This window comes from Salvelinus namaycush, chromosome 5, assembly GCF_016432855.1.
Source record: "Salvelinus namaycush isolate Seneca chromosome 5, SaNama_1.0, whole genome shotgun sequence".
NCBI classification, from domain to species: domain Eukaryota; kingdom Metazoa; phylum Chordata; class Actinopteri; order Salmoniformes; family Salmonidae; genus Salvelinus; species Salvelinus namaycush.
In genome coordinates, this window is record NC_052311.1 from 61,555,214 (window position 1) to 61,627,302 (window position 72,089).

At 45.9% G+C, this 72,089-nt stretch overlaps 3 protein-coding genes and 1 pseudogene across 4 annotated transcripts in view; 2 read left to right on the plus strand and 2 right to left on the minus strand.

Moving 5' to 3' along the window:
- Window positions 1-12,748: 12,748 nt before the first annotated feature.
- LOC120048650 lies at window positions 12,749-14,177 on the plus strand (annotated as a pseudogene).
- A 3,213-nt stretch (window positions 14,178-17,390) lies between these two features.
- Window positions 17,391-19,170, plus strand: LOC120048652 (39S ribosomal protein L17, mitochondrial-like). 2 transcript variants are annotated; one of them, XM_038994756.1, is made up of 3 exons: window positions 17,391-17,780; window positions 18,540-18,608; window positions 18,777-19,170. In XM_038994756.1, the coding sequence occupies exons 1-3, from the start codon at window positions 17,607-17,609 to the stop codon at window positions 19,035-19,037; spliced, it is 504 nt and encodes a 167-aa protein (XP_038850684.1). In that variant the 5' UTR covers window positions 17,391-17,606; the 3' UTR covers window positions 19,038-19,170. The 2 variants fall into 2 exon arrangements, with proteins under 2 accessions (XP_038850684.1, XP_038850685.1); XM_038994757.1 differs by lacking the exon at window positions 18,540-18,608 and having other exon boundaries at window positions 17,394-17,780.
- Window positions 19,171-22,240: 3,070 nt separating this feature from the next.
- LOC120047231 (transmembrane protein 145-like) lies at window positions 22,241-40,693 on the minus strand. Its single transcript, XM_038992760.1, has 14 exons — window positions 40,472-40,693; window positions 39,833-39,910; window positions 35,843-35,929; window positions 33,709-33,810; window positions 30,441-30,525; window positions 29,938-30,009; window positions 28,754-28,822; window positions 28,314-28,394; window positions 27,083-27,161; window positions 24,894-24,987; window positions 23,929-24,101; window positions 23,485-23,605; window positions 22,670-22,858; window positions 22,241-22,480 (listed from the first exon to the last, which is right to left on the minus strand). Exons 1-14 carry the CDS (start codon window positions 40,691-40,693, stop codon window positions 22,241-22,243), a joined length of 1,692 nt encoding a protein of 563 aa, XP_038848688.1.
- A 30,182-nt stretch (window positions 40,694-70,875) lies between these two features.
- The window catches only part of LOC120048653 (hormone-sensitive lipase-like), a 49,976-nt gene continuing 48,762 nt past the window's right edge, over window positions 70,876-72,089 (minus strand). The window contains exon 13 of the mRNA XM_038994758.1: window positions 70,876-72,089. This exon is cut by the window's right edge and continues 315 nt beyond it. Coding sequence (XP_038850686.1) covers window positions 72,006-72,089 — 84 coding nt within the window. The 3' untranslated portion in view covers window positions 70,876-72,005.

Here is a 72,089-nt window from a genome sequence, read left to right on the forward strand (position 1 = left end):
CTTCCTTGTTGAGTGGGCTTTCAGAGTATGTTGATATAGGACTCGTTTTACTGTGGATTGCTCCCAAGGATGAACCAGACTTGTAGTCTACAATATTTTTTCTGAGGTCTTGGCTGATTTCTTTTGATTTTCCCATGATGTCAAGCAAAGAGGCACTGAGTTTGAAGGTAGGCCTTGAAATACATCCACAGGTGCACCTCCAATTGACTCAAATTATGTAAATTAGCCTATCAGAAGCTTCTAAAACCATAACATAATTTTCTGGAATTTTCCAAGCTGTTTAAAGGCACAGTCAACTTAGTGTATTTAACTTTCTGACCCACTGGAATTGTGATACAGTGAATTCTAAGTGAAATAATCTGTCTCTAAACAATTGTTGGAAAAATTACTTGTGTCATGCACAAAGTAGATGTCCTAACCAACTTGCCAAAACTATAGTTTGTTAACAAGAAATTTGTGGAGTGGTTGAAAAATGAGTTTTAATGACTCCAACCTAAGTGTATGTAAACTTCCAACTTCAACTGTATATTGCTGCTACTGTATGCTATTGAACACATACTGTTATGTTCTAATGAGACAAAATCCTTTTGGCTACTGGTACATGGTAACATGCTAACAAAATGATGACTTTGACCAAATCCTGGGGTGAAGTGAGCCAGGTTGAGTTCAGTTTGCTTCAACAGTTGCTACGTTATGTGACTGTTTGTACTGAACCAGATGTTTCCTCAAAACGGTGCGCACCGTTTTTCAACAGCCTTTGAGGCACATTTGTTCCTATTTGGTGGGTGTTGCCTGATCAATATCGGTGTGACCATTTATAGTCGCAAAACTCATGCAGCACAAACGATATATACGGTAATCGCCCTCTGGGCCACCGTAATCACAACTTTTTTAACTGGTCATTTAGTACAGTACCATTTTTGTCGTACTTAACACACGCCTGGGTTGAACATAAAGCTGGGGTTATGGTTAGTTTTAGTGTTAGTGTTGAGGCTACAGTTACGGTTGAGCCAAATTGAGTTATTATGAGTACGTTAAATGTTTATTATGAGTTGGATAAACTGATTGATTGGTTGAATTATTTTCAGTTGGGTAAACTTGTTATTTTGAGAGATGGATAAATGTATTATTCTTGTATTATTCTGACTTAACTCAATATCTCTACTCAACAACAATATTTCAAATTGAGGTTGGTAAACGTATTGGGCTAGAGTTGAGCTGGGATGTTGACATGAAGCTAGGGTTAGTTAGGGTTGAGGGTTAGGGTTTGGGTTGAGCAGGGATGTGGACATGAAGCTAGGGTTAGTTAGGGTTGAGGGTTAGGGTTGAGCAGTGATGTGGAAGAGAAGGTTGGGTTAGATTTAGGGTTGAGGCTAGGGTTAGGGTTCGGGTTGAGCAGAGACTTGGACATGAAGCTAGGTTTAGGGTTGAATCTATGGTTATGGGTAAGATTGGAGTTGAGACAGGGTGTAGACTTTAATCTACTGTCAAGGTATATTTATAATAAATATAATAAGTTGGACTACCCAAGTGTGTGGTTATTTTGAGTGTTTTACTGTATATTAATTGCATACAGTATAACTTATGTAATGATTCAAAATCAAATTTTAAGACAGCCTTGTATGACTTTTCAACAAAACCCCTTAAACCCAGTTTACTTGTTTACAAAGCTCAAATTGGCCTTGGTAGCAGCAAAGCTGTGTTTGTCGACTTCTCCAACAGAATACCAACGTGTGAACCACACAGCTGTGTTGCAGTCATGTTGAGGTCAAGATACAGTCTGAACTGCATAGAATACTGGTCATCTCAAACCGGCAGTTGTAGTGCACTGTACATGTATCACTGTCTCCTGTAAGAAATTCAATCAAATCTAGATGTCAATAACCTGCACTTTAAAGTACTGGGACTAATGACAACAGATATTTAGCTTTCTGCTACCTTCAGGGTGTCACGTCCTGACCATAGTGCTTATGTGTTTTGCTTGTTTTAGTGTTGGTCAGGACGTGAGCTGGGTGGGCATTCTATGTTGTGTGTCTAGTTTGTCTGTTTCTGTGTTCAGCCTAATATGGTTCTCAATCAGAGGCAGCTGTCAATCGTTGTCCCTGATTGAGAATCATATATAGGTGGCTTGTTTTGTGTTGGGATTTTGTGGGTGGTTGTTTTCTGTGTCAGTGTTTGTGCCACACGGGACTGTGACGGTTAGTTTGTTTTGTTATTTTGTAATTGTATATTGTTTTCATGTTATTAAATCATGGAAACTTACCACGCTGTACATTGGTCCTCCGATCCTTCTCGCCTCTCCTCGTCCGATGAGGAGGACGAAATAGACTGCCGTTACAGAACCACCCACCAAACCCGGACCAAGCAGCGTGGCAACGGGCAGCAGCGACAGCAGCAGCGGTACCAGGAGGAATGGACATGGGAGGAAATTCTAGACGGTAAAGGACCCTGGGCAGAGCCAGAGGATTGTCGCCGCCCCAAAGCGGAGCTGGAGGCAGCAAAAGCGGAGAGGCGGCATTATGAGGCGCTAGCAAGGCAGAGCGGCTGGAAGCCCGAGAGGCTCACCCAAAAAATGTATTGGGGGGGGGGGGGGCTAAAGGGGAGTGTGGCGAAGTCAGGTAGGAGACCTGCGCCAACTTCCCGGGCTTACCGTGGAGAGCGAGAGTACGGGCAGACACCATGTTGTGCGGAAGAGCGCACGGAGTCTCCTGTACGTGTGCTTAGCCCGGTGCGGTACATTCCAGCTCCACGTATCGGCCGGGCTAGAGTGGGCATCGAGCCAGGTGCCATGAAGCCGGCTCAACACATCTGGTCTCCAGTGCGTCTCCTCGGGCCGGTGTACATGGCACCAGCCTTACGTATGGTGTCCCCGGTTCGCCAGCACAGCCCAGTGCGGGCTATTCCACCTCGCCGCACTGGCCTGGCTACGGGGAGCATTAAACCAGGTAAGGTTGGGCAGGCTCGGTGCTTAAGAGCTCCTGTAAGCCTTCACGGTCCGGTATATCCGGCGCCACCTTCCCGCCCCAGCCCAGTACCACCAGTGCCTACACCACGCACCAGGCTTCCTGTGCGTCTCCAGAACTCTGTTCCTCCTCCACGCACTCTCCCTATGGTGCGTGTCTCCAGCCCAGTACCTCCAGTTCCGGCACCACGCACTAAGCCTCCTGTGCGTCTCCAGAGCCCTGTACGCACTGTTCCTGCTCCCCGCACTAGCCTTGAGGTGCGTGTCTCCAGTCCGGTACCACCAGTTCCGGCACCACGCACCAGGCCTACTGTGCGCCTCAGCAGAGTCGGTCGCCTGCCCAGCGCAGTCTGAGCTGCTTGCCTGCCCAGCGCAGTCTGAGCTGCTTGCCTGCCCAGCGACGTCTGAGCTGCCTGCCTGCCCAGCGACGTCTGAGCTGCCTGCCTGCCCAGCGCCTTCCGAGCCATCCGTCTGCCCAGCGCCTTCCGAGCCATCCGTCTGCCCAGCGCCATCCAAGCCATCCGTCTGCCCAGCGCCATCCGTCTGCCCCGAGCAATTAGAGCCGTCCGTCAGTCAGGAGCCGCTAGAGCCGTCAGTCAGTCAGGAGCCGCCAGAGCCGCCAGCCAGTCAGGAGCCGCCAGAGCCGCCAGCCAGTCAGGAGCCGCCAGAGCCGCCAGCCAGTCAGGAGCCGCCAGAGCCGCCAGCCAGTCAGGAGCCGCCAGAGCCGCCAGCCAGTCAGGAGCCGCCAGAGCCGCCAGCCAGTCAGGAGCCGCCAGAGCCGCCAGCCAGTCAGGAGCCGCCAGAGCCGCCAACCAGTCAGGAGCTGTCAGAGCCGCCAGCCAGTCATGAGCTGCCCTCCAGTCATGAGCTGCCCTCCAGTCATGAGCTGCCCTCCAGTCATGAGCTGCCCTCCAGTCATGAGCTGCCCTCCAGTCATGAGCTGCCACTCAGTCCGGAGCTGCCACTCAGTCCGGAGCTGCCACTCAGTCCGGAGCTGCCCTTCAGTCCGGAGTTGCCCTTCAGTCCGGAGTTGCCCTTCAGTCCGGAGTTGCCCTTCAGTCCGGAGTTGCCCTTCAGTCCGGAGCTACCTCTCTGTCCTGAGCTACCTCTCTGTCCTGAGCTACCTCTCTGTCCTGAGCTACCTCTCTGTCCTGAGCTACCTCTCTGTCCTGAGCTACCTCTCTGTCCTGAGCTACGTCTCTGTCCTGAGCTGTCTCCTAAATCTAGGGGGGACCTTTGTGAAGGTTCCTAGACCAGGGTCGGGGGCGAGGGTCGCCACTCAAAGGACGCTAAGGAGGGGGACAAAGACAATGGTGGAGTGGTGTCCTCGTCCTGCGCCGGAGCCGCCACCGCGGACAGATGCCCACCCAGACCCTCCCCTTGAGTTTTAGGGGTGCGTTCAGAGTCCGCACCTCAGGAGGGGGGTACTGTCACGTCCTGACCATAGTGCTTATGTGTTTTGCTTGTTTTAGTGTTGGTCAGGACGTGAGCTGGGTGGGCATTCTATGTTGTGTGTCTAGTTTGTCTGTTTCTGTGTTCAGCCTAATATGGTTCTCAATCAGAGGCAGCTGTCAATCGTTGTCCCTGATTGAGAATCATATATAGGTGGCTTGTTTTGTGTTGGGATTTTGTGGGTGGTTGTTTTCTGTGTCAGTGTTTGTGCCACACGGGACTGTGACGGTTAGTTTGTTTTGTTATTTTGTAATTGTATATTGTTTTCATGTTATTAAATCATGGAAACTTACCACGCTGTACATTGGTTCTCCGATCCTTCTCGCCTCTCCTCGTCCGATGAGGAGGACGAAATAGACTGCCGTTACAGAACCACCCACCAAACCCGGACCAAGCAGCGTGGCAACGGGCAGCAGCGACAGCAGCAGCGGTACCAGGAGGAATGGACATGGGAGGAAATTCTAGACGGTAAAGGACCCTGGGCAGAGCCAGAGGATTGTCGCCGCCCCAAAGCGGAGCTGGAGGCAGCAAAAGCGGAGAGGCGGCATTATGAGGCGCTAGCAAGGCAGAGCGGCTGGAAGCCCGAGAGGCTCACCCAAAAATGTATTGGGGGGGGGGGCTAAAGGGGAGTGTGGCGAAGTCAGGTAGGAGACCTGCGCCAACTTCCCGGGCTTACCGTGGAGAGCGAGAGTACGGGCAGACACCATGTTGTGCGGAAGAGCGCACGGAGTCTCCTGTACGTGTGCTTAGCCCGGTGCGGTACATTCCAGCTCCACGTATCGGCCGGGCTAGAGTGGGCATCGAGCCAGGTGCCATGAAGCCGGCTCAACACATCTGGTCTCCAGTGCGTCTCCTCGGGCCGGTGTACATGGCACCAGCCTTACGTATGGTGTCCCCGGTTCGCCAGCACAGCCCAGTGCGGGCTATTCCACCTCGCCGCACTGGCCTGGCTACGGGGAGCATTAAACCAGGTAAGGTTGGGCAGGCTCGGTGCTTAAGAGCTCCTGTAAGCCTTCACGGTCCGGTATATCCGGCGCCACCTTCCCGCCCCAGCCCAGTACCACCAGTGCCTACACCACGCACCAGGCTTCCTGTGCGTCTCCAGAACTCTGTTCCTCCTCCACGCACTCTCCCTATGGTGCGTGTCTCCAGCCCAGTACCTCCAGTTCCGGCACCACGCACTAAGCCTCCTGTGCGTCTCCAGAGCCCTGTACGCACTGTTCCTGCTCCCCGCACTAGCCTTGAGGTGCGTGTCTCCAGTCCGGTACCACCAGTTCCGGCACCACGCACCAGGCCTACTGTGCGCCTCAGCAGAGTCGGTCGCCTGCCCAGCGCAGTCTGAGCTGCTTGCCTGCCCAGCGCAGTCTGAGCTGCTTGCCTGCCCAGCGACGTCTGAGCTGCCTGCCTGCCCAGCGACGTCTGAGCTGCCTGCCTGCCCAGCGCCTTCCGAGCCATCCGTCTGCCCAGCGCCTTCCGAGCCATCCGTCTGCCCAGCGCCATCCAAGCCATCCGTCTGCCCAGCGCCATCCGAGCCATCCGTCTGCCCCGAGCAATTAGAGCCGTCCGTCAGTCAGGAGCCGCTAGAGCCGTCAGTCAGTCAGGAGCCGCCAGAGCCGCCAGCCAGTCAGGAGCCGCCAGAGCCGCCAGCCAGTCAGGAGCCGCCAGAGCCGCCAGCTAGTCAGGAGCCGCCAGAGCCGCCAGCCAGTCAGGAGCCGCCAGAGCCGCCAGCCAGTCAGGAGCCGCCAGAGCCGCCAGCCAGTCAGGAGCCGCCAGAGCCGCCAGCCAGTCAGGAGCCGCCAGAGCCGCCAGCCAGTCAGGAGCCGCCAGAGCCGCCAACCAGTCAGGAGCTGTCAGAGCCGCCAGCCAGTCATGAGCTGCCCTCCAGTCATGAGCTGCCCTCCAGTCATGAGCTGCCCTCCAGTCATGAGCTGCCCTCCAGTCATGAGCTGCCCTCCAGTCATGAGCTGCCCTCCAGTCATGAGCTGCCACTCAGTCCGGAGCTGCCACTCAGTCCGGAGCTGCCACTCAGTCCGGAGCTGCCCTTCAGTCCGGAGTTGCCCTTCAGTCCGGAGTTGCCCTTCAGTCCGGAGTTGCCCTTCAGTCCGGAGTTGCCCTTCAGTCCGGAGTTGCCCTTCAGTCCGGAGCTACCTCTCTGTCCTGAGCTACCTCTCTGTCCTGAGCTACCTCTCTGTCCTGAGCTACCTCTCTGTCCTGAGCTACCTCTCTGTCCTGAGCTACGTCTCTGTCCTGAGCTGTCTCCTAAATCTAGGGGGGACCTTTGTGAAGGTTCCTAGACCAGGGTCGGGGGCGAGGGTCGCCACTCAAAGGACGCTAAGGAGGGGGACAAAGACAATGGTGGAGTGGTGTCCTCGTCCTGCGCCGGAGCCGCCACCGCGGACAGATGCCCACCCAGACCCTCCCCTTGAGTTTTAGGGGTGCGTTCAGAGTCCGCACCTCAGGAGGGGGGTACTGTCACGTCCTGACCATAGTGCTTATGTGTTTTGCTTGTTTTAGTGTTGGTCAGGACGTGAGCTGGGTGGGCATTCTATGTTGTGTGTCTAGTTTGTCTGTTTCTGTGTTCAGCCTAATATGGTTCTCAATCAGAGGCAGCTGTCAATCGTTGTCCCTGATTGAGAATCATATATAGGTGGCTTGTTTTGTGTTGGGATTTTGTGGGTGGTTGTTTTCTGTGTCAGTGTTTGTGCCACACGGGACTGTGACGGTTAGTTTGTTTTGTTATTTTGTAATTGTATATTGTTTTCATGTTATTAAATCATGGAAACTTACCACGCTGTACATTGGTCCTCCGATCCTTCTCGCCTCTCCTCGTCCGATGAGGAGGACGAAATAGACTGCCGTTACAGAACCACCCACCAAACCCGGACCAAGCAGCGTGGCAACGGGCAGCAGCGACAGCAGCAGCGGTACCAGGAGGAATGGACATGGGAGGAAATTCTAGACGGTAAAGGACCCTGGGCAGAGCCAGAGGATTGTCGCCGCCCCAAAGCGGAGCTGGAGGCAGCAAAAGCGGAGAGGCGGCATTATGAGGCGCTAGCAAGGCAGAGCGGCTGGAAGCCCGAGAGGCTCACCCAAAAATGTATTGGGGGGGGGGGGGGGCTAAAGGGGAGTGTGGCGAAGTCAGGTAGGAGACCTGCGCCAACTTCCCGGGCTTACCGTGGAGAGCGAGAGTACGGGCAGACACCATGTTGTGCGGAAGAGCGCACGGAGTCTCCTGTACGTGTGCTTAGCCCGGTGCGGTACATTCCAGCTCCACGTATCGGCCGGGCTAGAGTGGGCATCGAGCCAGGTGCCATGAAGCCGGCTCAACACATCTGGTCTCCAGTGCGTCTCCTCGGGCCGGTGTACATGGCACCAGCCTTACGTATGGTGTCCCCGGTTCGCCAGCACAGCGCGGGCTATTCCACCTCGCCGCACTGGCCTGGCTACGGGGAGCATTAAACCAGGTAAGGTTGGGCAGGCTCGGTGCTTAAGAGCTCCTGTAAGCCTTCACGGTCCGGTATATCCGGCGCCACCTTCCCGCCCCAGCCCAGTACCACCAGTGCCTACACCACGCACCAGGCTTCCTGTGCGTCTCCAGAACTCTGTTCCTCCTCCACGCACTCTCCCTATGGTGCGTGTCTCCAGCCCAGTACCTCCAGTTCCGGCACCACGCACTAAGCCTCCTGTGCGTCTCCAGAGCCCTGTACGCACTGTTCCTGCTCCCCGCACTAGCCTTGAGGTGCGTGTCTCCAGTCCGGTACCACCAGTTCCGGCACCACGCACCAGGCCTACTGTGCGCCTCAGCAGAGTCGGTCGCCTGCCCAGCGCAGTCTGAGCTGCTTGCCTGCCCAGCGCAGTCTGAGCTGCTTGCCTGCCCAGCGACGTCTGAGCTGCCTGCCTGCCCAGCGTCGTCTGAGCTGCCTGCCTGCCCAGCGTCGTCTGAGCTGCCTGCCTGCCCAGCGTCGTCTGAGCTGCCTGCCTGCCCAGCGTCGTCTGAGCTGCCTGCCTGCCCAGCGTCGTCTGAGCTGCCTGCCTGCCCAGCGTCGTCTGAGCTGCCTGCCTGCCCAGCGTCGTCTGAGCTGCCTGCCTGCCCAGCGCCGTCTGAGCCATCCATCTGCCCAGCGCCGTCTGAGCCATCCGTCTGCCCAGCGCCGTCCGAGCCATCCGTCTGCCCAGCGCCGTCCGAGCCATCCGTCTGCCCAGCGCCATTCAAGCCATCCGTCTGCCCAGCGCCATCCGAGCCATCCGTCTGCCCCGAGCAATTAGAGCCGTCCGTCAGTCAGGAGCCGCCAGAGCCGCCAGCCAGTCAGGAGCCGCCAGAGCCGCCAGCCAGTCAGGAGCCGCCAGAGCCGCCAGCCAGTCAGGAGCCGCCAGAGCCGCCAGCCAGTCAGGAGCCGCCAGAGCCGCCAGCCAGTCAGGAGCCGCCAGAGCCGCCAACCAGTCAGGAGCTGTCAGAGCCGCCAGCCAGTCATGAGCTGCCCTCCAGTCATGAGCTGCCCTCCAGTCATGAGCTGCCCTCCAGTCATGAGCTACCCTCCAGTCATGAGCTGCCCTCCAGTCATGAGCTGCCCTCCAGTCATGAGCTGCCACTCAGTCCGGAGCTGCCACTCAGTCCGGAGCTGCCACTCAGTCCGGAGCTGCCACTCAGTCCGGAGCTGCCCTTCAGTCCGGAGCTGCCCTTCAGTCCGGAGCTGCCCTTCAGTCCGGAGCTGCCCTTCAGTCCGGAGTTGCCCTTCAGTCCGGAGTTGCCCTTCAGTCCGGAGTTGCCCTTCAGTCCGGAGTTGCCCTTCAGTCCTGAGCTACCTCTCTGTCCTGAGCTACCTCTCTGTCCTGAGCTACCTCTCTGTCCTGAGCTACCTCTCTGTCCTGAGCTACGTCTCTGTCCTGAGCTGTCTCCTAAATCTAGGGGGGACCTTTGTGAAGGTTCCTAGACCAGGGTCGGGGGCGAGGGTCGCCACTCAAAGGACGCTAAGGAGGGGGACAAAGACAATGGTGGAGTGGTGTCCTCGTCCTGCGCCGGAGCCGCCACCGCGGACAGATGCCCACCCAGACCCTCCCCTTGAGTTTTAGGGGTGCGTTCAGAGTCCGCACCTCAGGAGGGGGGTACTGTCACGTCCTGACCATAGTGCTTATGTGTTTTGCTTGTTTTAGTGTTGGTCAGGACGTGAGCTGGGTGGGCATTCTATGTTGTGTGTCTAGTTTGTCTGTTTCTGTGTTCAGCCTAATATGGTTCTCAATCAGAGGCAGCTGTCAATCGTTGTCCCTGATTGAGAATCATATATAGGTGGCTTGTTTTGTGTTGGGATTTTGTGGGTGGTTGTTTTCTGTGTCAGTGTTTGTGCCACACGGGACTGTGACGGTTAGTTTGTTTTGTTATTTTGTAATTGTATATTGTTTTCATGTTATTAAATCATGGAAACTTACCACGCTGTACATTGGTTCTCCGATCCTTCTCGCCTCTCCTCGTCCGATGAGGAGGACGAAATAGACTGCCGTTACAGAACCACCCACCAAACCCGGACCAAGCAGCGTGGCAACGGGCAGCAGCGACAGCAGCAGCGGTACCAGGAGGAATGGACATGGGAGGAAATTCTAGACGGTAAAGGACCCTGGGCAGAGCCAGAGGATTGTCGCCGCCCCAAAGCGGAGCTGGAGGCAGCAAAAGCGGAGAGGCGGCATTATGAGGCGCTAGCAAGGCAGAGCGGCTGGAAGCCCGAGAGGCTCACCCAAAAATGTATTGGGGGGGGGGGGGGGCTAAAGGGGAGTGTGGCGAAGTCAGGTAGGAGACCTGCGCCAACTTCCCGGGCTTACCGTGGAGAGCGAGAGTACGGGCAGACACCATGTTGTGCGGAAGAGCGCACGGAGTCTCCTGTACGTGTGCTTAGCCCGGTGCGGTACATTCCAGCTCCACGTATCGGCCGGGCTAGAGTGGGCATCGAGCCAGGTGCCATGAAGCCGGCTCAACACATCTGGTCTCCAGTGCGTCTCCTCGGGCCGGTGTACATGGCACCAGCCTTACGTATGGTGTCCCCGGTTCGCCAGCACAGCGCGGGCTATTCCACCTCGCCGCACTGGCCTGGCTACGGGGAGCATTAAACCAGGTAAGGTTGGGCAGGCTCGGTGCTTAAGAGCTCCTGTAAGCCTTCACGGTCCGGTATATCCGGCGCCACCTTCCCGCCCCAGCCCAGTACCACCAGTGCCTACACCACGCACCAGGCTTCCTGTGCGTCTCCAGAACTCTGTTCCTCCTCCACGCACTCTCCCTATGGTGCGTGTCTCCAGCCCAGTACCTCCAGTTCCGGCACCACGCACTAAGCCTCCTGTGCGTCTCCAGAGCCCTGTACGCACTGTTCCTGCTCCCCGCACTAGCCTTGAGGTGCGTGTCTCCAGTCCGGTACCACCAGTTCCGGCACCACGCACCAGGCCTACTGTGCGCCTCAGCAGAGTCGGTCGCCTGCCCAGCGCAGTCTGAGCTGCTTGCCTGCCCAGCGCAGTCTGAGCTGCTTGCCTGCCCAGCGACGTCTGAGCTGCCTGCCTGCCCAGCGTCGTCTGAGCTGCCTGCCTGCCCAGCGTCGTCTGAGCTGCCTGCCTGCCCAGCGTCGTCTGAGCTGCCTGCCTGCCCAGCGTCGTCTGAGCTGCCTGCCTGCCCAGCGTCGTCTGAGCTGCCTGCCTGCCCAGCGTCGTCTGAGCTGCCTGCCTGCCCAGCGCCGTCTGAGCTGCCTGCCTGCCCAGCGCCGTCTGAGCCATCCATCTGCCCAGCGCCGTCTGAGCCATCCGTCTGCCCAGCGCCGTCCGAGCCATCCGTCTGCCCAGCGCCGTCCGAGCCATCCGTCTGCCCAGCGCCGTCCGAGCCATCCGTCTGCCCAGCGCCGTCCGAGCCATCCGTCTGCCCAGCGCCGTCCGAGCCATCCGTCTGCCCAGCGCCGTCCGAGCCATCCGTCTGCCCAGCGCCTTCCGAGCCATCCGTCTGCCCAGCGCCATCCAAGCCATCCGTCTGCCCAGCGCCATCCGAGCCATCCGTCTGCCCCGAGCAATTAGAGCCGTCCGTCAGTCAGGAGCCGCCAGAGCCGCCAGCCAGTCAGGAGCCGCCAGAGCCGCCAGCCAGTCAGGAGCCGCCAGAGCCGCCAGCCAGTCAGGAGCCGCCAGAGCCGCCAGCCAGTCAGGAGCCGCCAGAGCCGCCAGCCAGTCAGGAGCCGCCAGAGCCGCCAACCAGTCAGGAGCCGTCAGAGCCGCCAGCCAGTCATGAGCTGCCCTCCAGTCATGAGCTGCCCTCCAGTCATGAGCTGCCCTCCAGTCATGAGCTGCCCTCCAGTCATGAGCTGCCACTCAGTCCGGAGCTGCCACTCAGTCCGGAGCTGCCACTCAGTCCGGAGCTGCCACTCAGTCCGGAGCTGCCCTTCAGTCCGGAGCTGCCCTTCAGTCCGGAGCTGCCCTTCAGTCCGGAGTTGCCCTTCAGTCCGGAGTTGCCCTTCAGTCCGGAGTTGCCCTTCAGTCCTGAGCTACCTCTCTGTCCTGAGCTACCTCTCTGTCCTGAGCTACCTCTCTGTCCTGAGCTACCTCTCTGTCCTGAGCTACCTCTCTGTCCTGAGCTACGTCTCTGTCCTGAGCTACGTCTCTGTCCTGAGCTGTCTCCTAAATCTAGGGGGGACCTTTGTGAAGGTTCCTAGACCAGGGTCGGGGGCGAGGGTCGCCACTCAAAGGACGCTAAGGAGGGGGACAAAGACAATGGTGGAGTGGTGTCCTCGTCCTGCGCCGGAGCCGCCACCGCGGACAGATGCCCACCCAGACCCTCCCCTTGAGTTTTAGGGGTGCGTTCAGAGTCCGCACCTCAGGAGGGGGGTACTGTCACGTCCTGACCATAGTGCTTATGTGTTTTGCTTGTTTTAGTGTTGGTCAGGACGTGAGCTGGGTGGGCATTCTATGTTGTGTGTCTAGTTTGTCTGTTTCTGTGTTCAGCCTAATATGGTTCTCAATCAGAGGCAGCTGTCAATCGTTGTCCCTGATTGAGAATCATATATAGGTGGCTTGTTTTGTGTTGGGATTTTGTGGGTGGTTGTTTTCTGTGTCAGTGTTTGTGCCACACGGGACTGTGACGGTTAGTTTGTTTTGTTATTTTGTAATTGTATATTGTTTTCATGTTATTAAATCATGGAAACTTACCACGCTGTACATTGGTTCTCCGATCCTTCTCGCCTCTCCTCGTCCGATGAGGAGGACGAAATAGACTGCCGTTACACAGGGTCAACTTCATTCCACACCATGATGGAAACTGCTTCGTCATAATGCTGACCTTGGCAGTGCACCTTTTGCCTCTGATTGGCTTTCTCTTGACCAATCAAACAGTTCCATTAAACGGGGCGGCACACCTGATTCTGCATATATACCAGGGGTGCAGATTAGCCCCTTTCATCGACAGGATCATACAGCAACCATGATTTCTCTGGTCTTCGTTCTGCTCATTGGAGCCGCTTGTGAGTATAGTAATGATCATAGAAAAAAGAACAGGACTGTGTAATGACACTAACATCACAAAGGTGTTTCTTTGATGTTATTAAGAAATATGTTGTTGTTTTATCATAGTGCTATGCTTTTCCATCTCAAAAGCTGAGGTAATATAGCTAAGAATGTGCCTGCTCTCTGTTTACAGTCGCCACGGAGGACGACAAGATTGTCGGAGGGTATGAGTGCAAGGCCAACTCCCAGCCCCACCAGGTGTCTCTGAACTCTGGGTACCACTTCTGTGGTGGCTCCTTGGTCAATGAGAACTGAGTTGTGTCTGCTGCTCACTGCTACAAGTCGTAAGTACACTCCCAAGTGAACTGCTAGCAATAACATATTGAGTCAATAACACCTTGCAACAATTTGATAAGCTTAACTTTTGCCAAACTAAAGGACACAAGTGAACTCCACATTCACATGAACTCTCTCTCTTTCAGCCGTGTGGAGGTGCGTCTGGGCGAGCACAACATCAAGGTGACTGAGGGTAGCGAGCAGTTCATCTCTTCATCCCGCGTGATCCGTCACCCCAACTACAGCTCCTACAACATCGACAATGACATCATGCTGATCAAGCTGAGCAAGCCCGCCACCCTCAACACCTACGTGCAGCCTGTTGCTCTGCCCAGCAGCTGTGCCCCCGCTGGCACAATGTGTACCGTCTCTGGATGGGGCAACACCATGAGCTCCAGTGAGTGCAGCAATAACGGCAACATGCTAATGTATTTTGGGGCTATGTTAAAAAATATACTTGGTCAGGTAACCATTGCCAGTGTTAAAATGTAAATGATCCATAATTGACATGTTCTGCCTTTAATTTCCTCTTCTTTCTTTCTATTCATTCTTTAATTTTTCATCAATCCTTACAGCCGCCGATAGCAACAAGCTTCAGTGTCTGAACATCCCCATCCTGTCCTACAGCGACTGTAACAACTCCTATCCTGGCCAGATCACCAATGCCATGTTCTGCGCTGGATACCTGGAGGGAGGCAAGGATTCTTGCCAGGTACTTACCACATACTTACCACACTGACCTCAATTCAGGGGTACCACAAGGATGACTTTAAATTGACTTATTCAATTGATTAGAAATAAATTGAGAATAAAATAACCAATTCATCTCTCTCTCTCTCTCTCTCTCTCTCTCTCTCTCTCTCTCTCTCTCTCTCTCTCTCTCTCTCTCTCTCTCTCTCTCTCTCTCTCTCTCTCTCTCTCGTGTTTGTACTCTCACTCTCCTTAGAAATCTTTGTAAAGGTCTTTCTATCTTCTCATGTCAAGTAGTTTTACCAGTAACCACCAGCAAATTGTTTAAGTATGGATCTTTTCTTACTAAAATATGCATGCGGTAAATTCATTGTGTCATGGTACCCTACCTTAACAATTTGATTTGTATCAATACAGCAAGATACAACAAGGAACATTATTGATTACATTGATTTGTTTCTATAGTTGTGTATTGATGCGTTGCTGCTCACAATAGCTGATGTAGGGATGTTAAAAGTGTGGCATAATTGCTCCTCCTTCATACCCATTTAGAGTATTCTCTCTGTGAGAGTTGTGTTGCTACTGAAATACTATGTAGTGCAACATGAATATGGTTAGATCTTACATAATGTTTGTATATTGGGTTGCATGATTTAGAGTCAATACCCCTTGAATATGCATCAGTCAGACTGAGTCTAGATGCTAAATACTGTACTTCAATATTCACAGTGAGAGATTTCATAACCTCCATTATTGAGAGGGACAATCAGAGGCATCAGAGTTCCCCAACATTCAGGGCTTAGCCCTGGGCCATCACAGGACAATATCTGCATATTAATGAATAAGAGGTGCTTGGCTATAAATATCTATTATAAGGTTGTAATTCACTTCAGGACATATGAAAGCCATACACTAGGGGAGAGTGGGGTAAGTTGAGCCACTCTCGTTTCTAGGAAACCATACACAATGTTAATCATTTGACCAAATATTTACAAAAAGGCCTTCATTTCATTGAGTCTGTGAAGTAAGAAACCACATGGATAAAGTGGTAAGCAAGTTAGGTCCAAAAAACTAAAACTAATGTATTTATTGTGTTAGAGGTTTCATGACGCTTTCAAGGCATTATAGCTGGGATATGAGGTATCAAAAGGGCCTGGCTTATGTTCAAAGTATAAAAAAAACCACAGTGTTTGCTAGGTGGTAAGCCTTTGTTGAAAGATGCTTAAAATGATTAAAAGACAAAACGTGATTGTGATGAATTGTGTTTTTAAAAACGGTACTAGTGAGATTTCATTCAGTCCAGAAATGTGTAGCCAGCTTGACTTACCCTGTCCTGCAGCTAAACTTACCCCATACCTGAAGTAAGTTGTGCCAAGAAACCACTTTTTTAAAATGATTATAACATCCGGAAATATATGTAGATATACTATATTTCCCTTGATGGAGTGATGCTGAGAAACTGCTGATTATTTTGGTTATGCATCTGGGACCATTCGGAATACAATAAAAAAAATATATATATACAGTACCAGTCAAAAGTTTGGACAGAGATTCTTTATTTTTACTATTTTCTACTTTGTAGAATAATAGTGACAACATCAAAACTATGAAATAACACATATGTAATCATGTAGTAAGCAAAAAAAGTGTTAAACAAATTAAAAATATTTTATATTTGATATTCTGGGGGCGGCAGGTAGCCTAGTGGCCAGTACCCGAAAGGTTGCTCGATCGAATCCCCGCGCTAACAAGGTAAAAATCTGTCGTTCTGCCCCTGAACAAGTCAGTTAACCCACTGTTCCTAGGCTGTCATTGTAAAAAAGAATTTGTACTTAACTGACTTACCTAGTTAAATAAAACAATTATTCAAAGTAGCCACCCTTTGCCTTGTTGACAGCTTTGCATGCTCTTAGCATTCTCTCAACCAGCTTCATGAGGTAGTCACCTGGAATGCATTTCAATTAACATGTGTGCCTTGTTAATTTGTGGAATTTCTTTCCTTCTTAATGCGTTTCAGTCAAACAGTTGTGTTATGACCAGGTAGGGGTGGTATACAGAAGATAGCCCTATTTGGTAAAAGACCAAGTCCATATTGTGGCAAAAACAGCTCAAAAAAGCAAAGAGAAATGAAAGTCCATCATTACTTTAAGACATGAAGGTCAGTCAATACGGAAAATGTCAAGGATTTTGAAAGTTTCTTCAAGTGCAGTTGCAAAACCCATCAAGCGCTATGATGAAACTGGAGGACCGCCACAGGAAAGGAAGACCCAGAGTTACCTCTGCTGCAGAGGACAAGTTTGTTAGAGTTACCAGCCTCAGAAATTGCAGCCCAAATAAATGCTTCACAGAGTTCAAGTAACAGACACATCTCAACATCAACTGTTCAGAGGAGACTGTTTGAATTGGGCCTTCATGGTCAAATTACGGCAAAGAAACCACTACTAAAGGACACCAATAAGAAGAAGATACTTGGTTGGGACAAGAAACACGAGCAATGGACATTAGACCAGTGGAAATCTGTATTTTGGTCTGAGGAGTCAAAATGTGAGATTTTTGGTTCCAACCGCATGTCTTTGTGAGATGCAGAGTAGGTGAACGGATGATCTCCGCATTTATGGTTCCCACTGTGAAGCATGGAGGAGGAGATGTGATGATGTGGGGGTGCTTTGCTGGTGACACTGTCTGTGAGTTATTTAGAATTCAAGGCACACTTAACCAGCATGGCTACTACAGCATTATGCAGCGATACGCCATCCCATCTGGTTTGCCCTTAGTGGGACTATCATTTGTTTTTCAACAGGACAATGACCCAAAACACACTTCCAGGCTGTGTAAGGGCTATTTGACAAAGAAGGAGAGTGATGGAGTGCTGCATCAGATAACCTGGCCTCCACAATCACCCAACCTCAACCCAATTGAGATGGTTTGGGATGAGTTGGAACACAGAGTGAAAGAAAAGCATCCAAAAAGTGCTCAGCATATGTGGGAACTCCTTCAAGACTTTTGGAAAAGCATTCCACGTGAAGCTGGTTGAGAGAATACCAAGAGTGTGCAAAGCTGCCATCAAGGCAAAGGGTGGCTACTTTGAAGAATCTAAAATATATCTTGATTTGATTCGTTTAACACTTTTTTGGTTACTGCATTATTCCATATGGGTTTTTTTTCATAGTTGTGATGTCTTAACTATTATTCTACAACGTAGAAAATTGTAAATATAAATAAAATAATGAGTAGGTGTGTTCAAAATTTTGACTGGTACTGTATATCTATGCTATTTGTCATCATATATCGTAGATAAATAGGTTATTTAAATATGTACACTTATTTCCGATTACATTTCCTAATCAGAAATTAACCTTTTTTTTTTACATTTTGAAATATCTCTACGCAACATAGAAAGACCTGATATCTAATAACAAAACAATTAATGAATTAATGACAACTAGAAACAAATAGAATACATTTGAGGCGGAACCATTTAATCCTAAAGTGGAACTATTTTTCACCCACACAGACTGTGATAACTGATGCACCGGCAATGTCAAAGTTGTCACGTTAAGCGACCTCGGGGATGTATTAATGATCACATAAACCTAATTTAAACGAGAATAACGGAAGATAACCTTCGTTAGAAACATCGGTTTACATTTTTAAAGGCCGGCTTGATTCCTTTTTTCGTTCTAGCCTCTTGTAGGCGTCAGAACTCGACAAGATGCGCCTCAACATTCAGATGTTGATATCCCATGGCCGGGTGGCCCGTAAAATGGGTCTCGGTCCAAAGTCCCAAATAAACATGCTTCGGAACATTCTTACCGGCCTCGTTCGACACGAGAGGATAGAGACCACCCGAGGCAGAGCAGACGAAGTTCGATTCTATGCTGAAAAGGTGAGGACATGTTACATGGTAACGTTACCCTTTTACGCAGCTCAACAAAGTTGCTTCTCCAGTAATTCAAAGGCTGGCTGATGGCTATATTGAGTCGTTTCATCTTACTGTCCAAAAGGAATGTATGCAGCCGGCTATACACGTGTATACCCCTTCAGCCAATCAAACCAGGGGTGAAAAAAATAGACTGCTGCAACCTGATTGGCAACATCCGAAACATGGCGAAAATGGTGTTTCATAAGGAAAGTATGTTTTTTTCCACCTCGCAATTAAATTGAGTTAAGGAGGTAATTGACTCCTTTGCAACCTGAATGGAGAATATGTTATGTACAACCCGTTCCGTAGGGGATATGAGTGTATAGCTGGCTACATAGATTCCCTTTGGACAGTAAGATGAAGCGACTCTATTGTCATCTGCCAGCCTTTGGGCTACTACACTAGTTGACTAAACTCAACTCCCATGGCGAAGGAAGTTTCTGATGAACTATGGAGTTGAGCAGAGTCCTGGCTTTGTGAAATTCAGCTCTGACTACATTGATTTGCCCAAGATCAATAGTAAATTATGAAACGCTTACCGTGTACCTATGGTTGTCCTATGTAGATGTGTGCCTTTGTTTGCTGAAATCCATACTTTTTAATTTAACTCCATGGTTATATTTGTTTGATTTAGTCAGCTACTTCTCAACCATCCCTGTTTAGTAGGCTACTGTGTCGTTTTTGACAGCTTGTGACGTTGTTGACCAATGTGATGTTTTGCAGTTGATTGACTATGCCAAGAAGGGAGACACTGACGAGAAAGCGATGAAAATGGCACATTTCTGGCTCACAGTAAATGTTCTTTATGATCTTTTGTTAGTATTTTAATGTACTCCGACCAAGTCAGACTGTCCCAATGTCCCCAGCTTTGTTGTACTATTATCTACCAGATTAGTATGAGTGTGTTCCTAGTTCTTTCAGTCAGTCATCATCCCGTCTCTCTCTCTCCTGTGGTTTAAGGAAAAGGATTTGATCCCAAAGCTCTTCAAGGTCCTGGCTCCCAGGTTTGAGACCCAGCCCAAAGCCTACACCCGGATGGCCCGCATTCCCAACAGGGAGAACCTGGACAAGGCTGCTATGGCTGTGCTGGAGTATAAAGGCAACCCGTTCCCACCTCTCCAGACCGCCAAACGAGACAATGAACTCACACTAATCAACCAGCTCCTCAAAGGCTACAGAGAACAGCGGGCACAGCAGGCAGCAGCCAAGGTTGAGGCATAATGCAACCAGCCACACACTGACATTACATGTGTTACTGTTTTTAGATGACTGGCTACAGTATTTGACTTTCTATGGACCCCACTGAACATGAGATGATGTTGTGTGTCAAAATAAATGTGATTGTTTGACAATGTTACGCGTTCTGTTTATGGCACTAGTGTGAATTTAACAGATGTGCTTAAATCAGAAACAGGTTTGATATGCTATTATTATTCCCTCTACCGGTTCAGAAACATGTCCCCCAAACTTTTCATTATCATCATGGTCGATGTCCTGTGTTTAACCTCTACTGATTCAGAATAAACAGACAGTGGCAAGGTGTTTTATGAACGCAACCACCTTCAGCCAGGCATAATCCCACTCATCATGAGTTCCCCCATTCAATTTGTTTAGATTCAAACTGTTTTGTTATTAAGAGCTGCTGTAGAGGTTGGTTTTTACATACTGGTAACTACTTGCCAAAATTGCCCCAAACCTATTGCAATTACATTCAATTGGACCGGCTCTCCGTTCTCCTTTGCCACTTGCCTGTAAGCGCTCCAATTGTGAGGTTCCAGAAAAGTAATTGTACTGTACCAAGATGGAGTAGGTGTTTTGGACGAATGCCCTTGCCCTTCTACATCACATAAAAATAACTCATACACATTCACACTGTGGCCAAGGTCTGTTTCTTTCATACAAGGCCTCTAGTAAAACCAACCATTTTAATTTGGCAAAAAGTGTATGTACAGCATATTCAGAATATCCTAATTTGACACCATTAAAATGCATTCATTTCGAACAGTGCTTCAGTAATGTGCTCTTAACCAGACCTCTCTAAATACCCAGGAAGCTGTGCTGTTGTCTGTCATGCATATAAAACCGTCACTCATCTCCCGTTGCTCTTCCACTTGTGTCTGTGTATAATAGACAAATACCATAGATAAGTTGATCATGCAGCTTGTTGTATAGGATGACTGGAACCTGTCTGTCAACATCTATTCAGTCAAGTAATGGCATCCGTAACCATGGACAACAGTGGACTGTAATGGCAATAGAGACAAATATATATACGCCTACAGAGACAACCTTTAGAACACCAGAACAATCTAATTCAAGTATCATTCTTTTTTACAGACTACATTATACCTTTGACTGTATGTTCTCATGTACATAACATGTGCGGTACCAGTCTGACCAACCCAAGCCTACTCCAGACATTGTCTTTCTGTAGTAAAGGGCTATTAATTAAACCATTAGAAACAGTCAATTAACCACCATTCTTTAACCCACACCTTTTTTTTACAGATTGGATTAAAAATGATTAAAGAGACTTGCATGTTTCATATTCAGATATTAACTAGTTATTCAAAAAAATATGTAATTGATGACTTCCATTTCTTAGAACAGGTGGTAAATTGGCCTTGACACAGTCTTATGAATAGCCCCTCCCTCCCTTACATTGATATCATTAGGCTATTTAATCAACTTAATATTATTCAGATAATGTACATTTTTTAAATGTCTGATAATGACAGTTGATGACATTGATTAATATGAACATATCTACAGGTAACATTTGTATATTTGATACCGGAATATCATTGGATGTAGAGTGTGGATACGTATAATTCAGATAAAAGCGCTATTCAAAGTCACTTTGAAATAAATGGCGGAACAGAAAAACTAAGAGAAGGGGAACATTAAAGTGCTTCATGCAGGACAAACAGGACGTTGGTGCTACTACTTTCACAGTTACTCTTAAAAGGTTTGCTTAAGTTGTTTATGGGCGCAGGACTTTTCATGTTCAGGAAGAACTACTGTTCCTACTTATGGATAAACAACAATGAGCCCCTCACACAGTATCAGATCAGATGTACAACTTCACTGAGGGAAACGGCCATACATACAGACATGTACAGGTTTGACATGACATCATTACATACTAGTTGGGGGGGTGATTGTGAAGTTAGTTCATATCCTCGCTGGACAACCTTCCCTCCTTAAATCATGTGTCAAGGATGGAGGCTGAAATTGAAAGTAAAACAAGCTATAAGTATGATTTCTATGTAAAAAAATAATAATAATAATTAACTTTAAAACCACCCCTTTCCTTGTGCTCTATTGCATTAATACATTCACCAAGGTCTACATACATCAAGGAATAACATTCAGAGCAAGCTAATATCTTGCACTCCATTGAAAACTGAACAGTAGTATTCGGAGTTAAAACAGTTGTCTGTGGACAGTATGACATAAGGTTCCAATAGAAATCCAGAAGAAGTGACATTAGCACCTCGGTAGCCTATATGGTATGTAATATACACAGTTATTGTATAGGAGTTTGGTACAACAGGCACACGCACTGTATAAACACATGGAGTATAATCAGTTCAGAGACAGGGAGTACACTGCTTGGTTTAGCAGTACCTCGGGTCCACAGTAAACTGAACATTGTACACTTAAACATCAGTATATCAATCCTATAGCCTGGGGCAATCAACATATATAAGAATATAAATCATCCCAACATATTCTATATGGAGAAATTCTATATTTTGTGTTAACATCTGTCAAACATGAAGAAAAAAAACATAAATGTATGTTTCAGGATGTGAGTGAATATTTTACTCTTGTACAATGTAATGGCATGAGAATTGCAATGGTCACAGCATCACTTGGAATTCGACAATGTGGGGGAAAAAACATCCCTTTTGTAATATAAACTCTGCAACTATTTTAGAGTAATGGTAAATCATTCTCTCCAGCTATTTACACATTTCCCTCAGCCCCTCCATTGATGCCTTATAAATTCTTGAATAAAAGTGTTCATAGGAGTTTTGTTCAGTCTCCACTGTGCACTCCTATCATTCTATTGGTCAGGCTACATCCACTCTGTCATCTCTCCCTCCCGGTGCCTCTCTCCCTGCTCATGTTCAAATATTTATTGCTTCTTTTTTCTTTTACAAGCTCAGCACTTTAACTCACAGCCATTTCCTCTTCTTTATTCAGCTCTTTTCCCATTCAGAGGTGAAAATGGGACGTTTAGGACTTCCATTCCACATGCCTGCTTATAATGACTTCCCCTTCTCTTCCTCCTTATATCCATCCCTCCTTCCCTCGTGGCTATACATAGCTTGACCTGTTTTCTATACTACCTGATCTTCCTCCACCTCCCTCTCGATCTTTCTCTCAGTGTCCCTCTTTCTTTCTCTCTGTCTGTCTCATGCCTTGGTGCCCATGCCCCCTCCCCCCTGCATGCTAAAGTACTCGGTGAAGTGGGAGGGGAGTCGTGGAGGGGGAGGGGGGGAGTGGGCGGAGAGGCAGGGGGGCATGGGGGGAGGGAGTGGGGGGAAGGTGGGTAACGACAGGTCGGCCGTGGTGGTGATGATCTTATGCTCACTGTTCCTCTGCACTTCCTGTCCCTTCCGGGCCACCGTCTCCTCCACCGTCTTCACTGGGCCCTAAGAGAGAGAGAGAGGTAAAGGTTGAAAGGTTAAAGGTCAAGCTGGGTTGTATTTGTCACAATATCAGTTACCACATCCTTCTCTGACAACTTCCTCTGTGCTCTAACACCTCTGGAGTGTTACAGGTTACAGGGACTATATCGGACCTTAGTATCAGTTCCCTCCTCAGACCATACATCCACTCACCGACTGGATGGAGAACAGTTCTGTGAAGTTGGGCTGGGAGTCGCCCAGGAAGGAGCTGTTCCCATAGGCGTGGTGGGGGAAACTCTCACTCGCCACACCCGCCTTCGGACTAGACAGCAGGATCCCGATCTGAGAGGTCCGCACGTGGTACGGGAAGTTCTTATTGGCCGCAGAGGGCCGCGTGATAGCCTGTGGCGAGGCAAGGAGGGGGGGAAAGGGGATGGATGGGAGGAATGTATCATATTCAGAATATTGCCTGTTGCCTGTACAAATATTACCCTGTATTCTCCATACACAGATACACATTTCTGCACATATAAGAACAGAACAGTATGTGTGTGAATGTGTCACTGACAAAGGACAGAGAGGCTCAGTCTGGTACAGAAGTCTGGGACAGAGGCTCAGTCTGGTATAGAAGTCTGGGACCGAGAGGCTCAGTCTGGTACAGAAGTCTGGGACCGAGAGGCTCAGTCTGGTACAGAAGTCTGGGACCGAGAGGCTCAGTCTGGTATAGAAGTCTGGGACCGAGAGGTTCAGTCTGGTATAGAAGTCTGGGACCGAGACGCTCAGTCTGGTATAGAAGTCTGGGTTTGGGAGGATACTAACGCAGAGGCCAATGAGGACAGAGAGATATGACTCACAGATATTAAAAGAGAGGCGAGTGTGTGCGTGCCTGCGTGTGGAGGGCAGGGGGTTACTAACAAGGCGGGCGAGGAGGTCTTCGAGATAATTAACGTCAACAGTGAGGCAGTGTGTGTATGTGTGCGCACATGCATGCCTGTGTGTGAGTGTGTAGAGAGATGAAGGGTACTAACGAGGAATACGATGTGAGCATAGAGGTGGATTCCCAGTTGGATGCCGTTGACGATCTTCTCCCGTGCCCAGCGAGGGATGCCAAAGTTAGCTATCAGAGCCATGACGGGCACTGCGAAAAACCTGCCAGAGGGAGAGAGAGGAGAGAGAGTTAATGAGGGAGAGAGATTAAGAGAGAGAGAGGAGAGAGAGATAGGGAAGGGGGAGATTGAGATATGTAAAGGAAGGAGGAGAAAAAAGGAATATGGTGGAATAGTGACAAAAGGAAACGAGAGGGAGAGGCGGAAGAGTGAGGACAGATTTAAGACGAGCAAGCGAGAAGTGGTAAAAATAAGGGAGACGGGGAGTTTATTGGGTACAATGATTTTTAGGGGATGAAGTTGATGAACCTGACAGAGACAAACTGCATGCAGAGAGTGAAGGGTTGTAGGGCGATGTCCTCTCACCAGAGTGTGTATGCCGTGAAGAAGGGGATGTAGAAGGGTTGTTTCTCAGGGTAGTGTTTGAGGGAGATCAGGACGGCGTAGCAGAACCACACGTAGGCCAGCAGCTGGAGACCCATCAGACCGTAGCCCGCCGGGCTGTCATATGCATACAGCACTTCACCTGGGTCAAAGAACTGAGACACAAACACACTTACAACGTCATACAACCACTCTAATGGACCGCACCCTACTAATCAACCTACTAACTTTACCCTCAAATAGCAGAGAGGTGTATTACAATACGTTCCCCAGCATGTGTTGTAACAGCCTGTGGTTTGCTGACATGTTGGGATGTGAAATTTACTCGTTTTCGTTGGTGAGTGTGTCTACAAGTGTGTGCGTATGTGTACACATGTATGTATGTGTGTTTGTGTGTGTCCGCATCATTGACACTTCTCTACAACTGGGTCATTGACAGTGCCTCTGCTTGCGGGCTATGTATTCAGTTTCACAGGCCAGAGACTGGATATCATTGGTCAAACAGGGTTACCCTCTGTCGTCCCCTGCATTATGTATGTACAGGCCCAGTGCTAGGCACCGACAGGCTGGGTAAGATACTCCTATCCCTGTATACTACAGTACATCAGGAGTAGGCCCCTTTAATTTCACCTTTATCTTACCAGGAAGTCCCATGATATGTGAACCTCATTTCAAAGAGGGACCCATCCTAAATTATAGTAGAGCACATTTTACACTTGTAATGGAGTTGATTCTGTGATCCATGCTCAGCTGATGAGTAACCGTGCCCGAGACCTGAAGACTAGCTCCTAGAGCTAATACCTAGGCTTCAACTCAGTAGGCTAACATAGTGTTGTGGGACACAGGAATCCCCGGTTGAAACTTAGACCGTCATACACTGGTCCTTCACGTATAGCATGGACAGTAGGAGTGTAGCAGCAGCAGTTCTGTAGTGTAGACTGCAGTACCTCTGCCTCGTATATGAAGAGGATGATATAGGTGACGGTGTAGACTGTCATGTAGATGGACAGCTTGACAGAGCCACTGTGGCTGATCCTCGCCCTGACAGAAACGGATACACACAGGGGGGTTAGCTTTCACACAGACAGATGAATACACACACACTCACACTCTCCTCCTGCAAACAGAGATGGATTTCCTCACCCATGTATGCACACACACACACACACACACACACACACACACACACACACACACACACACACACACACACACACACACACACACACACTCACACACTCACACACTCACACACTCACACACACGGTTGGCCACATATTCCCTCTTTATGGTGCAGTGTAGTCAGACAGCTTATCTAAATGGCTATTCATCACCACATTTCAGAGATGTAGCAATAAGGACAAAGTCTGCTCTAATAAAGTCATAGCTACTATACTGTATGAGAGTGAGAGGGAAAGGGAGAAAGACAGAGGGCAATGAGAGAGGAGCAGAACGGGAAGAGAAAGAGAAACAGGGAAACTAGAGTGAGAGCAAGTGAGAAAGACAGAGAGAGACTGAGCTACTGGTACGAGTTAGAAGGAGTGAGACAGAAAGAGACTGGGCTACTGGTACGAGTTAGAAGGAGTGAGACAGAGAGAGACTGGGCTACTGGTACGAGTTAGAAGGAGTGAGACAGAGAGAGACTGGGCTACTGGTACGAGTTAGAAGGAGTGAGACAGAAAGAGACTGGGCTACAGGTTCGAGTTAGAAGGAGTAAGACAGAGAGAGACTGGGCTACTGGTACGAGTTAGAAGGAGTGAGACAGAGAGAGACTGGGCTACTGGTACGAGTTAGACGGAGTAAGACAGAGAGAGACTGGGCTACTGGTACGAGTTAAACGGAGTAAGACAGAGAGAGACTGGGCTACTGGTACGAGTTAAACGGAGTAAGACAGAAAGAGACTGGGCTACTGGTACGAGTTAAACGGAGTAAGACAGAAAGAGACTGGGCTACTGGTACGAGTTAAACGGAGTAAGACAGAAAGAGACTGGGTTACTGGTACGAGTTAAACGGAGTAAGACAGAAAGAGACTGGGCTACTGGTACGAGTTAAACGGAGTAAGACAGAGAGAGACTGGGCTACTGGTACGAGTTAAACGGAGTAAGACAGAAAGAGACTGGGCTACTGGTACGAGTTAAACGGAGTAAGACAGAGAGAGACTGGGCTACTGGTACGAGTTAAACGGAGTAAGACAGAAAGAGACTGGGCTACTGGTACGAGTTAAACGGAGTAAGACAGAAAGAGACTGGGCTACTGGTACGAGTTAAACGGAGTAAGACAGAAAGAGACTGGGCTACTGGTACGAGTTAAACGGAGTAAGACAGAAAGAGACTGGGCTACTGGTACGAGTTAAACGGAGTAAGACAGAGAGAGACTGGGCTACTGGTACGAGTTAAACGGAGTAAGACAGAGAGAGACTGGGCTACTGGTACGAGTTAAACGGAGTAAGACAGAAAGAGACTGGGCTACTGGTACGAGTTAAACGGAGTAAGACAGAGAGAGACTGGGCTACTGGTACGAGTTAAACGGAGTAAGACAGAAAGAGACTGGGCTACTGGTACGAGTTAAACGGAGTAAGACAGAAAGACACTGGGCTACTGGTACGAGTTAAACGGAGTAAGACAGAAAGAGACTGGGCTACTGGTACGAGTTAAACGGAGTAAGACAGAAAGAGACTGGGCTACTGGTACGAGTTAAACGGAGTAAGACAGAGAGAGACTGGGCTACTGGTACGAGTTAAACGGAGTAAGACAGAGAGAGACTGGGCTACTGGTACGAGTTAAACGGAGTAAGACAGAGAGAGACTGGGCTACTGGTACGAGTTAAACGGAGTAAGACAGAGAGAGACTGGGCTACTGGTACGAGTTAAACGGAGTAAGACAGAGAGAGACTGGGCTACTGGTGCAAGTTAGAAGGAGTAAGACACAGAGAGTAGCTGGAGGATTTAATCCTGAGACACACTGTAATGAAGCAGTGAACCTGTCAACCAGACAAGCAGTTAGACTGACATGTCCCCTAGGGTAGAGGGTGTTATTAAGGCTGGGTCAGCTACTGTAGCTCTGACCCTGAGACCATAGGTGAGACGGCCTGAGACCAGACACAGTGTGAGAGACATACACAAAAACACACTCCCTACCTGGTGACAGTGAAGCCTTTCCCCAGCAGGATCAGCATCAGCAGGAACACCAGGAAACTGACAGAGAACAGTAATTTCCCTGGAGAGAGAGAGAGAGAAAGAAAGAGAGAGAGAAAGAAAGAAAGAGAGAGAGAGAAATAGAGAGAGAGAAAGAGAGAGAAAGAGAGAGAGAGAGAGAGAGAAAGAGAAAGAGAGAAGAAAATGAGAACCCCACAGAGAGTGAAAGAAAGGTTACTGTAAGTAGGTTATAGTATCTGAATTTGTAACATCATACCAGAACCTGAAATCAGGTCACTCACTCACTCACTCCAGCACACGCTCACACACACTTGCAACACACACCCAAATAAGGATACACTCATCCTCTCGTGTGCCACTGCATGGGTTGTGTGGGAAAGTTTCTGGATTACATCCTTTATCAGGGTGTTTCTAGATTATATCCTTTATCAGGGTGTTTCTGGATTACATCCTTTATCAGGGTGTTTCTGGATTACATCCTTTATCAGGGTGTTTCTAGATTACATCCTTTATCAGGGTGTTTCTGGATTACATCCTTTATCAGGGTGTTTCTGGATTACATCCTTTATCAGGGTGTTTCTGGATTACATCCTTTATCAGGGTGGTTCTGGATTATATCCTTTATCAGGGTGTTTCTGGATTACATCCTTTATCAGGGTGTTTCTGGATTACATCCTTTATCAGGGTGTTTCTGGATTACATCCTTTATCAGGGTGTTTCTGGATTACATCCTTTATCAGGGTGTTTCTGGATTATATCCTTTATCAGGGTGTTTCTGGATTATATCCTTTATCAGGGTGTTTCTGGATTATATCCTTTATCAGGGTGTTTCTGGATTACATCCTTTATCAGGGTGTTTCTGGATTACATCCTTTATCAGGGTGTTTCTGGATTACATCCTTTATCAGGGTGTTTCTAGATTACATCCTTTATCAGGGTGTTTCTACATTACATCCTTTATCAGGGTGTTTCTAGATTACATCCTTTCATCAGGGTGTTTCTGGATTACATCCTTTATCAGGGTGGTTCTGGATTACATCCTTTATCAGGGTGGTTCTGGATTACATCCTTTATCAGAGTGTTTCTAGATTACATCCTTTATCAGGGTGTTTCTGGATTACATCCTTTATCAAGATGTTTCTGGATTAAATCCTTTATCAGGGTGTTTCTGCATTAGATCCTTTATCAGGGTGTTTGTGATGATCATGCTCACCCATTATCTTGAGACTGCCGTTGCCCACTCCATCTCTGGCATACAGGCCCCAGTAGATACAGTGGAACAGAAGGCTGACAACTGAGGGGAGGAGGAGGGAGGAGGAGGGAGGAGAGGGAGACAAAGAGAGAGGGATATTTCACTGTTCTGCACTGCAGAGCTGCATATAGCAGCAGCAGTCCTACCCTACACAGAGACAGGGAGCTATCTGTATGGTGCTGAAGCAGTGGTTAATATCTATGATAATCAGAAGGAGTCATTACCATGTCTGAGATGCCAACAACTGCAGTGTGTGAGTCAGATTGTGATGCTGCTGCAATCGGCCGCCTGTGTGTGTGTGTGTGTGTGTGTGTGTGTGTGTGTGTGTGTGTGTGTGTGTGTGTGTGTGTGTGTGTGTGTGTGTGTGTGTGTGTGTGTGTGTGTGTGTGGTCCACACTCACCTTCTACACCAGCCGCAGTCATAAACATCTTATATGTCGTATGGAGAAGCTGCCTTCCCTTCAGATTATCTAGGAGAGATAGAGAAAGATAGAGAGCGAGAGACAAATAAAGAGATATATGAAGAGGAGAGAGATATGAAGAGAGAGAGAGAGAGACAGATGAAGATGAGAGAGATATGAAGAGGAGCGAGAGAGAGAGACAGATGAAGAGGAGAGAGATATGAAGAGGAGCGAGAGAGAGAGACAGATGAAGAGGAGAGAGATATGAAGAGGAGCGAGAGAGAGAGACAGATGAAGAGGAGAGAGATATGAAGAGGAAAGAGAGAGACAGATGAAGAGGAGAGAGATATGAAGAGGAAAGAGAGAGACAGATGAAGAGGAGAGAGATATGAAGAGGAAAGAGAGAGACAGATGAAGAGGAAAGAGAGAGACAGATGAAGAGGAGAGAGATATGAAGAGGAAAGAGAGACAGATGAAGAGGAAAGAGAGAGACAGATGAAGAGAGAGATATGAAGAGGAGCGAGAGAGAGAGACAGATGAAGAGGAGAGAGATATGAAGAGGAAAGAGAGAGACATGAAAAGGAAAAGAGAGCGGTGGGTTAGAGGGTAAAGATGCAGTGACAGAGACACAAAAACAGAGATGGCAATGTAAAGAGAAGGATAGAGAATGAGAGAGAGGGGAGTGGTGTATTAGGCATTAGTATGTGCAGCAGGAGTCTGTGTGTTTGTAGACACATGGGCTGTATTATCTGAGGAGATACTCTCCATATTGTAACTCTGTCACATCTGCCTTCCCTTCATCTGCCCCACTTTACTTTCCCCAGCTGGTTTCTACATGTTCAGCCCTAATGACAAGTTCCTCCACTCCTCCACCAGAGAGGGGCCACCTTCCCTCATTCCAGAAAGACATGCCCCCATGACTCCATAATGACAAGCTCTATTCCTCTACTCTTTGTCTTCATTCCAGAAAGGCAGGCACTTTTCACACCCCTTCCCTCCTCCCAGAAAGGACTAGCACTTAAGGCTAGTGTAATTCTGACGTTTGGTGCATTGATGCATTAATGCCAATGTGACATTTGTGTGAAGATGGGAGTTAAGAGCAGAGATCTCAGGTTAGGATTGGCTGCTAAGTGCTTTTCTGGTGTGAGGAAGATGTGATCTGATCTTGTTCCTCAGGCACTTACAGGCAAAATAACATGAGAGGATGAAGACCAGGGAGAAGATAACCAGGAACGTGATGTCAGTTTCCAGGATCCCTGAGAATAGAGGCATGCGGTTAGGGAGAGGTAGAGAGAGGTAGAGAGAGGTAGAGAAATGGAGTGCGAAAGCAAGAGAGAGAGAGAGAAAGAGCGAGAGAGAGAGAAATGGGGAGCGAAAGTGAAAGAGAGTGAGAGGCAGATAGAGGGTGTGAGATGGTGATGAGAGAGGGGGAGGGAGAGGAACAGAGAGAGCGACAGAAAGAGAGAGGTCATTAGAACATCAGAATAAGAGTAGCTTAATATTGCCATTTTCTAAACTGCGTCCATTTTCCTTTTTACCCATTCTGCTCATGTTAATCCATCATCATTAATTCATTCATCCATTCCTTCGTTATAATAATTTGTTCATTTTAATATGCTTTATTGGCCGTGTTAAATAGTGTTGGACGAGCCATTAACGTTCATTCTGTAATCTGTGTCGTTCTCACCAAACTCGTCTGCAGAGAAATGCTGTGTCCAGAAAGACTGGCCATTGGTCAGCTTCATCTCATACTCCAGCTGCAAACCTTCCCCCTGTGAGACAGAGACGGAGAGGGAGAGACAGAGGATGAGAGTGGAGAGTTAGATGGAGCGACAGTGAGCGCACAAAGAGCTCATTTCACAGAGAGGAGTTCAAAGCCTCTGGAGTTTGTGTTGTTGTGCTGTAAGTGAGAGAAAAAAACCTTTGATATCATCTGCCAGCCAAGACTCGATCTCAGTACCTCCATCAGAAGAATGAGGAGCATGAACTGTGTACTGTCACAAAATCAATGCTAGCCAGGCAGGACTGGGAGAGAAGGAGAGAGACAGAGAGCAGTGTGAGGAGACAGGCAGGACTGGGAGAGAAGGAGAGAGAGAGAGCAGTGAGAGGAGACAGGCAGGACTGGGAGAGAAGGAGAGAGACAGAGAGCAGTGAGAAGAGACAGGCAGGACTGGGAGAGAAGGAGAGAGAACTTGAGATAGAACAGTGAGAGGAGACAGGCAGGACTGGGAGAGAAGGAGAGAGACAGAGAGCAGTGAGAGGAGACAGGCAGGACTGGGAGAGAAGGAGAGAGACAGAGAGCAGTGAGAAGAGACAGGCAGGACTAGGAGAGAAGGAGAGAGACAGAGAGCAGTGAGAGGAGACAGGCAGGACTGGGAGAGAAGGAGAGAGACAGAGAGCAGTGAGAAGAGACAGGCAGGACTGGGAGAGAAGGAGAGAGAACTTGAGACAGAACAGTGAGAGGAGACAGGCAGGATTGGGAGAGAAGGGGAGAGACAGAGAGCAGTGTGAGGAGACAGGCAGGACTGGGAGAGAAGGAGAGAGAGAGAGCAGTGAGAGGAGACAGGCAGGACTGGGAGAGAAGGAGAGAGACAGAGAGCAGTGAGAAGAGACAGGCAGGACTGGGAGAGAAGGAGAGAGAACTTGAGATAGAACAGTGAGAGGAGACAGGCAGGACTGGGAGAGAAGGAGAGAGACAGAGAGCAGTGAGAGGAGACAGGCAGGACTGGGAGAGAAGGAGAGAGACAGAGAGCAGTGAGAAGAGACAGGCAGGACTGGGAGAGAAGGAGAGAGAACTTGAGACAGAACAGTGAGAGGAGACAGGCAGGACTGGGAGAGAAGGAGAGAGACAGAGAGCAGTGTGAGGAGACAGGCAGGACTGGGAGAGAAGGAGAGAGAACTTGAGATAGAACAGTGAGAGGAGACAGGCAGGACTGGGAGAGAAGGAGAGAGACAGAGAGCAGTGAGAGGAGACAGGCAGGACTGGGAGAGAAGGAGAGAGACAGAGAGCAGTGAGAAGAGACAGGCAGGACTAGGAGAGAAGGAGAGAGACAGAGAGCAGTGAGAGGAGACAGGCAGGACTGGGAGAGAAGGAGAGAGAACTTGAGATAGAACAGTGAGAGGAGACAGGCAGGACTGGGAGAGAAGGAGAGAGACAGAGAGCAGTGAGAGGAGACAGGCAGGACTGGGAGAGAAGGAGAGAGACAGAGAGCAGTGAGAAGCGACAGGCAGGACTGGGAGAGAAGGAGAGAGACAGAGAGCAGTGAGAAGAGACAGGCAGGACTGGGAGAGAGACAGAGAGCAGTGAGAAGAGACAGACAGGACTGGGAGAGAAGGAGAGAGACAGAGCAGTGAGAGGAGACAGGCAGGACTGGGAGAGAAGGAGAGAGACAGAGAGCAGTGAGAAGAGACAGACAGGACTGGGAGAGAAGGAGAGAGACAGAGAGCAGTGAGAAGAGACAGACAGGACTGGGAGAGAGACAGAGAGCAGTGAGAAGAGACAGACAGGACTGGGAGAGAAGGAGAGAGACAGAGCAGTGAGAGGAGACAGGCAGGACTGGGAGAGAAGGAGAGAGACAGAGAGCAGTGAGAAGAGACAGACAGGACTGGGAGAGAAGGAGAGAGACAGAGAGCAGTGAGAGGAGACAGGCAGGACTGTGAGAGAAGGAGAGAGACAGAGAGCAGTGAGAGGAGACAGACAGGACTGGGAGAGAAGGAGAGAGACAGAGCAGTGAGAAGAGACAGACAGGACTGGGAGAGAAGGAGAGAGACAGAGAGCAGTGAGAAGAGACAGACAGGACTGGGAGAGAAGGAGAGAGACAGAGCAGTGAGAGGAGATGAAGTGACACAGAGAAAGAAGGCCAGAGTAAAGGAGAGATTCAAAGTGGGTGAACAAGAAAGAGTAAGAATGAGAGAAAGAGGTGAAGAGAAAGACAGAGAGAGTGACAGACGCTCCAGAGAGAGTAAGAAATGAGAGAGGGTGGAAGGCATGTATTATATTGGCAGTGTGCAGGCGAGGTAAGGCTGGGCGAGACGGGGAGAGTCCCTGGGGCCATGTGGGCCGGAGACAGAGCTTTAGCTTCAGTCCTACACCATTAGGCATCATGTCCGTCAACAGCCCTCCACTTGCTGCCGTGACAACACAACACACTCTCCAGGAAAAATCCGCTTTAATCCTGTCTGTCCCTCTTCACAAACACTCACTCTCTACTAACATCACAACACTGCCAGTCAGTGTGTAGATACACTGGCCCTGCCACCACACATACACATACAGATGCAGACACTTGCGACACACACTTGTGCATCTATATACACACACAAAAGCATGCAAGCACGCATACAGACAAGGTCTACACTGAGTATACCAAACATTAGGAACACCTTCCTAATATTGAGTTGCACCCTCAGCCCCCCCTCTCAATTCGTTGAGGCATGGACTCTACAAGGTGTCGAAAGCTTTCCACAGGGATGCAGGCCCATGTTGACTCCAATGATTCCCACAGTTGTGTCAAGTTGGCTGGATGTCTTTAGGGTGGTGAACCATTCTTGATACACACGGGAAACTGTTGAGCGTGAAAAACCCTGCACAATCAATTTTCGCCTTCTGAATGGCACACAATCCATGTCTCAATTGTCTCAAGGCTTAAAAATCCTTTAACCCGTCTCATCTGCTTCCTCTACACTGATTGAAGTGGATTTAACAAGTGACATCAATAAGGGATCATAGCTTTCACCTGGATTCACCTGGTCAGTCTGTCATGGAAAGAGCAGGTGTTCTTAATGTTTTGTACACTCAGTGTATGTCAATCTGTGAGTGTATTTGTTATGTGTGTGTGTGTGTGTGGGGGGTGGGGGGGGGGGGGTTGTGTGTATACGTGTGCGGGCGGTGTGTGTCAGAGTAACAATGTCGGTGTGCGCTAGCCATCAGTGAGAAGTGAAAGGTCAGTGCTCACCCCACACTTGCTGAGAGCGATGTACCACCATCTCTCCCTCACCGAGCGGAAACTACGACCTCCCACACAACTCAGCACCTCCTCATCTCCCTCTCCTTCCACCTTAGAGACAGAGACAGCAGAAACAGAGACAGAAGAGAGAGAGTTCATGTATTAATAGAGAAGACGCTCACACACTCAAAAACACATTGAATCAACACATCCTAACACAATTCCAAAGAGGGAGTTACACCCAGACACCTCTGTCTCACATACACATATTCCTCACACCTCAAAATAGCTGGCTCTTTTAGTTATAAGTGAATAACTAAAAACAACCACAGTCCCATAGACAAACATACAAGACAAGCCCACATATACAGGGCCTTCAGAAAGTGTTAATACCACTTGACTTATTCCACATGTTGTTGTGTTACAGCCTGAATTTAAAATGGATTAAAAAACATTTTTTTCTCACCCATCTACACACAATACCCCATATGGACAAAGTGAAAACATGTTTAGACATTTTTGCAAATTTATTGAAAATGAAATACAGAAATATCTCATTTACATACGTTTTCACACCCGAGTCAATACTTTGTAGATGCACCTTTCGCTGCGATTACCGCTTTAAGTCAGCTTTGCCCATATGGATTTGGGGATTTTCTCCCATTCTTCCTTGCAGATTTTCTAAAGCTCTGTTTAGATAGATGGGGAGCAGCGGTGAACAGCAACCTTCAAGTCTTTCCAAAGATTTTCAATGGGATTCAAGTCTGGGCTGGGCCACTCAAGGACTTTCACATTCTTGTTCTGAAGCCATTCTAGAGTTACTTTGGTTGTATGTTTGGGGTCATTGTCCTGTTGGAACATAAGTCTTTGCCCCATTTGAAGGTCGTTTGCACGTTTGCAGGTTTTCATCAAGGATTTGCTTGTATTTGGCTCCATTCATTGTTCCCTCTATCCTTACCAGTCTCCCAGTCCCTGCCGCTGAAAAGCATCCCCATGGTATGAGTCTGACACCACCATGCTTCACAGTAGGTGTTAGACGGGTGATGAGTTGTGCCTGGTTTTCTCCAGACATAGCACTTTGCAATCAGGCCAAATAGTAAAAATGTTATCTCAGACTTTTTGTCTCATAGAATCTTTTGCCTTATGATCTCAGTCTTTCATGTGCCTTTTTGTAAACTAGAGGTGTGCTGTCATGTGTCTTTTTCTCAGGAGTGGCTTCCGTCTGGCCACTCTCCCATAAACCCAGATTGGTGAAGTGCTGTAGAACCTTCAAACTCAACTCTGGACCTAAAAGCCAGTTCCAATGCATTTTTTCCTTATTGCCCTTTAATCAGGGACTGATTTAGACCTGGGACACCAAGCGGGTAAAATGAATTATCAGGTAGAACAGAAAACCAGCAGGCCCCGGACCTCGTAGGGAAAGAGTTGAATACCCCTGCTGTAGAGACTGTTGTCCTTCTGGCAGGTTCTCCCATCTCAGCCAAGGAACTCTGTAGTTCTGTCAGAGTGGTCAATGGGTTCTTGGTCACCTCCCTGACCAAGGTCCTTCTTGCCCAGTTGCTCAGTTTGGTTGGACAGCCAGCTCTAGGCAGAGTCTGGGTAGATCCATATTTTTCCCCAATTCCCAATGATTGGAGACCACTGTGCTCTTGGAACCTTTCAACACTAGAAATTGTTTTATACCCTTCCCCAGATATATGCCTCATCACAATTCTCTCTTGGAGCTCTACGGACAGTTCCCTGGACTTCATGGTATAGTTTCTGCTCTGACATGCACTATCAACTGTGGGATCTTATACAGAAAGGTGCATTTCTAAATCATGTCCAAACTATTTTATTGGCCACAGGTGGACTCCAATCAAGTTGTAGCGACATCTCAAGTATGATCAAAGGAAAAGGAATGCACCTGAACTCAGTTTGGAGTGTCATAGCAAAGGGGTGTGATATTTCATTTTCAAAAAATTTACAAAACATGTTTTCACTTTGTCATTATGTGGTATGTATGTATTTTTATATTTAATCAATTTCATTTTGAATTCAGGCTGTAACACAACAAAATGTGGAATAAGTCAATGGGTATGAATACTTTCTGAAGGCACTGTATAAGACAGAGAGCTGTAGAGGAGGTTGTCCATGTTCTTACCACACAGCCAGACCAGGTGTAGCGCGTGGTCAGGTTGATAACCTGGTTATTCTCTGGCCTCAACACTGCCTCCTTTTGGTAGCAGTCCTGCAGTCAAGAAATACGGTCAAGAATAGTAAAGAAACTGTGTCATACACACATCACATTATGCACAGGTACTGGACGAACTAACCACTAACAGGTACTGGACGAACTAACCATAGAAATAGAATGAATAGAAAGGGAATCGCCATTCGAGTCAATGATGGCATAATCAGTGGACTGGCAGCCATTTTGAGTGCACTCATAGTCCCAGTTGGTATTAGATAGAACGTCGCAAGAAGAAAAGGACTCCTGTGGGTCTTGCGGGTCCCGCGGGATTCCAGCAGGACTCAAAGTGATGTTCAAGAGTCAAGTTTGGGACAGGATGCAACAGGAGTGACAGTCCACAAGAACGGGCAGTACAGGAATAGTTTTAAACAGATTTTTTTGGGGGGAGGATTAGGCTCACTCTCACTCCTTGCTCCAGTTGTAGCCAGTCACTACTTTACCTCAGTTGCCAACGTATGTCAGGTAATGATGAAGCCTTCAAGAGAGGAATTGTAACATCTCGTTGCAGCCAAGGATCCATCACTAACAGTAAAGGCCTTTTAAAGGAAAGAGCAATGTTTTAGCTAAATTTGATATATACACTACCGTTCAAAGGTTTGGGGTCACTTAGAAATGTCCTTGTTTTCCATGAAAACATACATGAAATGAGTTTCATTAATGAATAGCAAATATAGTCAAGACATAGACAAGGTTATAAATAATGATTTTTAATTGAAATAATAATTGTGTCTTTCAAACGTTGCTTTTGTCAAAGAATCCTCCATTTGCAGAAATTACAGCCTTGTAGACCTTTGGCATTCTAGCTGTCAATTTGTTGAGGTAATCTGAAGAGATTTCATCCCATGCTTCCTGAAGCACCTCCCACAAGTTGGATTGGCTTGATGGGCACTTCATACCTACCATACGGTCTAGCTGCTCCCACAACAGCTCAATAGGGTTGAGATCCGGTGACTGTGCTGGCCACTCCATTATAGACAGAATACCAGCTGACTGCATCTTCCCTAAATAGTTCTTGCATAGTTTGGAACTGTGCTTTGGGTCATTGTCCTGTTGAAGGAGGAAATTGGCTCCAATTAAGCACCGTCCACAGGATATGGCATGGCGTTGCAAAATGGAATGATAGCCTTCCTTCTTCAAGATCCCTTTACCCTGTAAAAATCTCCCACTTTACCACCACCAAAGCACCCCCAGACCATCACATTGCCTCCACCATGCTTGACAGATGGCGTCAAGCACTTCTCCAGCATCTTTAAATTTTTTCTGCGTCTCACGAATGTTCTTCTTTGTGATCCAAACACCTCAAACTTAGATTCGTCTGTCCATAACACCTTTTTCCAATCTTCCTCTGTCCAGTGTCTGTGTTCTTTAGTGCATCTTAATCTTTTATTTTTATTGGCCAATCTGAGATATGGCTTTTCTTTGCAACTCTGCCTAGAAGGCCAGCATCCCGGAGTCGGCTCTTCACTGTTGACGTTGAGACTGGTGTTTTGTGGGTACTATTTAATGAAGCTGTCAGTTGAGGACTTGTGAGGCGTCTGTTTCTCAAACTAGACACTCTAATGTACTTGTCCTCTTCCTTAGTTGTGCACCAGGGCCTCCCACTCCTCTTTCTATTCTGGTTAGAGACAGTTTGCGCTGTTCTGTGAAGGGAGTAGTACAGAGCGTTGTACGAGATCTTCAGTTTCTTGGCAATTTCTCGCATGGAATAGCCTTCAAATCTCAGAACAAGAATAGACTGACGAGTTTCAGAAGAAAGTTATTTGTTTCTGGCCATTTTGAGCCTGTAATCGAACCCACAAATGCTGATGCTCCAGATACTCAACTAGTCTAAAGAACGCCAGTTTTATTGCTTCTTTAATCAGGACAACAGTTTTCAGCTGTGCTAACATAATTGCAAAAGGGTTTTCTAATAATCAATTAGCCTTTTAAAATTATAAACTTGGATTAGCTAACACAACGTGTCATTTGAACACGGGAGGGATGGTTACTGATAATGGGCCTCTGTACGCCTATGTAGATATTCCATAAAAAATCTGCCGTTTACAGATACAATAGCCATTTACAACATTGACAATGTCTACACTGTATTTCTGATCAATGTAATGTTATTTTAATGGACAAAAGGACATTTCTAAGTGATCCCAAACTTTTGAACGGTAGTGTATATTGAACTATAATATAAACACAACATGTAAAGTGTTGGCCCCATGTCTCACGAGCTGAAATATAAGATCCTAAAAATTTTCCATATGTACAAAAATCTTATTTCTCAAATTTTGTGCACAGATTTGTTTACATCCCTGTTAGGGAGCCTTTCACCTTTGCCAAGACAATAGATCCAACTGACATGTGTGGCATATCAAGAAGCTGACTAAACAGCATGATAATTACACAGATGAACCTTGTGCTGGGGACAATAAAAGGCCACAACACAATGCCAGAGATGTCTCAAGTTTTGAGGGAGTGTGCAATTCGCAGGCTGAGTGCAGGAATGTCCACCAGAGCTGTTGTCAGAGAATTTAATGTTAATTTCTCTACCATAAGCCACCTCCAATGTCGTTTTAGAGAATTTGGCAGTACGTCCAACCGGCCTCACAACCGCAGACCACGTGTAACCACGCCAGCCCAGGACCTCCACATCCAACTTCTTCACCTGTGGGATCGTCTGAGACCAGCCACCCAGACTGCTGATGAAACTGAAGGGTATTTCTGTCTGTAATAAAGCCCTTTTGTGGGGAAAAACTAATTCTGATTGGCTGGGCCTGGCTCCCCAGTGAGTGGGTCTGGCTTCCAAGTGGGTGGGTCATGCCACCCACTTGGAATGGTCGCTGCCCAGTCATGTGAAATCCATACATTAGGGCCGAATAGCCTGAAGCCACAGGACTCTTTTGAAGGCTCTATTTTTCTACGTGTGAGCATCGCGAGCCGTAGGTTGGGATTTTTGACCTGGTTACATGTGCAGTGAACAACACAGCAGCTTCTTGGAATGTTTTGTTATTTCTGTATAACAAACACAAATATACCATGAAGTTGGCTCTTTTACAATGGAGGTCAATGGGAACGAATGTTTGTTTCCCCCAATTTGTGGGTGTGGTTGAGGGGAATTCCTTCATATGATGTGAATATCTGAATATCAACTCGGGGTATGCCAGGAAGTAAAAGCAGGAAGTGTACCCTTCAATCTGTGCTATGATTTGTTGAGTAAACTCAACTGACATTACAAAAAATATTTGTCTGTTTAACATGTAGAAGTTGTTCCGTTTCAGGTTTAGAAGACTGCTAAATGCTAACTCCTGTTCATATAAGCTGGTTGGCATAGTTAGCATACATAAATCGGTGGTGGTAGTCAGTCATTTTTAACTGTAATGCAGTTGGTTGATAACAATGACATAAACATGCATTGGGGTTGACATCCATACAAGCATTACACTCAGATGTACACATATAAACAATAGCCTAAATGTAGCCAAATTTTGCTGGAGGGCAATGAGGAGACTCAGGATCTTTCGCCCACGGCCCTTTCCCCCACGCGTTTCCATTGGTCGAGTCCATTTGGTCGAGTTCGATTGACCTCTTTACTGCATCTATCAGTTGATAGAACATTCCAAAATACCATGGAAATTATTCCATCACAATACCAGGCAGTGATTGTGAGTGTACCCATGAGTTTACTAGTCAAATTGCCAGGGTTAGAGTGTCCAAGCCCGTTCTATTCATTCTATTTCTATGGAACTAACTCCATATAAAGAAACAGAAATGCCTGTACACACAATGTCGCCCAGAGCACAGAAGGAGCATGGTCAGGTAAAACAGAGCAGGTGGAAACACACACACACATATATATACACACAGAAAGACACACACACACGCCAGGCGTGACACAGAGTAGTGGTTTCTCACCTTGTCCGGGTTCTTGTACACAGCTGGCCACTGAGAGCTGTCATCAAAGTAGAGCAATATATTCTGACAGCATCGCGACTAGAGAGGAGAGAGAGAATGGAGGAGGGAAGGAAGTGGAAATGAGGAGGGAGGAAAGGGGAGTGGGAAAGGGGGCCTAAGATTAATACAAGACTGCCTCAAAGTCTGCAGGCCACTAACAGCAACCAGAGGAACACAGAAAGGAGGACAGAAAGGAGGACACAAAAAGAGGAGAAGATAGGATAGGAGAGGATAGAGAGGAGGAGAGGAGAGTAGAGGACAGGAGAGGGTAAATGTATGGATAATATAACAGGAACAGACAAAGGTAGGTACAATTACCAAAGACAGAAAGAGTGATGAAATCAATTTAGAGGAGAGAGAGGGAGTCAGTGAGGAGAGAGACAAGCAAAAGATGGACATAGAGGAATGATGATGAAGGATGACTTGTAAAACAAAGTTTGTCAGACAGAAAATAAGAAAATAATAGGGTACAGGGGGACAATATGAGAGAGAGAGAGAGAGCGAGAGAGACAGACAGGAAAGCCAACAAAAAAAACAATTGATGGAACAAAATAAGAAAAGAGAATGATAGATAGGGGGTCAGTTGTACTATAACCTGACCTTTTGGTAGCGGAAACGGAAGTCCAGACGTCCAAAATCAGTGAGAAAACAGAAGCGAGTGAGGAACAACCAGTCCTGTTTAGAGTGGGGAACCAGAGACGGGGCGAGGAGGAGGAGGGAGAGAGGGGCATAGGGTAGAGAATGGGGAGAGAAGAGAGGGAGATGAAGGTGAGATGGGGAAGAGAGCAGGAAAACCTGGCTGTAATATTCAACCAGCATCATACCAAGATATAGTGCTGATGGTATACAGTGCTTCACTGTCCTTCCATAAGGCACTGCAGCAGGGTATCAGTCAATAGGCTGTGCTGCAGATGTAGGCTGACAGACAGACACAGGCTGTATAGAATTGATCATTAATAAACAAAACAGAAAAAAATTGAACTTACAGCTGCACTATATCTCATAGATAGAGAGCAAATCCGTAGCCATATGTCAGAGAGCAAACCATCTGTAGTTAACAGTTAACACATTCAGCCATACAGTCCCAGTCAAAAGTTTGGACACACCAACTCATTCAAGGGTTTTTCTTTATTTTTAAAAATTTTCTACATTGTAGAATAATAGTGAAGACATCAAAACTATGAAAAAACACATATGGAATCATGTAGTAACCAAAAAACGGTTGTACAAATCAAAATATATTTTATATTCTTTAAAGTAGCCACCCTTTGCGTTGATGACAGCTTTGCAGACTCTTGGCATTCTCTCAACCAGCTTCATGAAGAATGCTTTTCCAACAGTCTTGAAGGAGTTCCCACATATGCTGAGCACTTGTTACTCATCCCAAACCATCTCAATTGGGTTGAGGTAGGGTGATTATGGAGGCCAGGTCATCTGATGTGGCACTCCATCACTCTCCTTCTTGGTCAATTAGCTCTTACACAGCCTAGAGGTGTGTTGGGTCATTGTCCTGTTGAAAAACAAATAATAGTCCCACTAAGGGCAAACCAGATGGGATGGCGTATCGCTGCAGAATGCTATGGTAGGCATGCTGGTGAAGTGTGCCTTGAATTATAATAAATCACTGACAGTGTCACCAACAAAGCATCCCCACACCATCACACCTCCTCCTCCATGCTTCACGGTGGGAACCACACATGCGGAGATCATCCGTTCACCTACTTTGCGTCTCACAAAGTCACGGTGGTTGGAACCAAACATCTCAAATTTGGACTCATCAGGCCAATGGGCAGATTTCCACCGGTCTAAAGTCCATTGCTCGTGTTTCTTAGCCCAAGTAAGTCTCTTATTATTATTAGTGTCCTTTAGTAGTGGTTTCTTTGCAGCAATTCGACCATGAAGGCCTGATTCACGTACTTTCCTCTGAACAGTTGATGTTCAGATGTGTCTGTTACTTGAACTCTGAAGCATTTATTTGGGTTCCAATCTGAGGTGCAGTTAACTCTAATGAACTTGTTCTCTGCAGCAGAGGTAACTCTGGGTCTTCCTTTCCTGTGGAGATCCTCATGAGAGACAGTTTCATCATAGAGCTTGATGGTTTTTGCGACTACACTTGAAGAAACCTTCAAATTTCTTGAAATTGACTGACCATGTCTTAAAAGTAATAATGATAGCCCTCTTTGCTTATTTGAGCTGTTCTTGCAATAATATTGACTTGGTCTTTTACCAAATAGGGCTATCTTCTGTATACTACCCCTACCTTGTCACAACACAACTGATTGGCTCAAACACATTAAGAATGAAAGAAATTCCGCAAATGAACTTTTAACAAGGCACACCTGTGAATTGAAATGCTTTCCATGTGACTACCTCATGAAGCTGGTTGAGAGAATGCCAAGAGTGTGAAAAAGCTGTCATCAAGGCAAAGAGTGGCTACTTTGAAGAATCTCAAATGTAAAATATATTTTGTGTTATTTCATAGTTTTGATGTCTTCACTATTATTCTGCAATGTAAAAAATCGTAAAAATAAAGAACAACCCTTGAATGAGTTGGTGTGTCCAAACTTTTGACTGGTACTGTATATCAAGAGGTCTAACTTCCAGACCTGCTGAAGCATACAGTACTACATACTGCACTTCAATGTATTTTATTGTCCTAGATTGTATTGTCCTAGGCTAAAGGTGTATCCATGACTACGGAGCAGTCACAAAAGAGGAGAGGTGGTGGGGCTGGAGGCCTGGGGTATATCATATGACTGCCCAAGGACTGTGAAAGACCCCCTTGTTAGGCTCAGACACACACACCAAACCTCCATTCCCCCATTATTGTCATAGCAACTGCCACATGCTGCCTGAGTTTGCAGCTGCCATAGAAACCATGAAAGTCACCGCACTCACTCAGAAATACACACACTCCTTTCTACTTCCTTCTCTCTTTCACACACACACACACACACACACACACACACACACACACACACACACACACACACACACACACACACACACACACACACACACACACACACACACACACACACACACACACACACACACACACACACAACCCCGTAAATGAATCTGTGTTTCTGTGTTGCACGGACAAATTAATCTAATTTTAGACCCTCCCTTAACGTCTTTCCATTTGTATTGACCATCTCTCTCGCTCTAGCTGTCTTTCTGTATCTATGACTTCTTCTTCGATCTGGCTGGGCTGTTTGGGGCCTGATGTTTTCAGTTGCTGAGCACTTCCGGGCCATGCAGTCCTGTTTTACCCTGGTCATACCCAGTAAGGAAATAGAGTCTAACAACAGTGTTTCTGAGTTCTGTCTTACCCCGTTCTTACCCAATAAGGTAGAAATGGTCATCAAAATTGTTAAAAAGGTCCCAAAAAATGATATTCCCCTTAAATGCAACAGTTGAACAATGGATGAAGATACTCCAAACTTTTTAAATCTTTATAATCCATCAGATATTGAACTTTAGCACATCATGAATGAGTTCTGGCATTTTGGTGGGAATTCAGCTATTCAATTTATTATTGTTTTTCTAAGAATGCACTCATATAGACATTTTCTTACTCTATCAGGTATTTTTTATATATATTTTGTGTTCAAATGAAGACAATTATACGTGACATATTTGCATAAATACACCATGTATATTTGCATCTATGAATAAATGAACATAAGGAGAGTAACAGGGCTGCAACCATCAAAAACTTGCTCTGTCTACACTACCTGCAGTCACCTTCTCTGTCTACACTACCTGCAGTCACCTGCTCTGTCCACCCTACCTGCAGTCACCTGCTCTGTCCACCCTACCTGCAGTCACCTGCTCTGTCCACCCTACCTGCAGTCACCTGCTCTGTCTACTCTACCTGCAATCACCTGCTCGGTCTACTCTACCTGCAGTCACCTGCTCTGTCTACCCTACCTGCAGCCACCTGCTCTGTCTACTCTACCTGCAGTCACCTGCTCTGTCTACCCTACCTGCAGCCACCTGCTCTGTCTACCCTACCTGCAGTCACCTGCTCTGTCCACCCTAACTGTCCTGTCTACCCTACCTGCAGTTACCTGTGCTGTCTAGACAGCCTCATGATTACTGTTGTTGTCACGTTGCTTAACTAAAAAACAATGCTAATAGCAGGATATCCTCAGATTCAAAAGTCCAACACATGGTGTAAAAATAAATGTACCCCCCTCCCCAATGATACAAATATTTTCATGCCCCTTCCTTGTACTGTAAAATAAATTGCATCCCCCAAAAAACATTTACTCTAAATAATGTTTACGCCCACAAATAACAATAACTGTAACGACCCTGTGTTTATAAACGTGGATAACGACTTTGCCACTTCAGCATTCTTTGTGGCACAGTCGAAGCCAGGCAGGGCTATGGGCCAGAAGGTTGAGGGTTCGCTGACCACCACAGACGAGCTCACTCTCCCTGGCTGTTTCATTACACTACGATCAGAGCTGGCTGCAGACAATGATCAGCTAGGGGGGAAATCTGATTTTCTAAATTTGAATGCCATATTTACAATACTATAAAATATATGCAATTAATTTTCCACCAACAGGTTTCTGTGCCAATGCACCACACAACCAATAAATAAAGTATACCGACGTTGGGCACTTCAATATCATGGTTTGCGTTTTCAATACCACAATACATACAGTTGAAGTCAGAAGTTTACATACACCTTAGCCAAATACATTTAAACTCAGTTTTTCACAATTCCTGACATTTAATCCTAGTAAAAATCCCTGTCTTAGGATCACCACTTTATTTTAAGAATGTGAAAAGTCATAATAATAGTAGAGAGAATGATTTATTTCAGCTTGTATTTCTTTCATCATATTCCCAGTGGGTCAGAAGTGTACATACACTCAATTAGTATTTGGTAGCATTGCCTTTAAATTGTTTAACTTGGGTCAAACGTTTTGGGTAGCCTTCCACAAGCTTCTCACAACAAGTTGGGTGAATTTTGGCCCATTCCTCCTGACAAAGCTGGTGTAACTGAGTCAGGTTTGTAGGCCTCCTTGCTAGCACACACTTTTTCAGTTCTGCCCACAAATTTTCACTAGGGTTGAGGTCAGGGCTTTGTGATGGCCACTCCAATACCTTGACTTTGTTGTGGCAAAATGGCTTAAGGACAACTTTGGAAGTATGCTTGGGGTCATTGTCCATTTGGAAGACCCATCTGCGACCAAGCTTTAACTTCCTGACTGATGCCTTGAGATGTTGCTTCAATATATCCACTTAATTTCCCTTCCTCATGATGCCATCTATTTTGTGAAGTGCATCAGTCCCTCCTGCAGCAAAGCACCCCCACAACATGATGCTGCCACCCCCGTGCTTCATGATTGGGATGGTGTTCTTTGGCTTGCAAGCCTTCCCCTTTTTCCTCCAAACATAACAATGGTCATTACGGCCAAACAGTTCTATTTTTGTTTCATCAGACCAGAGGACATTTCTCCAAAAAGTACGATCTTTGTCCCCATGTGCAGTTGCAAACCGTAGTCTGGCTTTTTTATGGTGGTTTGGGAGCAGTGGCTTCTTCCTTGCTGAACGGCCTTTCAGGTTATGTCAATATAGGACTCGTTGTACTGTGGATATAGATATTTTTGTACCTGTTTCCTCCAGCATATTCACAAGGTCCTTTGCTGTTATTCTGGGACTGATTTGCACTTTTCGCACCAAAGCACGTTCATCTCTAGGAGACAGAAGGCGTCTCCTTCCTGAGCGGTATGATGGCTAAGTGGTCCCATGGTGTTTATACTTGCGTACTATTGCTTGTACAGATGAACGTGGTACCTTCAGGCATTTGGAAATGGCTCCCAAGGATAAACCAGACTTGTGGAGGTCTACAATATTTTTTCTGAGGTCTTGGCTGATTTCTTTTGATTTTCCCATGATGTCAAGCAAAGAGGCACTGAGTTTGAAGGTAGGCCTTGAAATACATCCACAGGTACACCTCCAATTAACTCAAATAATGTCAATTATCCACAGGTACACCTCCAATTAACTCAAATAAGCTTCTAAAGCCATGACATCATTTTCTGGAATTTTCCAAGCTGTTTAAAGGCAGTCACCTTAGTGTATGTCAACTTCTGACCCACTGGAATTGTGATACAGTGAATTATAAGTGAAATAATCTGTCTGTAAACATTTGTTGGAAAAATGACTTGTGTCGTGCACAAAGTAGTTGTCCTAACCGACTTGACAAAACTATAGTTTGTTAACAAGAATTTGTGGAGTGGTTGAAAAACGAGTTTTAATGATTCCAACCTAAGTGTATGTAAACTTCCGACTTCAACTGTAGATTATGTCAATCTCGACAAACAGAAAATGCATCCCTCCTTACCTTGTAGGCTTACCCAGGATCGAAGGTTTGGCTTGACAATCAAACTTTTTTGTGTTTTGCAACAGATGTCTCTTGATTGGATTGATTGATTGATTTTATTTGTCAGTAATTTATATATATATATATATATATATATATATATATATATATATATATATATATATATATATATATATATATATATATAAACACACACACACATACACACAGTACCCACGTCAATTCAACGTCTGTAATGAAGCGTTAGGTTCTAGGTGAGCGAGGAATAGTGACTCGGTTTGGAGAGGAGGCAGAGAAAGCGTTAAGCTTTCATGAATCACTGGGCCTGCCTGGAATATATGTATCGGTTAGCTGGTAATTGCCGGCTTTTGGCCAATAAAATGTATTGAAAGCCATGAAGGTTCAAACCAGTTCGTAAGTGTTTTGTTAAAACTTCTTATGGCTGGGGGCAGTATTGAGTAGCTTGGATGAATAAGGTGCCCAGAGTAAACTGCCTGCTACTCAGTCCCAGAAGCTAAGATATGCATATTATTAGTAGATTTGGATAGAAAACACTCTGAAGTCTGTGAGTATAACAGAACTGATTTGGCAGGCAAAAACCTGAGAAAAAATCCAACCAGGAAGTAGGAAATCTGAGGTTTGTAGGTTTGCCTATCCAATATACAGTGTCTATGGGGTCATATTGCACTTCCTAAGGCTTCCACTAGATGTCAAAAGTCTTTAGAACCTTGTTTGATGCTTCTACTGTGAATGGTGAGGGAATGAGAGCTGATTGAGTCATGGGTCTGGCAGAGTGCCACGGGTTAGTTAGCTGCGTTCCATCGCATTTCTACAGACAAAGGAATTCTCCGGTTGAAACATTATTGAAGATTTATGTTAAAAACATCCTAAAGATTGATTCTATACATTGTTTGACATGTTTCTACGAACTGTAATGGAACTGTTTGACTTTTCGTCTGGCCTGCACATCATCAATTTGGATTTTGGAACTAAACGCGCGAACAAAAAGGAGGTATTTGGACATAAATGATGGACTTTATCGAACAAAACAAACATTTATTGTGGAACTGGGATTCCTGGGAGTGCATTCAAGTGAATATTTATAATACTATTTCTGACTTCTGTTGACTCCACAACATGGCGGATATCTGTATGGCTTGTTTGGGCTCTGAGCGCTGTACTCAGATCATAGCATGGTGTGCTTTTTCCGTAAAGTTTTTTTGAAATCTGACACAGCGGTTGCATTAAGGTGAAGTTTATCTAAAGTTCCATGTATAATACTGTATCTTTTATCAATGTTTATTATGAGTATTTCTGTAAATTGATGTGGTTCTCTGCAAAATCACCGGATGTTTTGGAGGCAAAACATTACTGAACATAACGCGCCAATGTAAACTAAGAATTTTGGATATAAATATGAACTTTATCGAACAAAACATACATGTATTGTGTAACATGAAGTCATATGAGTGTCATCTGATGAAGATCATCAAAGGTTAGTGATTCATTTTATCTCTATTTCTGCTTTTTGTGACTCCTCTCTTTGGCTGGAAAAATGGTTGTGTTTTTCTGTGACTAGGTACTGACCTAACCTAATCTTTTGGTGTGCTTTCTTCGTAAAGCCTTTTTGAAATCGGACACTGTGGTGGGATTAACAACAAGTTTATCTTTAAAAGGGTGTATATTCTTATAATATAATGATTATCTTTATTAAAAAAATATTAGGATAAAAAACTAACGAAGTAGCCTCCCTCTGTACGCCTCTATAGCAGACGCAGTAGGCTAGCCCATCTGACAAGGATAATTAATTGCATTCTGGTATCTTGTTTCATGTTTTGTTTGGACCCCAGGAAGAATAGCTGCTGCTTTTGCAACAGGATCCTAATAATATGCCAAATACCAAATAGCATGCCGCCGGCATATCGCTCTCTCTCTCTCTCTGGGGCTAGGCCTAAGCTTCTCTTTCTTTATATACATTTGTTAATATTAATATTGTATGGTGAACGCCTAAGCCTATAGGCCTAAGCATGCAAAGACCTGATGCATTTTGACCTGATGCATCTGAACCGTGAGGTGGACAATTATTATTTTAGGAAAGTAAAAACCAATAAAACAATAGGCTATAAAGCTTTGTAATGCTACACATCTACACACAAGGAAAAAACATTTAGTAATTAATTATAGGCTGTTTTGAAGGACACGTAAATGTGGCTAATTTGGCCAATATCCCTTGTTTATTGAGGCCGCTGGTTGCGTGGGTGATGCCCTCATGGGTTAAGCACCCAATGCATATGGATTTCTCAAATGTCCAATCAATTAAAATCTGGTCCATTTCCAAGGCATTCCTAGTCGATCACCAAACATTTATGTAAAAAACCCAACGATAAGCCTTGCGTTCCTATTTTTTGAATTGGTCTCGCTCTGTTGGCGGTAGTTGCACCCGATTCAGCTGCCCTGCTCACCGGGTAGGCGACGTGTTCACATTTTTTACCATTTTATATGTCTGAAGGTACAAAGTCTGCCTTCCCGGCGGGCCCGGGGGAAGCAAATCAAGTGCACTGTAGGCCTACAATTGGCCAATGGGATGGCTCAGATGACTGTGTCTGCAGTAACGTAGCAGGCGTAAAAGAAAGCTACAGCAAAGTTGATCATGTGTGATTTATAAACTTTAAAACCATGACCAGAGAGAGACTGTCAATGAATACAGCAAAGAGCTGCTGTTTTGATGAGTGAGTTCATGTTCAAGTTTTTACTCAGCCCTGTCAACACTTTCTATTCAACACTTTTATAAGCCTTAAAATGTGTGTTTTCCCTACTTCCACTCACACTACAACCAGCACTGCAGCTGCAATGAATGAGAAGGAAAATGTATCGATAGGCTTGTGTTGTAATTATTAGTGGCTTGGGTCTTCTTTCTTTGGTCATAGGAGTAACAAAATACATTTGTGCATGAGGCAGAAATAATGCAGTGCAACTCGCGTTTCGCCATCAGCTGGAAGACGTGTGTCCCTTTTGGGTCCGTGTCAGCTGAGGAAAGGGAGAACGGAGAGACGTTGAAAGGCAGATCCTCAGTCTGCTGCCCTCACCCTCTGCTGAGACTGACCATCAGATAGATGCAGGCTCCATCAGCCCAGTAAAAAAAAGCACATTATTAAAATGTATATGTAACAGGTGTAAAATATAATTTATGTATTTCACTGAAAATCCCTCATTTATTTGAATTTATTATTTTAAGGTTATTTTGAAATGTATTACACTACTTTCAAGAGTGAATTATTTTATTGTATTTCTTTTCTAAATTGTGTTAATTATGTGATGCCATCAACGGGAGCCATGTTTTTTACTCCTCAATTTGCTCAGAGCGTGATGAGGAGGGGTATGTGTTATGTATGCTCCGGTCTTTTGAATGCACATGTTCGCAAATGTTCACAAATGCACAAGAAAAGACAAGCAAAAGTTATATCGTCACTGATTTAGTGTTGCATTACTGTTTATATTAATATATATTAATGGGAATGGAAATCATGTTTGAGTGCAACTTCGCAAGGCTAGCCCAGCTACTGTTAGCTGTGTTGCGGGAGAGGATCTCTTTCAGGTGCAGACATCTTGAGTTTTCTGATGATTTTCTCACGGGCATTCTGCAATGTCTTTTGTCTTTTACCAGGCAAATATACTTGTATGGGAGTCCAGACGGCAGCATTAACCTTTGCTTGTATTTGTATCCATTCCATGCAGGTATGTTGTGAAATGTGACGATTTTGTATTTCATGTTTAATGTGCCTAGTTAGCTGTCGTTCATTTTGTTACCTGTCCGGTCATGTAAAAAATGGCGTTGTTGCTTCATTAGTATGCCTCAGGTATAATGGTACAATAGTACACTCTAAGAAATATTTAGCACTTATTAGCAGATTATTGGTGTACAACATTTATAAAACGAAATCTGAGTCTTTTGAAAATATGAACATGTACATTTTGTACAATGTATTTTTTTGTTGATGCTTTTACTCCTGAGTTTGCTCAGCCATGATGAGGAGAGGCAAATATACTTGTATGGGAGTCCAGACTGCAGCATTAACTTTCGCCTTGTATTTGTATCCATTCCATGCAGTCATTAAAAGAGAGACAATTGGCAGAATTGTGTCCAGAGCTTTGTCTTCCACCTACACCTCACCAGAACACAATGCAGAAAAGTACTGGTACAGAGCCGGTTACATATTCTCACTCAGCTGTGCCTCACAAGTAATACAACAACTGATTTTATTACCGATGTGATCATATAGCGAGCCTTCCTCAAATGTTGAAATATAATTTTCAAAAACAGCCTGAGAAGAACAACAATGCATTGGCAAGGCAATTCAAGCAAAGCCAATATGCGGTAATACTGTTTTGGGCCTATAGCCTACTGCTCAAATCTCATTACTACACTATTGTTCTAATAGGTTAATGTTGCATAGGCTTACATTTTTTAAGTAGCGTAAAAAAAACAATTTGAACGGTAGATCTCGGCTTGCATTTTGACTCAAATTGATCACTGGTGACCACTGCTATAGCCTATTACAGATCTGGACAAACGATCCACCTACCACTATTGTCACTTCGGCTCCCGAGTGGAGCAGCGGTCTAAGGCACTGCATCTCAGTGCTAGAGGCGTCATTTCCTCGGTCATAACGTTAACGAGTCAAGTTAACGAGCGAGTTGCAGGATTCAAATTAAAGCAATCACTGCAGCAAGATTTAAGTGACAAGTGGATTTTGCACTCCTCAAACAGGAAATATATGGCTGAAAAAAGATCCTCAGGTGGGCGGAGCATGCGCTTAAGGAACAGTAAGGAAATAGAACCTAGTCTAACAGCAGTGTTTCTGAGCAGGCCAGTCCAATCTAGCCCCAGGCCATGCAGCTCAGTGTAAACCTAGCTCAGAGGGCACCTGTAGTCCTGCCCTAGGCCCAGTCGGTCTCAGTGGAGAGTAGTAGGGAAACAGGAGCAGTGGAACAATGGATGGGGTGTCAACTTTAATCCCCCTTAGTCCTCTCATTACCCCACGGCCACTGCATTGTGATGCAGAGACATTGAGTCAGTGTGTGTATGTGTGAGAGAGAGAGAGAGAGAGAGAGAGAGAGAGAGAGAGAGAGAGAGAGAGAGAGAGAGAGAGAGAGAGAGAGAGAGAGAGAGAGAGAGAGAGAGAGAGAGAGAGAGAGAGAGAGAGAGAGAGAGAGAGAGAGAGAGAGAGAGAGTGTGTGTGTGAGTGAGTGAAAGAGGGTGTCAGAAGGTGTGTGTGCGTTAGACAGCCCATTAATCAAGTGCTAGGCCTCGATGCAGTATCCGGTCACTATAGCGGTCACTACTACTCCCTCTCTCTCCCTCTCTTGCCACTCTGTCTGTCCCTTCTTTCCTCAATCTCTCGCTCTCCCTTCCTCTTTCCCTCTCTCTCCCTGTCCTGTCCTCTCCGTCTCTACCCGCTCTCGCTGTCCCTCCTTTCCTCTTTCCCTCTGTCTCTCCCCCTCTCTCCAGAACCCGGTTTGCTTGCTAAGCCTCATTAACAATTAATTACCAATCAGCTATAGTCCAGTCACCCCTGGACCTCTCAATGATTCATTGGTAAGGTTACACAACGATGCAGCACAAACACACTCACTTGCCTAAATATACTCACAGCCATATGAAATCACAATCACACACAAACATAAATAAACTCACAAAAACCTAACCTAACCTATAATTCTCCCCACCATCACTGAACCTGATCATACCTATAATCCTCCCCACCATCACTGAACCTGATCATACCTATAATCCTCCCCACCATCACTGAACCTGATCATACCTATAATCCTCCCCACCATCACTGAACCTGATCATACCTATAATCCTCCCACCATCACTGAACCTGATCATACCTATAATCCTCCCCACCATCACTGAACCTGATCATACCTATAATCCCCCCCACCATCACTGAACCTGATCATACCTATAATCCTCCCCACCATCACTGAACATGATCATACCTATAATCCTCCCACCATCACTGAACCTGATCATACCTATAATCCTCCCCACCATCACTGAACATGATCATACCTATAATGCTCCCACCATCACTGAACCTGATCATACCTATAATCCCCCCCACCATCACTGAACCTGATCATACCTATAATCCTCCCACCATCACTGAACCTGATCATACCTATAATCCTCCCACCATCACTGAACCTGATCATACCTATAATCCTCCCCACCATCACTGAACCTGATCATACCTATAATCCTCCCCACCATCACTGAACCTGATCATACCTATAATCCTCCCCACCATCACTGAACCTGATCATACCTATAATCCTCCCCACCATCACTGAACCTGATCATACCTATAATCCTCCCCACCATCACTGAACCTGATCATACCTATAATCCTCCCCACCATCACTGAACATGATCATACCTATAATCCTCCCACCATCACTGAACCTGATCATACCTATAATCCCCCCCACCATCACTGAACCTGATCATACCTATAATCCTCCCACCATCACTGAACCTGATCATACCTATAATCCTCCCCACCATCACTGAACCTGATCATACCTATAATCCTCCCCACCATCACTGAACCTGATCATACCTATAATCCTCCCCACCATCACTGAACCTGATCATACCTATAATCCTCCCCACCATTACTGAACCTGATCATACCTATAATCCTCCCCACCATCACTGAACCTGATCATACCTATAATCCTCCCACCATCACTGAACCTGATCATACCTATAATTCTCCCCACCATCACTGAACCTGATCATACCTATAATCCTCCCCACCATCACTGAACCTGATCATACCTATAATCCTCCCCACCATCACTGAACCTGATCATACCTATAATCCTCACACCATCACTGAACCTGATCATACCTATAATCCTCCCCACCATCACTGAACCTGATCATACCTATAATCCTCCCCACCATCACTGAACCTGATCATACCTATAATCCTCCCACCATCACTGAACCTGATCATACCTATAATCCTCCCCACCATCACTGAACCTGATCATACCTATAATTCTCCCCACCATCACTGAACCTGAACATACCTATAATCCTCCCCACCATCACTGAACCTGATCATACCTATAATCCTCCCACCATCACTGAACCTGATCATACCTATAATCCTCCCCACCATCACTGAACCTGATCATACCTATAATCCTCCCACCATCACTGAACCTGATCATACCTATAATTCTCCCCACCATCACTGAACCTGATCATACCTATAATCCTCCCCACCATCACTGAACCTGATCATACCTATAATCCTCCCCACCATCACTGAACCTGATCATACCTATAATCCTCACACCATCACTGAACCTGATCATACCTATAATCCTCCCCACCATCACTGAACCTGATCATACCTATAATCCTCCCCACCATCACTGAACCTGATCATACCTATAATCCTCCCACCATCACTGAACCTGATCATACCTATAATCCTCCCCACCATCACTGAACCTGATCATACCTATAATTCTCCCCACCATCACTGAACCTGAACATACCTATAATCCTCCCCACCATCACTGAACCTGATCATACCTATAATCCTCCCACCATCACTGAACCTGATCATACCTATAATCCTCCCCACCATCACTGAACCTGATCATACCTATAATCCTCCCCACCATTACTGAACCTGATCATACCTATAATCCTCCCCACCATCACTGAACCTGATCATACCTATAATCCTCCCACCATCACTGAACCTGATCATACCTATAATTCTCCCCACCATCACTGAACCTGATCATACCTATAATCCTCCCCACCATCACTGAACCTGATCATACCTATAATCCTCCCCACCATCACTGAACCTGATCATACCTATAATCCTCACCACCATCACTGAACCTGATCATACCTATAATCCTCCCCACCATCACTGAACCTGATCATACCTATAATCCTCCCCACCATCACTGAACCTGATCATACCTATAATCCTCCCACCATCACTGAACCTGATCATACCTATAATCCTCCCCACCATCACTGAACCTGATCATACCTATAATCCTCCCACCATCACTGAACCTGATCATACCTATAATCCTCCCCACCATCACTGAACCTGATCATACCTATAATTCTCCCCACCATCACTGAACCTGAACATACCTATAATCCTCCCCACCATCACTGAACCTGATCATACCTATAATCCTCCCACCATCACTGAACCTGATCATACCTATAATCCTCCCCACCATCACTGAACCTGATCATACCTATAATCCTCCCACCATCACTGAACCTGATCATACCTATAATTCTCCCCACCATCACTGAACCTGATCATACCTATAATCCTCCCCACCATCACTGAACCTGATCATACCTATAATCCTCCCCACCATCACTGAACCTGATCATACCTATAATCCTCACACCATCACTGAACCTGATCATACCTATAATCCTCCCCACCATCACTGAACCTGATCATACCTATAATCCTCCCCACCATCACTGAACCTGATCATACCTATAATCCTCCCACCATCACTGAACCTGATCATACCTATAATCCTCCCCACCATCACTGAACCTGATCATACCTATAATTCTCCCCACCATCACTGAACCTGAACATACCTATAATCCTCCCCACCATCACTGAACCTGATCATACCTATAATCCTCCCACCATCACTGAACCTGATCATACCTATAATCCTCCCCACCATCACTGAACCTGATCATACCTATAATCCTCCCCACCATTACTGAACCTGATCATACCTATAATCCTCCCCACCATCACTGAACCTGATCATACCTATAATCCTCCCACCATCACTGAACCTGATCATACCTATAATTCTCCCCACCATCACTGAACCTGATCATACCTATAATCCTCCCCACCATCACTGAACCTGATCATACCTATAATCCTCCCCACCATCACTGAACCTGATCATACCTATAATCCTCACCACCATCACTGAACCTGATCATACCTATAATCCTCCCCACCATCACTGAACCTGATCATACCTATAATCCTCCCCACCATCACTGAACCTGATCATACCTATAATCCTCCCACCATCACTGAACCTGATCATACCTATAATCCTCCCCACCATCACTGAACCTGATCATACCTATAATTCTCCCCACCATCACTGAACCTGAACATACCTATAATCCTCCCCACCATCACTGAACCTGATCATACCTATAATCCTCCCACCATCACTGAACCTGATCATACCTATAATCCTCCCCACCATCACTGAACCTGATCATACCTATAATTCTCCCACCATCACTGAACCTGATCACACCTATAATCCTCCCACCATCACTGAACCTGATCATACCTATAATCCTCCCACCATCACTGAACCTGATCATACCTATAATTCTCCCACCATCACTGAACCTGATCAACCTGATCATGATATCATATGTTCAGAAGAGGGAATTAATTATATTGTGTAGGACAGGTGTTAGCCTACTTTATGAGGCATGAATGTCATGGGTTAAATATCACACCTGATCATCAAAATGTTATGCAGAAGTGGGACCCTAAAAGAGCTGAGATGTGAAGAGTTATGAGAGAGCTCAGTGCACGGGATAGGGATAGTCGCGGCTGGCGCACATCTGTCTGGTGCACATGGGAACAATATGAGCACAACATCTAAACGCGGAAACAGATTAAATCAGATAATAGTATCGTTGATATTGATAATAGATTGATATCAGAAGACTAAGTTTTATATTAATAGGCTAGTGTTAAGTGTTGGAGCATGGCTGATGTGAGATGAGCAGGACAAATAATAAACTATATGCGACGTGAGCGACAATTGACGCACACCTGTAACGGCGGGGTTACCGTTATTATATGCGAATGATGGATGTGAGTTATTTTGGTTACAGTGTACACTTGGCGCTATCACAAAGAAAAACAAATGCTAGATGGATTTGCAAGTCACATTCTCGTAAACATGCACAGTTTGCTTCTACCGTTCGGTGAGAGCCACAAAGCCAGAACGATGAAGATAGAAATATAAATACGCTTGCTCTGACACGCATAGAGATGCGCACAAATACAAGGCAGTATGGACAGCCTGTAACATCTTGGAGAAATTGCTTGGTTTGGAATAAATATGATCAGGCAATTTCGGAGCGCGTCACACTCGCAATAGAATATAAACACGGAAGGCTTTAGGCTACATGAGAAGGCGCTGACGAGTCTAATAATGGTGTCATTGTCACAAGTGATACATTAGGTATCAAACACCTTACCTCCTTGGTGTTGACGATACCTCTCACGTATTTCCCCAGAACCGAGCCAACGCAGAGAACGCTGGACACCACGGCCAGGCACAAAAGTCTCTCGCAAACCTCCATCTTATCCCAGTATTTCGCTACTCAGTGGTCGTCCCTGACCCTCTTGCCAATCAACTAGAATGCAGGAAACGACAGTATCGGAGAGGGAAGCAGGGAAGACACAGGGCGCGCGTTCTCGTCTTTTGCCGATGCATGTGGCCCCAATAATTCAGGTGTGAGCGCGCTTTGGATACGCGCCCCTACTCCTTTCCAACTCACTAGTAACAGAGGCAGAATGCGCGTTCTCGCTCTCAGATTGCGACACATTCAAGAGACATACATCAATCATTCACATTGAAATTAATTTGTTACCTATTTGATCAAACATTTTCGATGGCTGGGTTTTCACTCACAATATAGGTCTATTGTTCACTCTCAGCCTAGACCTATAGAATTGAACAAGACTGTAGTAGGCTACACCTTCTAAAATCACTACACAAATTAGCCTATGTAAATCATCACACAAAGGATAGTCTACATGATTTTCACATGTTCAGATAAAAGTTGCATGTAAAGTTTAATGAATGTATTTATGTTTGTTTGTCATTTTGTCTTGTCTTTAATCATTACACACTACCGGTCAAAAGTTTTAGAACACCTACTCATTCAAGGGTTTTTCTTTATTTTTTACTATTTTCTACATTCTATAATAATAGTGAAGACATCAAAACTATGAAATAACTGCAGCGATACGCCATCCCATCTGGTTTGCGCTTATTGGGACTATCATTTGTTTTTCTGGTTGAGAGAATGTCAAGAGCGTGCAAAGCGGTCATCAAGGCAAAGGGTGGCTAGTTGAAGAATCTCAAATATAAAATATATTTTCATTTTTTAAACACTTTTTTTTTTTTGCTTACTACATGATTTCATGTGTGTAATTTCATAGTTCGGATGTCTTCACTATTATTCTTCAATGTAGAAAATAGTAAAAAATAAAGAAAAACCCTTGAATGAGTAAGTGTTCTAAAACTTTTGACTGGTAGGTTATGTGTTACTCTTTTTACCATCGAGGACCACTTTGGAAACAAGCATTTTAATGAATACTTTCAAGTGATATCCTCTGGGTCCACATTGTACATTTTGTTGTATATGTCTGTTACACAAAATAAATTCAATTCAATAATAGCCCACAAATAAAGTGTCTGCCTTAGTCCAGACAGACCCTGCCCGCTAACGAATGCCTACTTATTAATGAGTTAATTATACAAAGATCATTGTTCAGTTATATTTAGGCAGCTCCCTCCTATTGCTAAAGATTTTTCAAACACTAGTCCAATTTTAAACCATTTAAAATTAACTTCATGCTGGGTTATGTTCCCTACATCACGAAATAAAAAACAATTGGCACACTACATTTGATGTAATGCAGTTAAAACCGGTGCGTCAATCTGAGTAACATAAAAAAAATCACAATCGGTCAATTTAAGCTAAAGATATGTTACACTGGTACAGCAGTGTTTGTCAGACCATGTCATGGGACTAGTCTAAAGGTAACTTATACAAATGAATGGTAGTATGGAGGCAGTTATGAGCCAACAAAAATAAGAGGTTAAATATGTGTTAAAAAAAAAAAAACTATTTCCTGAGCTTTCTTATCTCCTAGATATAGGACAGACACTAAACAACCTTATTCCCAACAGTTTATACTTTGAGGTTAACAGCTTGTGTGCTATCCATACGTTTAGCATACCTCATACAAATAGGTCTATTGCCACATGTCCACCAGAAGCATCAAACTCTTTGCGTTCCGTCAGAAGTCATTCATTGTCAATGGAGCAGTCCGCAACAGTACGTTGGGGGTGCTGCACTAGGCTGCGGTGCGTTCTGTGTACCGTATCCGTTCAATATTTTCAACTCGTTGCTTTACTGTGCGGTGGTACAAACAGAAGTACACAGACTCCAACTAGCTAGCTTTTAGCTATACTGAACAAAAATATAAAATTTTGTGCACAAATTTGTTTACATCCATTTTAGTGAACATTTCTCCTTTGCCAAGATAATCTATCCACCTGACAGGTGTGGCATATCAAGGAGCTGATTAAACCGCATGATCATTACATAGGTGCACCTTGTGCTGGAGACAATAAAAGGCCACTCTAAAATATGCAGTTTTGTCACACAAGACAATGCTACAGATGTCTCAAGTTGAGGGGGCGTGCAATTGGCATGCTGACTGCAGGAATGTCCACCAGAGCTGCTGCCAGAGAATTTAATGTTAATTTCTCTACCACAAGCCACCTCCGTAATTTTAGAGACTTTTGCACTACCGGCCTCACAATTGCAGACCATATTATTTCTTACATTGTCAGCCCCGAAAACCTTAAGTGTTGTTATTACATACAGCTGGGAAGAACTATTGGATATCAGTGAGACGTCGACTTACCAGCACAACGACCAGGAATCCGATTTTCCCATAGCAGATCCTTTGTCTGCACTTCCCAGGGCATTTGAACTGTTTCCAGAGGCCGACTCAAAACAACACCGCCGGAGGAGAGGGTGCCGGAGCGGTCTTCTAGTGAGGCTTCGGATGAGCGCCCACTACCCACCGCTTCCGAGTATATTACTCGCTAATGTCCAGTCCCGAGTTAACAAAGTTGACGAAATCAGGGTAAGAGTTGCTTTCCAAAGAGATATCCGGGATTGTAACATACTCTGTTTCAACGAAACATGTCTCTCTCGGGATATGCTGTCAGAGTCGGTACAGCCACCTGGATTCTTAAATAAACATCTCTCCGGGAAGAAGGGTGGGGGGTGTATGTTTCATGATTAACGATTCATGGTGTAATTTTAACAACATACCGGAACAGAAGTTCTTTAGTTCACCTGACCTAGAATTCCTCACAATCAAATGCCGACCGTATTATCTCCCAAGAGAACTCTCCTCGGGTTATCGTCACAGCCGTGTAGATCCCCCGCAAGTGGATACCAAGACGGCCATCAAAGAACTTCACTGGACTTTATGCAAACTGGAAACCATATATCCTGAGGCTGCCTTCATTGTAGCTGGGGATTTTAACAAAGCTAATTTGAGAACACTGCTACCGAAATTCTATCAGCATATCGATTGCAGTACACGAGCGAGTAACGCGCTCGACCATTGCTACTCTAACTTCTGCGATGCATACAAGGTCCTCCCCTGCCCTCCTTTTGGCAAATCCGACCATAACTCCATCTTGTTGCTCCCCTCCTACAGGCAGAAACTAAAACAGGAAGCGCCCATGTTTAGGTCTATCCAATGCTGGTCTGACCAATCGGATTCCACGCTTCAAGATTGCTTCGATCACGTGGACTGGGATATGTTCCGGGTAGCCTCAGACAATAACATTGACGTATACGCTGACTCGGTGAGCGAGTTTATAAGGAAGTGTATAGGAGATGTACCCACTGTAACTAAAACTTTCCCTAACCAGAAACCATGGATTGATGGAAACATTTGCGCAAAACTGAAAGCACGTACCACCGCATTTAATCATGGCAAGGTGACTGGAAACATGGCCAAATACAAACAGTGTAGTTATTCCCGCCGTAAGGCAATCAAACAAGCAAAGGGTCAGTATAGAGACAAAGTGGAGTCGCAATTCAACTACAAAAAGGAGTTACAAAAAGGAAACCATTCCCGTCACGGACATCGACGTCTTGCTTCCAGACAAATTAAACAACGTCTTTGCGCGCTTTGAAGACAATACAGTCCTTCTGACGCGGCCCGCTACCAAAGACTGTGGGCTCTCCTTCACCGTGGCCGACATGAGTAAAACATTTAAACGTGGTAACCCTCTAAAAGCTGCCGGCCCAGACGGCATCCCTAACCGCATCCTCAGAGCATGCACAGACCAGCTCGCTGGTTAGCAGATGTTAATGCGAGTGTAGCGAAATGCTTGTGCTTCTAGTTCAGACAATGCAGTAATATCCAACGAGTAATCGAACCTAACAATTTCACAACAATTACCTTATACACACAAGTGTAAAGGAATGAATAAGAATATGTACAGAAAAAATATATGAATGAGTGATGGTATAGAACGGCATAGGCAAGATGCAGTAGATGGTATAGAGTATGTTCAATCAATCCTTATCCCAGTCTGCTGTCCTCCCATGCTTCAAGATGACAACCATTTTTCCTGTTCCCAAGAAAGCTAAGGTAACTGAACTAAATGACTAACGCCCCGTAGCACTCACTTCTGTCATCATGAAGTGCTTTGAGAGACTAGTCCAGGATCATATCACCTCCACCCTACCGGTCACCCTAGACCCACTCCAATTTGTTTACCGCCCCAATAGGTCCACAGACGACGCAATCACACTGCCCAATCCCATCTGGACAAGAGGAATACCTATGTAAGAATGCTGTTCATTGACTACATCTCAGCATTCAATACCATAGTACCCTCCAAACTTATCATTAAGCTTGAGACCCTGGGTCACGATCCCGCCCTGTGCAACTGGGTCCTGGACTTCCTGACAGGCCGCCCCCTGGTGGTGAAGGTAGGAAACAACATCTCCACTCCGCTGATCCTTAACACTGGGGCCCCACAAGGGTGTGTTCTCAGCCCCCTCCAGTACTCCCTGTTCACCCACGACTGCGTGGCCATGCACGCCTCCAACTCAATCATCAAGTTTGCAGACAACAATACAGTGGTAGGCTTGATTACCAACAACGACGAGACAGCCTACAGGGAGGAGGTGAGGGCCCTCGGAGTGTGGTGTCAGGAAAATAACCTCTCACTCAATGTCAGCAAAACAAAATAGATTATCGTGGACTTCAGGAAACAGCAGAGGGAGCAACCCCTATCCACATCAACGAGACAGCAGTGGAGAAGGTGGAAAGCTTTAAGTTTGTCGGTGTACATATCACCAACAAACTGAAATGTGTGCTCCGGGCATGTGTCTTCACTGACATTTTCAACATGTCCCTAATTGAGTCTGTAATACCAACATGTTTCAAACAGACCACCATAGTCCCTATGCCCAAGAACACTAAGGCAACCTGCCTAAGTGACTACAGACCCGTAGCAATCACATCCATAGCCATGAAGTGCTTTGAAAGTCTGGTAATGGCTCACATCAACACCATTATCCCAGAAATTCTAGACCCACTCCAATTTGCATACCACCCAAACAGATCATGCAGTCTCTATTGCACTCCACACCTTTCCCACCTGGACAAAATGAACACCTATGTGAGAATGCTATTCATTGACTACAGCTCAGCGTTCAACACCATAGTACTCCCTGTTCACCCACGACTGCGTGGCCAGGCACGACTCCAACACCATCATTAAGTTTGCAGATGACACAACAGTGGTAAGCCTGATCACCGACAACGACAAGACAGCCTATAGGGGAGAGGTCAGAGACCTGGCCGGGTGGTGCCAGAATAACAACCTATCCCTCAACGTAACCAAGACTAAGATGATTGTAGACTACAGGAAAAGGAGGACCAAGCACGCCCCCATTCTCATCGACAGGGCTGTAGTGGAGCAGGTTGAGAGCTTCAAGTTCCTTGGTGTCTACATCACCAACAAACTAGAATGGTCCAAACACACCAAGACAGTCGTGATGAGGGCATGACAAAGCCTATTCCCCCTCAGGAAACAAAAAATATTTGGCATGGGTCCTCAGATCCTGAAAAGGTTCTACAGCTGCAACATCGAGAGCATCCTGACTGGTTGCATCACTGCCTGGTACGGCAACTGCACCGCTCACAACCGCAGGGCTCTCCAGAGGGTGGTGCGGTCTGCACAACCGGGGGAAAACTACCTGCCCTCCAGGACACCTACAAGGACCACCTGAGCCACTGCCTGTTCACCAAACTGCCATCCAGAAGGCGAAGTCAGTACAGGTGCATCAAAGCTGGGACAGAGATAGAAAGTGTTTTTCAATCTCAATGCCATCAGATTGTTAAACAGCCACCACTAGCACAGAGAGGCGGCTGCCTACCTACAGACTTGATATCATTGGCCCCTTTAACAAATGGAACACTAGTCACTTTAATAATGCCACTAAGAATGTTTACATATCTTGCATTACTCATCTCATATGAATATACTGTATCCTTCACTATCTATTTTTTACCATCTATTGCATCTTAGCCGCTCTGTCACTGCTCATCCATATATTTTATACTTATATATTCTTATCCCACTCCTTTACTAGATTGTTTTGTTGTGGAATTTGTTAGATATTAGGTTTTGTTGGGGAATTGTTAGATACTGCTGCATTGTCGGATCTAGAAGCATAAGCATTTCGCTACACTCACAATAACATCTGCTAAACATTTGTATGTGACCAATAACATTTGATTTGACCACACACACCAGCCCAGGACCTCCACATCCGACTTTTAACCATGCGGGATTGTCTGAGGCCAGCCACCCATACTGCTGATGAAACAGGAGTATTTATGTCTGTAATAAAGCACCTTTGTGGGAAAATACTAATTCTGATTGGCTGGGCCTGGCTACCCAGTGGGTGGGCTTATGCCCTCCCAGGCACACCCATGGCGTCACCCCTGCCCAGTCATGCGAAATCCAAAGATTAGGGCCTAATTAATACATTTTAATTGACTGATTTCTTTATATGAACTGTAACTCAGTACAATCTTCAAAATTGTTGCATGTTGCATTTATATTTTTGTTCAGTATAGTTGTAAAGTGAAGCACGTGCGCCATGTATGGAAAATGCAGGCTAAACCTCCGGCAAAACAAAACACATACCCATCTGGTGGACATTGGGCATAAGTCATCTGAGAAGTTCACAACATAGTCAGGTCCATAAATATTTGGACATTGACCAAGTTATTTTAGCTTCTACCACAGCATATTGGATTTGAAAGTAAATAATGAGCTGAAAGCGCAGATTTTCAGCTTTAATTTGAGAGTATTTATATCCAAATTGGGTGAATGGTGTAGGAATTACAGGACTTTTGTGTTCCCCCCTTTTTAAGGGACCAAAAGTAATTGGACAATTGGCTGCTCAGCTGTTCCATGGCCAGGTTTGTTATTCCCTTATTAGATCATTTACAAGTAAGCAGATAACAGGTCTAGGAGTTGATTTCAAGTGTGGCATTTGCATTTGGAATCTGTTGCTGTTAACCCTCAATATGAAGTCCAAGGAGCAGTCACTGCCAGTGAAGCAAGCCATCATTAGGCTGAGAAATCAAAACAAACCCATCAGAGAGATAGCAAAAACATTAGGTGTGGCCAGATGAACTACACTGCTCAAAAAAATAAAGGGAACACTTAAACAACACAATGTAACTCCAAGTCAATCACACTTCTGTGAAATCAAACTGTCCACTTAGGAAGCAACACTGATTGACAATAAATTTCACATGCTGTTGTGCAAATGGAATAGACAAAAGGTGGAAATTATAGGCAATTAGCAAGACACCCCCAATAAAGGAGTAGTTCTGCAGGTGGTGACCACAGACCACTTCTCAGTTCCTATGCTTCCTGGCTGATGTTTTGGTCACTTTTGAATGCTGGCGGTGCTTTCACTCTAGTGGTAACATGAGACGGAGTCTACAACCCACACAAGTGGCTCAGGTAGTGCAGCTCATCCAGGATGGCACATCAATGCGAGCTGTGGCAAGAAGGTTTGCTGTGTCTGTCAGCGTAGTGTCCAGAGCATGGAGGCGCTACCAGGAGACAGGCCAGTACATCAGGAGACGTGGAGGAGGCCGTAGGAGGGCAACAACCCAGCAGCAGGACCGCTACCTCCGCCTTTGTGCAAGGAGGATCAGGAGGAGCACTGCCAGAGCCCTGCAAAATGACCTCCAGCAGGCCACAAATGTGCATGTGTCTGCTCAAACGGTCAGAAACAGACTCCATGAGGGTGGTATGAGGGCCCGACGTCCACAGGTGGGGGTTGGGCTTACAGCCCAACACCGTGCAGGACGTTTGGCATTTGCCAGAGAACACCAAGATTGGCAAATTCGCCACTGGCGCCCTGTGCTCTTCACAGATGAAAGCAGGTTCACACTGAGCACATGAGCACATGTGACAGACGTGACAGAGTTTGGAGACGCCGTGGAGAACGTTCTGCTGCCTGCAACATCCTCCAGCATGACCGGTTTGGCGGTGGGTCAGTCATGGTGTGGGGTGGCATTTCCTTGTGGGGCCGCACAGCCCTCCATGTGCTCGCCAGAGGTAGCCTGACTGCCATTAGGTACCGAGATGAAATCCTCAGACCCCTTGTGAGACCATATGCTGACACATGCACATTTGTGGCCTGCTGGAGGTCATTTTGCAGGGCTCTGGCAGTGCTCCTCCTTGCACAAAGGCAGAGGTAGCGGTCCTGCTGCTGGGTTGTTGCCCTCCTACGGCCTCCTCCACGTCTCCTGATGTACTGGCCTGTCTCCTGGTAGCGCCTCCATGCTCTGGACACTACGCTGACAGACACAGCAAACCTTCTTGCCACAGCTCGCATTGATGTGCCATCCTGGATGAGCTGCACTACCTGAGCCACTTGTGTGGGTTGTAGACGCCGTCTCATGCTACCACTAGAGTGAAAGCACCGCCAGCATTCAAAAGTGACCAAAACATCAGCCAGGAAGCATAGGAACTGAGAAGTGGTCTGTGGTCACCACCTGCAGAACCACTCCTTTATTGGGGGTGTCTTGCTAATTGCCTATAATTTCCACCTTTTGTCTATTCCATTTGCACAACAGCATGTGAAATTTATTGTCAATCAGTGTTGCTTCCTAAGTGGACAGTTTGATTTCACAGAAGTGTGATTGACTTGGAGTTACATTGTGTTGTTTAAGTGTTCCCTTTATTTTTTTGAGCAGTGTATTTAGTACATTCTTAAAAAGAAAATACACACTGGTGAGCTCAGGAATACCAAAAGGCCCGGAAGACCACGGACAACAACTGTGGTTGTTGACAGAATAATTATTTCCCTGGTGAAGAAAAACCCCTTCACAGTTGGCCAGATCAAAAACACCCTTCAGGAAGTAGGCGTATCTGTCTTCAAGTCAACATTCAAGAGAAGACTGAGTAAATACAGACGGTTAACCCACAAGATGTAAACCATGGGTAAGCCTCAAAAACAGGAAGACCAAATTAGAGTTTGCCAAACATCGAAATAAGCCTGTACAGTTCTGGAACAACATCCTATGGACAGATGAGACAAAGATCAACTAGTACCATTATGATGGGAAGAGCATGGAGAAGGGAAGGAACTGCTCATGATCCAACGCATACCACCTCATCTGTGAATCATGGTGGAGGTAGTGTTTTGGTGTGGGCATGTATGGCTGCCAATAGAACTGGTTCCCTTGCATTTATTGACGTGACTGCTGACAAAAGCAGCAGGATGAATTCTGAAGTGTTTAGGGCTAAAAAACTTGCTGTAATTCCAACACCGTTCACCCAATTTGAAAGCCTGCAACTTCAGCTCATCTTGTTTCCATTCAAGTAAATCCAGTGTGGTGGCGTACAGAGCCAAAATTATAATAACTTGGTCAATGTACAAATATTTATAGACCTGACTGTCAGTCAGATTGATAAACAGAATAAGCTTGTTGAAACAGCCTTGTAATCATGTTTAAGATTTGATTGACAGGTAATGGATTTACCCATAGGTCACAAAATGTCTGTTGCCCCAATTCCGTATTTCAGCTTCGAAATAAATACAGATGTAACACGTTTGGGAGAATATATTTATTCCAAAAAAATGAACAGTGGAAAATAAGGGTTACAAGAGACAAAATACTCGATGCATATGTGAAACATTCAACCAATCCTGTAAAGAGACATTACAGGAGTCAAATTGATAAATGGAATAACTAGTGAAAATAAAAAATATCTATACAGGAAATGCATTTTATTTTTGTAATATAGATTCATCTTTTTTATTCACATGGTTGCACTTGTGGTGTTGTAAAATAAAAATCTACTTCAAAACATTTTCTTCCAGTCTATGGCTTTGTGTAGGTTTTAATAAAATATAGTTCTCTTAAATAGCTCTATATTAACCACAGTATCTTGTTCCATAAAGTGCAAACAGAGAACTACCATGTAGATCTCAATGACACAGCTACCAGGACGCACGGACATCAACCCAGGCCAAGATGTCTGTTACTAATGTCAATGACAGTGATAGCAAGTTTCATATAAAACTAGACGCAATCTTTGGTTCTGTTTCAAGCCTTAATCTAACATGCACTTTATCACACAGGTGGTATTGTCTAAGTCAGGGGTTCGCAAACGTTTTGGGTCTGGGGAGGGGACCCCTTTTGTGATAGCAAATTCATCAGGATCCCCCTCAGTCATAACTCGAGTGTGATAAAAAATAGTCTACAAGGAGTTATGACTTCTGCAGTTTATGGCTGAATGAACCAAGTCACGGGCCTGGGGAAATAACACTTATAAAAAAGGCCCGTCTGTTGGCATCGGAGTGAAAATGTTGCAGTTCTCAAGCAAATTTCTGTTTTAAAAGGTAATATCCTGCAATTGACACATTGCCATGAGGCAGAGCGAAAACTGCAGTCTAAAGCTTAAAGTGCATTATGTACAACAACAAAAAATTAGGGGGGGATATAGCTGAGTTGAAAAATATATAATTGGTGAAATTTTTGTCTGGCTGCGGACGCCCGGCAGTACCTCTACAGAACCCACTGAGAACCCCTGGTCTAAGTGGGACAAAATAATAAAGAAAAACATTTCCTATAAAGAAGAGCACATTCTGCGAAGCAGGCAGTCGAGGTCATTTCTATTCAAGGAAATTATTCTCAAGTGACCAGATTGTGTAGATTCCACAATGCTCTAGGCAAACTAAGTGGTATGCCGTCTGCTAAATGACCAAATGTAAATGGAAAATAGCCTTGCATAACTAGCCTCAGGGTTGATCGAAAGCATTTCAACCAAGACCAAATTTTAGATCGAAAAACAGACATGGCTCACCAAAGACAGGAGATAAAATCTAGTAAAGGATGCTGGTGTGTTACTACATAGCTGTGTGTAGGGTAACATTTGACCGGGTACTTGACCTAAACAGCTTTTAAATAATATGTTGACTAATAGGCTTTTCATACTGCATGTTTCATGTTAGCCTAGAGCTAAAGATATCCCGGGCTAAGAGATGTTGAATCCAGTGTAAATAGCCTATACATGAGGGAAATGGTTGGGGTATGATGTACAATCAAAACACACAAAGCCACATTATATTACGCCACACTACTTCAGCCATTTTGCATTTCAAGACCCAAAAGAGGTGCATACTGCCCAAAACAACTAGGAACTCGGAAATTCTCTGACTTCCGAGCATTCAAAACTGGGAACTCGAGGGGGAAAAAAGCAATCTCCGACTGAACCTTCATCCAACTCGGAATCTTGGGCCTCTTTCTAGAACTCCGACTTTGCGACCTGAAGATCACTGACGTCATGTTTTGACACTTTTTCCAAGATCCAAGTTGTTTTGAACGCAGCAACACGCACACAAATACATGATGCATCAATCCTCTAGAGGCATAGAAACAGTGGTTGGCCCACATATGGAAGGAGACCATGTTCCAATGCTCTCAAATGGCTCCTTCCCTTTCCTGAAAACCAATAGGACTAGGAAGGTGAAAACAAGATGGTGGAACCTAACGAGACCAACTGATGGGCTAGCACCATGTCATGGATTTCTCCTGTGCGTTGCCCTCCTCTCAGATCAGGTGAAGGATTGGTAGCCATTAAAATACCAGCTTATTGCAGTGGTTCCCAAAGTTGTTGCACTGTGACCCATATACACAATTATTTATTGTGACCCACCAAGAAAACAAGAGCAATGTTTCTGACCAGGACCTGGTCTAAAGCCACAACCCAAATAAAAAGGATTTGGTCATAAACCACCAAGCGGTTCTAACCCACCATTACACATTTCCATAGATAGGTCAGAGGGCTGTACCAGCCTTGCTCATTGGGGGCGCTAGTAGTCCATAGGAGCCATTCAGGGCATCCCATAGGGCCTGGAGTGGTGCTGGTCGGGTGTGTGTGTGGGGTTATGATATCTACTCTGGCAATGGAGACACCAGGCTACTAAATCTCAATATGCATGATCAGTCATGTTGCTAGAGCACAATGAGAACTGTATTCATCAAGGACCTTGTAATGCATCATAGCAAGGATGGCTGACAGAATGCATAGTGTTAAATGGGATCTCAGAAGTCCTGCTTGGCTAAACAATAGTGTACTGTACAACACCCATGAGATTCAGGGGCTTGGGTTGCAACTCATGGCCCCATACACCCACGTGCTGCTTTACTGCTGCAATTAAAAACACACAATCATGTTTCAAAGATGGTAGATATTCCACCCACACAAGCCCTGACAAATACGTGCAATGTTAGAGTCATTGATAGACACATACAGAATCCACTTACCAGACACTAAACACAAAACACACATTTACACTTAACTTAAAGAAAAAGTGTGAAATGATCATAACCAGCAACCATTAAACACAAGACTTCTAAAAACTAGATAACCGCGAAGGTATTCAAGGGAATCACTTAACAGCTCTTTTAATATCTATCAGCCTGCCTCAAAACACTGCAATAAGCATTGGCAGCAAACAGGACAGAGAATCATAATACTAGATAATGACCTTGTGCTGGATAAACCCTGCTCTTCTGGGGGGGGGGGGGGACGACGACAATGTGAATCATTCATTCTCAACAAGCTAGACAGCTAAGCTAAGTGATTATTTTAGATGGCAACAAAGGCTGAGCACAAGAGACTTAAAATCATAAGACGTAATACTTGGCGTCAATAAAAATGATCAAATCAAAAATGACTGACTTGATGCTTTGCCCCCACAACAGTGACTGAAATCCAACACAATATCATCATGGCTCCACTAAAACCTGTTGATTGGACTGATCAATTAAAATGCAGCTATAATATTGCATTAGCTATTTATGATTGGCTAGTTATAATATATCAGTATAAAAGACCAGCATATAGAGATTATACACTGCTCCAAAAAATAAAGGGAACACTAAAATAACACATCCTAGATCTGAATGAATGAAATATTCTTATTAAATACTTTTTTCTTTACATAGTTGAATGTGCTGACAACAAAATCACACAAAAATTATCAATGGAAATCAAATGTATCAACCCATGGAGGTCTAGATTTGGATTCACACTCAAATGGAGCGAGACATGATGTCCCAGATGTGCTCAATTGGATTCAGGTCTGGGGAACGGGCGGGCCAGTCCATAGCATCAATGCCTTCCTCTTGCAGGAACTGCTGACACACACCAGCCACATGAGGTCTAGCATTGTCTTGCATTAGGAGGAACCCAGGGCCAACCGCACCAGCATATGGTCTCACAAGGGGTCTGAGGATCTCATCTCGGTACCTAATGGCAGTCAGGCTACCTCTGGCGAGCACATGGAGGGCTGTGCGGCCCCCCAAAGAAATGCCACCCCACACCATGACTGACCCACCGCCAAACCGGTCATGCTGGAGGATGTTGCAGGCAGCAGAACGTTCTCCACGGCGTCTCCAGACTCTGTCACGTCTGTCACATGTGCGTGTGAACCTGCTTTCATCTGTGAAGAGCACAGGGCGCCAGTGGCGAATTTGCCAATCTTGGTGTTCTCTGGCAAATGCCAAACGTCCTGCACGGTGTTGGGCTGTAAGCACAACCCCCACCTGTGGACGTCGGGCCCTCATACCACCCTCATGGAGTCTGTTTCTGACCGTTTGAGCAGACACATGCACATTTGTGGCCTGCTGGAGGTCATTTTGCAGGGCTCTGGCAGTGCTCCTCCTTGCACAAAGGCGGAGGTAGCGGTCCTGCTGCTGGGTTGTTGCCCTCCTACGGCCTCCTCCACGTCTCCTGATGTACTGGCCTGTCTCCTGGTAGCGCCTCCATGCTCTGGACACTACGCTGACAGACACAGCAAACCTTCTTGCCACAGCTCGCATTGATGTGCCATTCTGGATGAGCTGCACTACCTGAGCCACTTGTGTGGGTTGTAGACTCCGTCTCATGCTACCACTAGAGTGAAAGCACCGCCAGCATTCAAAAGTGACCAAAACATCAGCCAGGAAGCATAGGAACTGAGAAGTGGTCTGTGGTCACCACCTGCAGAATCAGTCCTTTATTGGGGGTGTCTTGCTAATTGCCTATAATTTCCACCTTTTGTCTATTCCATTTGCACAACAGCATGTGACATTTATTGTCAATCAGTGTTGCTTCCTAAGTGGACAGTTTGATTTCACAGAAGTGTGATTGACTTGGAGTTACATTGTGTTGTTTAAGTGTTCCCTTTATTTTTTTGAGCAGTGTATATATAGAGGCCTCATAATATCAACCCTCAGCCACATCTCACTATGAGGTGACTGGTTGGGTGGGTAACGGCTAACTGACCACTAGTCACTACAGTGAGAGTGATAGAGGTTAACATTTGGCTACTTTGAACAACTAGGAATGAGCAGCCATAGAATATGGCACTACAAAGCTAGGAAATTAACTTAGCATCCACCTCACAATATGCTCTTAAAAGCCTTGAACAAACAGGTATAACTATAATCCACGGTAAAAAAAAAATACAATACGAGTATACACACAATAAATACAAATAACAAGGAATACTAGTGGCATAATAAGATCAATTATGGATAACAATTTCTGTGGAATTTCAAGGTACTACGAAATCCTTCCAGTTTCTAAGTTTGTTGTTTTTAGCACTGCAGCGCCCTATTGATGGGCCAATCAGCAGAGTAAGTGACCGAACAGCGGCAGTATTCACAACCAACTAGTTTAACAGACCTCAGAGTTCTACAGTTATTAAGCTTGATTTAGAGTGGCTCCCTAAAAGACAAGTGGCCATTAAGTTGTGATGGCACTATGTAGGAGCTCATTGCACATCTACCACTATCTGATTAGGGATTGGAATAGTCTTCTATTGGGAGATGGATCGACCATTCACCACAACGCTCTGTGCTGTTTTATAATGTCCAGGCTCCAAACTCACAGTTCTACACCGAGCACAATGCAGCAGCCCAAAAGGCAAAGTGGTTTAGTGTGTGTGTGTGTGGTCAACATGTCGCTGTGCATGGTGCTAAACAGCAATTGAGAGTTTGAAAGCTGAAGAGGTTGCATTTAGTACTTGCTGTCCTTCTCTCTATCCATGGGTGCTTCATTCTGTCTCTCCAAAAATGGGCACGCTACCAACTCCTTCTGCATATACTCCTGCTGCTGTTTTTCCTTCGCTCTATTCTCTTCTCCCAGGCTTCATATGGCCCAAATCCCCCCCCCCCTTTCTCCCTCTCTTTTAAATCCTTTGACTAACAGCACCCTTCATCCAGCAAACCCCTGATTATGCCTTTATCCCACGACATTGTTGTTCTGTGCAGCCACGCCAACTAGCCCCTCCCCATCTGGAACTAGAGTCCCTCCCCTGGCAACCAG

Bases quoted from the DNA above. Each gene is read 5' to 3' on its own strand.
- LOC120048652 (XM_038994756.1), top strand. From the start codon at position 17,607: ATGCGCCTCAACATTCAGATGTTGATATCCCATGGCCGGGTGGCCCGT. The intron at 17,781-18,539 runs GTGAGGACATGT...GATGTTTTGCAG, and splicing joins TTCGATTCTATGCTGAAAAG to TTGATTGACTATGCCAAGAA. The intron at 18,609-18,776 runs GTAAATGTTCTT...CTGTGGTTTAAG, and splicing joins TGGCACATTTCTGGCTCACA to GAAAAGGATTTGATCCCAAA.
- LOC120047231 (XM_038992760.1), bottom strand. From the start codon at position 40,693: ATGATGCTGGTTGAATATTACAGCCAGGTTTTCCTGCTCTCTTCCCCA. The intron at 30,526-33,708 runs GTGAGCACTGAC...TCTGTCTCACAG, and splicing joins TCGCTCTCAGCAAGTGTGGG to GGGGAAGGTTTGCAGCTGGA. The intron at 28,395-28,753 runs GTGAGTGTGGAC...TCCTCCCCTCAG, and splicing joins GACTGCGGCTGGTGTAGAAG to TTGTCAGCCTTCTGTTCCAC.